The sequence below is a fragment of the Oncorhynchus tshawytscha genome, linkage group LG04 (genome assembly GCF_018296145.1).
Source record: "Oncorhynchus tshawytscha isolate Ot180627B linkage group LG04, Otsh_v2.0, whole genome shotgun sequence".
Classification (NCBI taxonomy): domain Eukaryota; kingdom Metazoa; phylum Chordata; class Actinopteri; order Salmoniformes; family Salmonidae; genus Oncorhynchus; species Oncorhynchus tshawytscha.
In genome coordinates, this window is record NC_056432.1 from 65339666 (window position 1) to 65410999 (window position 71334).

At 42.2% G+C, this 71334-nt stretch overlaps 4 protein-coding genes, 1 non-coding gene and 1 pseudogene across 7 annotated transcripts in view; 5 read left to right on the plus strand and 1 right to left on the minus strand.

Annotated features, from left to right (window-relative positions):
• Positions 1 to 285: 285 nt before the first annotated feature.
• Positions 286 to 9987, plus strand: LOC112263740 (putative sodium-coupled neutral amino acid transporter 7). Its single transcript, XM_024440290.2, has 12 exons — positions 286 to 384; positions 3703 to 4199; positions 4329 to 4382; positions 4482 to 4626; positions 5630 to 5774; positions 5944 to 6042; positions 7752 to 7809; positions 7946 to 8060; positions 8189 to 8336; positions 8422 to 8621; positions 8708 to 8759; positions 8837 to 9987. Exons 2-12 carry the CDS (start codon positions 3945 to 3947, stop codon positions 8952 to 8954), a joined length of 1389 nt encoding a protein of 462 aa, XP_024296058.1. The 5' UTR covers positions 286 to 384; positions 3703 to 3944; the 3' UTR covers positions 8955 to 9987.
• A 1682-nt stretch (positions 9988 to 11669) lies between these two features.
• LOC112263741 (lysosomal protective protein) lies at positions 11670 to 16176 on the minus strand. The gene is made up of 11 exons (XM_024440293.2): positions 15854 to 16176; positions 15087 to 15198; positions 14813 to 14950; positions 14436 to 14594; positions 14144 to 14235; positions 13895 to 13979; positions 13603 to 13752; positions 13289 to 13440; positions 12610 to 12772; positions 12428 to 12517; positions 11670 to 12282 (listed from the first exon to the last, which is right to left on the minus strand). The coding sequence occupies exons 1-11, from the start codon at positions 16027 to 16029 to the stop codon at positions 12199 to 12201; spliced, it is 1401 nt and encodes a 466-aa protein (XP_024296061.1). The 5' UTR covers positions 16030 to 16176; the 3' UTR covers positions 11670 to 12198.
• Positions 16177 to 17644: 1468 nt separating this feature from the next.
• LOC112264275 lies at positions 17645 to 17767 on the plus strand. The gene has a single exon (XR_002955619.1). It is a non-coding gene; the product is annotated as a small nucleolar RNA SNORA76 (small nucleolar RNA).
• A 9906-nt stretch (positions 17768 to 27673) lies between these two features.
• On the plus strand, positions 27674 to 38932 carry LOC112263742 (transcription factor E2F4). Its single transcript, XM_024440294.2, has 10 exons — positions 27674 to 27850; positions 28375 to 28790; positions 30737 to 30846; positions 30928 to 31089; positions 31315 to 31423; positions 31521 to 31782; positions 31912 to 32037; positions 36973 to 37020; positions 37214 to 37258; positions 37356 to 38932. The coding sequence occupies exons 2-10, from the start codon at positions 28647 to 28649 to the stop codon at positions 37469 to 37471; spliced, it is 1122 nt and encodes a 373-aa protein (XP_024296062.1). The 5' UTR covers positions 27674 to 27850; positions 28375 to 28646; the 3' UTR covers positions 37472 to 38932.
• A 3229-nt stretch (positions 38933 to 42161) lies between these two features.
• On the plus strand, positions 42162 to 48673 carry LOC112264060 (annotated as a pseudogene).
• A 13964-nt stretch (positions 48674 to 62637) lies between these two features.
• The window catches only part of LOC112263743 (stereocilin), a 12202-nt gene continuing 3505 nt past the window's right edge, over positions 62638 to 71334 (plus strand). For all 3 annotated transcript variants that reach the window (XM_042321095.1, XM_024440296.1, XM_024440297.2), the window contains exons 1-17: positions 62638 to 63454; positions 63574 to 64725; positions 66298 to 66322; positions 66504 to 67089; positions 67200 to 68108; positions 68188 to 68250; positions 68342 to 68467; positions 68557 to 68723; positions 68804 to 68990; positions 69085 to 69200; positions 69331 to 69463; positions 69645 to 69827; positions 69922 to 69960; positions 70066 to 70242; positions 70554 to 70703; positions 71048 to 71106; positions 71304 to 71334. The exon at positions 71304 to 71334 is cut by the window's right edge and continues 93 nt beyond it. In XM_042321095.1, coding sequence (XP_042177029.1) covers positions 63382 to 63454; positions 63574 to 64725; positions 66298 to 66322; positions 66504 to 67089; positions 67200 to 68108; positions 68188 to 68250; positions 68342 to 68467; positions 68557 to 68723; positions 68804 to 68990; positions 69085 to 69200; positions 69331 to 69463; positions 69645 to 69827; positions 69922 to 69960; positions 70066 to 70242; positions 70554 to 70703; positions 71048 to 71106; positions 71304 to 71334 — 4176 coding nt within the window. In that variant the 5' untranslated portion in view covers positions 62638 to 63381. The remainder of the gene's footprint in view (positions 63455 to 63573; positions 64726 to 66297; positions 66323 to 66503; positions 67090 to 67199; positions 68109 to 68187; positions 68251 to 68341; positions 68468 to 68556; positions 68724 to 68803; positions 68991 to 69084; positions 69201 to 69330; positions 69464 to 69644; positions 69828 to 69921; positions 69961 to 70065; positions 70243 to 70553; positions 70704 to 71047; positions 71107 to 71303) is intronic.

The following is a 71334-nucleotide window of genomic DNA, read 5'->3' on the forward strand; positions in this document are numbered from 1 at the left end:
GCAAATTAATTGGGGCGGATGGGCTCGTGATAATGGCTGGAAAGGAATAGGTGGAATGGTATCAAATACATCAAAAACATGGTTTCCATATGTTTGTTGCCATTCTATTCGCTCTGTTCCGGACATTATTATGAGCCGTTCTCCCCTTAGCAGCCTCCTCTGCTGCAGTATCTACCCTGCTAAAACCCTCTCTGGAATGATTTGTGTTGTTCTCGTGGCAGTAAACTACAATTCCCACCACGCACTTCGTTTTAAAGACGTAATTTTACATCGTCACATGATCACATCCCAAACAAGTCACATGCCATCGTTGCTTGATCAGCAGGAATTTCATAGCGCTTGCGGTTGTTGGAGAAAAACAAGCATCGGCGATGCAATAGAGAGGTATTTATCGAATATTTTAGTATATTATATGCATTTTCATATTTTCAACTGAATAGGTTAAAGAATATTTAGATGGGGAGGTCGGTAGCAGCTTTCGGAAACTATCAGCCAGCTAGCAACAACTGACGATGATGCGGTGTCCAGTTTGCTGTAATAACATCACCAATCAGGTTCATTGTTGTGATTTGGGATTTTCTAGGCCTGTTGCTAGATCTGCATCTAAGATTCAGCTGCTTTATATGCAAAGTTGACTATTAGTAAAGCTACCAAATTTCTGTATTTTATTCATGTTTCTAGTCATTGTTATTGTTTAGGTAGCTCCAGTGGCGTTTCTATGATTTGATTACATTGGGGGATTAGCCCAAATCCAGAAGGGGAACACAAGTAGGGGGGTCGGTGGGCATCCTCTCTGGAAGAAAACATTTTCGTTTCAATAGCTAAATGCATCAATCTGGTTAATTTTGAGATTAACATTGAGAGATTATAATTATTAAAGCTGCAACATGTAACTTTTTGGGTGGCTGACCAAATTCACATAGAAATGTCAATCATGGATCAGTCATTCTCATTGAAAGGAAGTCTAAGAAGCGGGATATGTTCTATGTGCGCTATTTCTATGCTTAAGTATCGTTTTTTTCTTTAGCTTTCAGTTTTTGTACAGAAGCTTCCAAGAACTTAAATATATACCCTACCGGTCAAAAGTTTTAGAACACCTACTCATTCAGAGGGTTTTTACATTATTATTTAAAAAACAAAACTATTTTCTACATTGTAGAGTAATACTGAAGACATCAACACTATGAAATAATACATAGAACCATTTAGTAACAAAAAAGTGTTAAACAAATCAAAATATATTTTAGATGAGAGTTTTTTCAAATAGCCACCCTTTGCCTTGATGACAGCTTTGCACGCTCTTGGCATTCTCTCAACCGCTTCATGGGGTAGTCACTTGGAATGTATTTCAATTAACAGGTGTGCCTTAAGTTAATTTGTGGAATTTCTTTCCTAATGCGTTCGAGACAATCAGTTGTGTTGTGACAAGGTAGGAAAATAGGGCTACCAAATAGGGCTATTTTCCGTATACTAACAGCACAAATAAGCAAAGAGAAACGACAGTACATCATTACTTTAAGATATGAAGGTCAGTCAATACGGAAAATTTAAAGAACGTTGAACGTTTCTTCAAGTGCAGTCGCAAAAACCATCAAGCTCTATGATGAAACTGGCTCTCATGAGGACCACCACAGGAATGGAAGACTTAGAGTTACCTCTGCTGCATAGGATAAGTTCATTACAGTTACCAGCCTTAGAAATTGCAGCCCAAATAAATGCTTCACAGAGTTCAAGTAACAGACACATCTCAACATCAACTGTTCAGAGAAGACTGTGTCAATCAGGCCTTCATGATCGAATTGCTGCAAAGAAACCAATACAAAGAAGAGACTTGTTTGGGCCAAGAAACACGAGTAATGGACATTAGATCGGTGGAAATTTGTCCTTTGGTCAGGAGACCAAATTGGAGACGTTTGGTTCCAACCGCCGTTTCTTTATGAGACGCAGTGTGGGTGAACGGATGATCTCCGCATGTGTATTTCAACAGGACAAAGACCCCAACACACCTCCAGGCGGTGTAAGGGCTATTTTACCAAGAAGGAGAGTGATGGAGTGCTGCATCAGATGACCTGGCCTCCACAATCCCCCGGCCTCAACCCAATTGAGATGGTTTTGGATGAGTTGGACTGCAGAGTGAAGGAAGAGCAGCCAGCAAGTGCTCAGCATATGAGGGAACTCCTGCAAGACTGTTAGAAAAGCATTCTAGGTGAAGCTGCTTGTAAGAATGCCAAGAGTGTGCAAAGCTGTCAAGGCAAAGGTTGGCTATTTGAAGAATCTCAAATATAAAATATATTTAGATTTTGTTTTGTTACTACATGATTCCATGTGTGTTATTTCATAGTTTTTACATCTTCGGTATTATTCTACAATGTAGAAATAGTAAAATAAAGAAAACCCTTGAATGAGTAGGTGTTCTAAAACTTTTGACCAGTAGTATGTTTAGATGGTAGTGATTCTCTACACTGAGGGCTTGTTTTGTCACATAAACTGAAGTTAGGCAAACTATTTCAAATTTTTGCAACCAGGAAATGGTGGAGCGATTTCTGCATATTGCACCTTTTTAAGAATTTGGTAAAAAATTATAATAAATGTAGGTAAACTATCCCTTTTTAAAATAGGTCTTGAAGAAAGTCCTGCAGGGGATATATTTCCCCTTCAGAGGGTTTGAAAATGTTCATTATAATTAATTACTCAAGTCACCTCAACTTCAAGAACAATCTAAAGTTGGTTGAGGATGACTAGTTGCAGACACTTGTCATCTTTTAGTATGTAGACAAGATATTTTCTGTACACAAACAAAATTACAAAATAATTGAGGTAAGATATGTAGTCTATTTCCCTTTGACTAAATGAAGTGAGATTAAGTTGTTATCCACCTTGTATTTCAATATAACCTATTCTTATTTATGACTTACAGTCAACATGTCCATGACATAGCTTACCTACATGAATGCCTACAAAATGCATAGCCTCTGACAAGCACTAATAATTAGCCTTTTTAGTGTGCAGGTCACACGCCTGACAGAGTGAGGTTTACAACAGTTATCTACTGTGACACACTGTGTCATCATGAGAACAGTGACCCTGATCACTGAAGTCTACTTTACTCTGATCCTTCTCAGGGATATGAAGTGAAAATCTCTTGGGATCAGACCTATCTAAAACGAATGATTACATGTCTCTTTAGAATGTGTTTCCGAGGGATGCTGTAAAGCAGGGGTAGGCAACTAGATTCAGCCTAGGGGCTTTTTTTGTTTTTGTCCGAGCGATTGGTCGGGAGGCCGGAACATAATTATAATAATTTTGAACACTGCAAGTTGACCACAACTAGGCCCAAAAAGAGACTGTATTTGAAAATAACAATTTCATACCTTGATTACATTGAGACACGATCATGTCTCTTTTTAAATTTTTATTCGTGGGAATACTTGGGAACAGATTTATTAAATTAAACTCATTTTTAGACAAATTCCTGGTGATTAGTCATTTTTTGACCAGTCTTTTTATTTGTTGTTTTTGGTCACATTCTGGTGTTGGTGCGTAAAGCTAGGTCAGCCGACAGCACAAGGCAGGGGACCGGGGGGAGAACGCACTGACAAGAACGTGTAGGCTACTGGGAAAGCAGGTTGTAGTAAGCACTTAGAGAGAGCTGAGAAGGTGTCGAGAAGGCCAAAGCTGTAATGTGTGTTTGTCTTGTTGCAGATTGAACTAAGGGTTCACTGCTGGGTGACAATACATCCACTTTGAGGATAAACTGACAAGCAGTCATCTGTGTCCTGAATGTCACAAGAGCCACCACAAACTTTCAGACTGACCCCTCAACCCAAACTCTGAATACCCTCAACTCAGCTCTTTAGTGTTGAAGTCTGTGTTGAACAGAGTAGAGTGAATTTGGGGGTGTTTTAGGTAGTGTTTTTGGGGCTGTGCCAGCCGGGTGGTGTCCCATGGCGATTAACAGTGAGGCGAGGGACTGGGCCGAGGCTGGGAGTGAAGATGCTGGTGAGAGGGCGTGGCTACTGCAGAGCCCCAGTGTGGAGTCCGTTCGCCCCCCTTTGTCAGACAGGGAGAGGAGTGGAGGAGTGTCTGCCACAGCCGCTGTCTTCATTGTGGTGAACGCTGCGCTGGGTGCAGGACTACTCAACTTCCCTGCCGCCTTCAACATGGCCGGAGGCGTGATTGCAGGGGTGGTGCTACAGATGGTGAGCGCTACATACACACTTTTGAGACCGAAGCCTGCACACTCTGGCACTCCAGGAGTAGAAGTGAGAAATACTGCATATATATACAGGGATGTATTCGGTAACACTTCCTTTTTTTGCGTGTTGTAGTCCATGCTGATTTTCATCATCAGCGGTCTGGTGATCCTGGCATACTGCTCCCAGGTTAGTAAGTTAATACCCCCCTTATGAACACACAATCTACAATTTAAGACAGTCTTTTCCAGCAGTACTCATCCTAGTGACCCTGTGCTGTTTGTCTAGGTCAGTAATGAGAGCACGTACCAGGAGGTGGTGCGGGCCTCGTGTGGGAAGGTCACTGGGGTAATCTGTGAGGTGGCCATCGCCGTCTACACCTTTGGCACCTGCATCGCCTTCTTTATCGTCATTGGAGACCAGCTGGACCGCTGTGAGTGTTTCTCACACAGATAATGAACATGTGTACACACACATTTTTAAGTACTTTATTTGAATCCACAAATCACATTACAGTCGAAGACTTCAAAAGGACACGGATTTCTGGACGCTTATGGATGCATTTACTTGAAAATCAGTGCAGATGCAAAGTTTGGGAACAGAATGACGGCACGCGGTTACTAAACTTTGCATCTGCACAGTTCTTCAGATAAATGTGTTTTTGGAAATTGTTAAAAGTAGGCCTTGTGCATAGAGTTTTCTGGGTTGTTTAACTTTGCAATCATTGTTTTTTGTTTGACATTTTAAAGCAAAGACTTCGATTTTTCACATCACTCTGTTACCATAGAATTGCCCACCAACTTCTCCAAACCGCTAAGCTGCCTATGACAGCTGACACACAAGGGGCTGGTATTTCAGCAACTTGTCAGCAAAGGTCTGCTCTATGTAGGAGTCAAAAGAGTAACTCACTTCCAGAATGAGCTCCTTCCCCACAACAACAATATCTGGCATATTCCGTATACAAGAAAACACATCAACATCAAACCAGCCTCCTCTGATGGGAATATTTGTGAATAAGCACTGATGGTGGTACTGTCTGTCTCACCTCACTAGCTATCAGGTTAATGAGGCGGTCATGTATAAGTCCTTGAATGAACGGCAACCATTAACAACATGCCATAGACTCCATTACGTTTGACTTGTGTAAAATACAATACAGATCATGGTTTGCAGGGTACCGGAGTTTCACTCAAAGTTGCAGATTGTAGCATTGGCTAGCCTTTTTCACCAGGTTTCCGTTTCCTTTATATCTTCAAAAAAGGTTGGAAAGCCACCTTAGGTTAGTCTCAGATGGACGATGACCCTGCTATCAGATAGCCAGCACTAAAACAATTCCACTGTAAATAAGACGGTAGTCAATGGAATGTTTTGTTTGCTCTGCTGCCTTTCATCTATTTCTCTCACTTCCTCTACTCACTATCTTTGTCTTTCTGTAGTGATAGCTGCAATAGCTCATTTGCCAGACGGTGTGGTCGGTGGTCACTGGTACATTGACCGTAAGTTCACCATTTGTGCGACTGCTGTCCTGGTCATTCTGCCTCTTTCCATCCCCAAAGAGATTGGCTTCCAGAAATACGCCAGGTATGCCTTCCTGCATCCAATGAATACACTTTACACATTGACCAAGTATACCTTCCCACACCACCCTTTAGTCTACAACTGATGATTGAATTAGAATTTGAAGCCTGCTTTGTATCAGTAGTCTACATGAACACAGGTCAGTCTGATAGTGCTGTTCTCCTGTTTGTAGTGCGCTGAGTGTTGTTGGCACCTGGTATGTCACCATTGTGGTTATACTGAAATACATCTGGCCTGATAAAGAGATGACCCCCGGCTACATTGCAACCAGGTACGCTAACTGAACTACAGTACCAGTCAAAAGTTTGGACACCTCTTCATTCCAGGGTTTTTCTTTATTTGAACTATTTTCTACGTTGTAGAATAATAGTGAAGACATCAAAACTATGAATTAACACATATGGAATCATGTAGTAACAAAAAAGTGTTACTAATCAAAATATGTTTCTTCAAAGTAGCCCTTTGCCTTGATGAATGACAGCTTTGTACACTCTTGGCATTCTCTCAACCAGCTTAATGAGGTAGTCACCTGGAATGCATTTCAATTAACAGGTGTGCCTTTTTAAAAGTTCATTTGTGGAATGTATTTCCTTCTTAATGCGTTTGAGCCAATCAGTTGTGATGTGACAAGGTAGGGTTGGTATGCAGAAGATATCCCTATTTGGTAAAAGACCAAGTCCATATTATGGCAAGAACAGATCAAATAAGCAAAGAGAAACGTCAGTCCATCATTACTTTAAGACATGTCAGTCAAACTGGAAGATTTCAAGAACTTTTTTCAAGAAGTGCAGTCGCAAAAACCATCAAGCGCTATGATGAAACTGAGTCTTATGAGGACTGCCACAGGAAAGGAAGACCCAACGTCAACTCTGCTGCAGAGGATAAGTTCATTAGAGTTAACTGCACCTCATATTGCAGCCCAAATAAATGCTTCACAGAATTCAAGTAACCGACACATCTCAACATCAACTGTTTAGAGGAGACTGCGTGAATCGGGCCTTCATGATCAAATTGCTGCAAAGAAACCACTACTAAAGGACATTAATAAGAAGAAGAGCCTTGCTTGGGCCAAGAAACATGAACAATGGACATTAGACATCTGAAAATCTGTCCTTTGGTCTGATGAGCCCAAATGTGAGATTTTTGGTTCCAACCGAGTAGGTGAACAGATGATATCCACATGTGTGGAGGAGGTGTGATGGTGCCTTTCTGCTGACACTGTCTGTGATTCATTTACAATTCAAGGCACACTTAACCAGCATGGCTACCAGAGTATTCTGCAGCGATACACCATCCCATCTGCTTTGCGCTTAGTGGGACTATCATTTGTATTTCAACAGGACAGTGATCCAAAATATACCTCCAGGCTGTGTAATTGTTATTTGACCAATTAGTGATTGAGTGCTGGATCAGATGCCCTGACCTCCACAATCACCCGACCTCAACCCAATTGAGATGGTTTTGGATGAGTTGAACCGCAGAGTGAAGGAAAAGCAGCCAACAAGTGCTCAGCATATGTGGGAACTCCTTCAAGACTGTTGGAAAACAATCCCTCATTAAGCTGTTTGAGAGAATGCCAAGAGTGTGCAAAGCTGTCATCAAGGCAAAGGGTCGCCACATTGAAGAATCTCAACTATAAAATATATTTAGATTTTTTTAAACAATTTTTTGGGTTACTATACATGATTCCATGTGTGTTATTTCATGGTGTTGATGTCTTCACTATTATTCTACAATGTAGAAAATTGTAAAAAATAAAGAATAACCCTTTAATGAGTAGATGTGTCCAAACTTTTGACTGGTACTGTACATATACAATTCCCACTCATTCAGACCCGTTTCCTACATCCATGGTGCCAGACAGGACATAGAGTCCAGAAATGGCATTTCAGCCCACTGACTTTCATTAAAGCTCCGTCTATATCAAACTACTGTTCCCATCATGCTTTGTTTGTGTTAATCAGCCAGTGTCTGTTACAGCCCGTCCTCCTGGAGTGCAGTATTGAACGCCATGCCCACCATATGCTTTGGCTTCCAGGTATCTGTCTGTGTTTGTGTGTGTGTATGAATGTGCAGGGGTGTGCATATGGCTATTTCTATTACTTGATTGAAAATGCTTGAAGTTACTTACATCCTCTCACAATCTCTCTCTCTCTTTCTCACTTTCTCAAAAGTGTCATGTGAGCAGTGTGCCAGTGTTTAACAGCATGAGAAGGAGTGAACTCAAGCCCTGGGGAGGTGTGGTCACCGTCGGCATGATCATCTGCCTCTTTGTCTACACTGGCACAGGTGTGTGTTTGTTTGTACAGTGTGTGGCTCCATAGTCAGTTTTGAAGCATCAGGTTTTTTTTTTAATGACATTGCCCATTTCTTGTGTGATTCGTTGATGTGTTAATAGTGCATACTCCCTGTGTCAGGTGTCTGTGGCTTTCTGTCATTTGGGTCTAACGTCAGTCAGGATGTGCTGATGTCATATCCTCCTAATGACATCGCCGTGGCAATCGCAAGGGCCTTCATCGTCATCTGTGTTATCACCTCCTATCCCATTTTACACTTCTGTGGCCGGTGAGACACTAACCTTACACTACAAAGCACTGTGTGCCACTCATGCCATTTCAGTACTACATTGTTGTGTAACTTGTTTCTTCAGGGCGGTGCTGGAGGGGCTATGGCTCCGTTTCCGTGGCGAGCAGGTGGAATTGTGTGTGAGGCGTGAGCGGAGACGCAGGGTGTTGCAGACGCTTGTGTGGTTCACAATCACACTCGTCCTCGCACTCTTCATCCCCGACATTGGCCGAGTCATCTCCCTCATCGGAGGCCTGGCAGCCTGCTTCATCTTTGTCTTCCCAGGTATGACCAGTTTGTCCTGATTCTGTGTGTGTTTTATAACAGCAATAAGCATAATGCCTGTATATAATGTCTGCTCTTCCCTGCAGGTCTGTGTCTGATTCAGGCAAAGCTCTCAGAAACAGAGGTCCGATCTGCTAGGTAAGACTAGACTCCTTACCTGTACATAATCTCCTCTTGCGACTGTTACTAAACACTGATCTTCTCTCTCCCCATAGCTGGCATGGGATGGTGGTCTATGGTGTCATCATGGTAACCATCGGCACTTTCGTCTTTGGCCAGACCACCGTCAATGCAATCTATCAAGACTTCATCCACTATCCGGACAGCCAATAGAATTCTGACCAGGAAGACTCTTTGTTGGAGGAGGAGGATGCAGGTCTATGCTGCTATTCTGAACTTTATTGACTTATATCAGGATGTGGAGGATCCAAAACACACATGCAAACACACTCCCTCCTGTGACATCTCCTGCATGCCGCATGTCTCGTTGTCTCCCTGACGATGAAACCGCTCCATAGCAAGCACTCGTGTCACCCAGGGAGCGATGCTCTAGGATTGGACGAGAGTCCCGAGCGCAACCACTGACAATGACCTAACTTCTTTTTTTTTTAAGATTATGCAAATGTTATGTTGTTTTTATTAGATTTTATTGTGGGAACAGTCCTCTGTGTTTTCACCCCGTTGTGGGCTGCAGTACTAAATCAGGCATACACCAACCACTGCACTACAGGTGGCATCCCATCCCTCAAGAAACTGGGCAGTGAGAGAGGGTACCTCACTCTGATGGGTGTTGTTACTGATGAGTAATGAACATACTGTTTTAAGAATGTGGCCAAACATTTCCATCCATTTTTATAGTAATTTTACAATTTCAATATTTAAGTGGTTTAAAGACGTATCCTTCAACTGTAGTTCTGAAACCTGTGTAATGTGGCAAGTGTATTATAATTTTAATTGATTTTGAATGCCTTTGAGATTTCAGAAGTCTGGGGTCTCAGGCTGATTCCTGTGGTTAAAAGATTGTATTGGGCCTAGCTTTAAACAGACAGATATTTTAAATGTGCTTTACCGACAGAGAGAGATTAGCTCTAGGCTACAGAGGTAAGGAACAAAAATCTATCATGTTCAAAGGGATTGTTCCTCAGGGCAGCAATTACTGTTTTACAATGACTTGAATGAGATTGGAAATGCTTGAAATTCAATTACTTTTTGTTTTTATTTGTATTCCATAATTGGAGCCAAGGGAAAGTTTTTTCTGAACTGAACCAATTTAGTAATCTGGTTGAACAATAAGCAGTCTTATAGTATCATGAATTCTCCTGTTATCAATCTACATTTTAATAAACATGATGGTTTTGTCATTGAATTCAGATTGTCATAGTTTTGTCCTAAACCCTCATGTTAGTAAAAACAAATTGTCTTATCAGGTGAATAGCTACAGTATACACGTCTCCCTGGCATATTACATCATGTATGCTGCAGCATACAATACATGGACTCACCTTGTGCTGTGCTCACTTGAACAGGAAGGTGGCGTGGCGGTCCTTCGTGGGCAAATTTTGTCATCCAAGTCTGCAATTTTCTGAATTTATGGTTCTTTCAAAACAACTGGGAACTCTGGGGGAAAAAAAAACGTCAAATCATAATGACGTCATTGATCTTCAGGTTGTAGCTCTAGAAAGAGTATGGATTTACAATTCAAAACATACTTTCCCAGTCGGAGCTAATTTATTCCGGACTTCCCAGTTGTCTTGAACTCAAGTTTTCGCTGTTCCGAGTTGTTTTGAGCGTGGAACAAATCATGCGTCATTGACAGCATGGCCAATGTTGAATGTTTATAATTTTAAACTTGGAAAAGAGCCCCTTAATCCCAGAAGTGGAACCACACAGCCACTGTCACTGATTCCATAACACACATTGTTGAATATGCGATTTACAACTTGTGTAATGTTTATGTCCAGTGCCCAATGAGCACCGATACGTTTTATCTATTATTTCTCTTCATATGACAAGGATTAGCCAGTAGGTTGTCGACTTGATTCATGACTAAGATTTACTGTAAACATGTGATGTGACCAATGACCTTGAGCCTTCTTGGATGGGCACTGATGTAATTATGGCAGCGCCCAAAATTTGAGGTCTACCCTTAGACTTGGCGGTGACGTAGTGTCCCCATGAATGATATCACAGCGCAAAGCTCCATGTTTTCTGCTGGCTTGCCCCGCCACCACAAAAAGCACTGAGCTAGGCTGAAACACCTGCATTTTGGTGCTGCCTTCCTCAAGAAAAAAAAGAGACCATGTGGCTTTATTAACTCTATATATTTTTTTGCAAAATGTTGGGCTTAAATGACAGGTCGCCACTGGTGTTGTAGAGAAAATGTAAAAGAATTCTGCAATTCTACAAATTTTTCCATTGAGCTGGAAGAAAATGTAGCAGTTTAAGCTAATTTCCAGCAATTCTACAGTGAGACAATTTTGCCATGACTGTTACTTTGCACCTCTGCTCAAAAAAAATGAGTGTTTCAAATACCAGTTTTTATTTTCTGTCTGGCTTTTAATTGTTAGTCCTCAAACATGCATTAATTGTGTTTAAACTACCAATATTTTTCCTCCCCCCCCCCCAAAAAAATTGCAGACCCCTGCAATAAGTACCACATTTGGAAAACACATGGACCTGTCAAATGCATTTATAAAAACCTTATCAGATGTCAAAGTGCTATACAGAAACCCAGCTTAAAACACCAAACAAGCAATGCAGATGTAGGAAGCACTAGAGACATTGATGTATCCTGACTTCTGCAAGAAGGCCTACCTACCACTAGTCATTTCCAGTTAATCTCTGCTACACCGATTGGCCTGTTGTGTACTGAATCTTTAGTATAATGGCTGAGGAGATTTGTTGCTCAATCACCATCCCTGGAATTCACCACCATTATCTTTAAGTGTCTATCTACGGAAGTCACTTAAGATTACGTGGATGTTTTTACACATTTTGTAATCATGTTCAGTAAAAAAGCTCTTAAAATGATAAATTAATAAGATAAAATGGTTTCATAAAAAGCATTTATTAGAAAGAATGTTAGATTCTTTAAAAGTGCTGATTGGCCTTTTGGCTATTTGAGTTCCATGGCATTTCAGCTCCCCAAGTGGTGACAATTGAAAACCCAGATACAGAAACTGCATGAGGAAACTCAAAAGGCAAATGATAGCTCTGATGTGATTAATAAGCTGCTAATCAGTTAGAAAGCCAACCAGAGTGATTGCACAGCATCACCAAAGGAAGATTTGACATGTGATGCACCTAAACATTTCTGTAAGGCTATTAATATGCAGTTTGCGTCAAGTAAAATTATACATTTACTGAAATTAAGAAATGGCTCAGTCCGATTGCACTCATGTCACCCCAACTCCAGAGTTGCGCTTTGATCTAATGAACTTAGAGTGCAACAGAAACATTTGATCACAAAAACAAAACATTTGTTTCCAACTTTCCAACACACCCTGAGAAAAATGGGCCATCATCCTGACCCACTAACAAGTTCCATTAGACACTGGAAGCAGCCCCAGGAGCATGCTCAGTAGGGTTTGTTTGACAGGAAGGACTGGAACATGTCTAAGGCGGGGCCTGGAGCCCACTGCGGCACCATGTGACCAGCGCCCTGAAACAGAAGATGGGATTAGAACGCAGCAGCCTCACCCCTGTTGCATCCACTAATCTCTAAATATTGGTATGTCTGTGGTGTGTTAATGAGTCTGAAGACAGTGAATCAATGCTAATGTGCTAACTAAGTAAGTAGTGCTTACCTTCACAGTCAGGAGGGTGAGGTTTCCATACTGCTCGTAGAAGCCAGCAATCTGGTCATCAGATATCCAGCTCTGGTACTTGGTGGTTGTCTGGAAATTAAAGAAAACAGCGAGTTACAAACACACCAAATACCCAGCATCCAAATCTCTATGCCACAAATACCAGTCTTCAAGAGCTTTACCTTCTGGTTGAGCTGCTCCACAAACCACTTGTCTCCTAGGAAGTTGCAGGCCATGTCAGTGTCTCCGTTATAGACCAGCGCCCGGACACCCAGAGACAGCAGCTTCAGATACACATCCTTCACTGTCGGGTAGATGTTGGTGTACTGTCCTCCCACCACGTCACTACAGAGTTACGGTAAAGAGGTCCTTTTTTTGGTTGAATTTTACCCCCTTCTCTCTCCAATTTCGTGGTATCCAATTGTTAGTAGTTACTATCTTGTCTCATCGCTACAACTCCCGTAACGGGCTCGGGAGAGACGAAGGTCAAAAGCCATGCGTCCTCCGAAACCACCCTGCACTGCTTCTTAACACAGCGCACATCCAACCCGGAAGCCAGCCGCACCAATGTCGGAGGAAACACCGGGCGACCTTGGCATGCACTGCACCCGGCGAGCCAAGGGAGTCGCTAGTGCGCGATGAGACAAGGATATCACTACCGGCCAAACCCTCCCTAACCCGGACGACGCTAGGCCAATTGTGCGTCGCCCCATTGACCTCCCGGTCGCGGCCGGCTGTGACAGAGCCTGCCCTAGACCACTGCGCCAACCGGGAGGCCCTGTAAAGATGTCCTTTAGGTAGTTTACTGTTGTCAAGTTTTAGATGTCCTGTCGCTGCATTTAGACTTCACGAGTGTAATACCTGCAGATGTCCCAGGGTGGAAGTGTATCAGGGATGTGTAGGGCTTTCCTCACATCACCCCGGTTGAGCCAGTTCATCTGCGCTGTGCTGTTAATGCAGGGAGGGACCTCACCCATAGGAGTTTGGGTAGTGACGGACGGCACCTTCAGCAGCTACAGCGAAACACATTACTTACATATCACACCAATATCTTCCATCATAACCACTTCAAACAATTTGAGAATAACCAGAACAACCCTTCTGAACACAAGACTAACAAAATCTAATGCCAGAATGGACTTGAACACTGTATTCCTCCATAGGGGGGCACTTACCTGGAAGGTGTCCCAGTGCCTCCTGTAGTTCCTGAAGAGGTGGCTCATGCTCCTCTTATAGGCTCTGGCCCCAACTCCACCCTCACAGTCCATGTAAAGTGCATACTCATTCAGCCCAGAATCATACACAATACTAAAGGCCTGGCTCAACTGAGAGGGCAAGAATGAATGAGGGGGAGAAACAAAGGTACAAGTATGCATTTCTATGTTAAACCTGTGCATGTAATAGCGCAATTTTTGTATTTGATATATAATACTTCTTATCCGATTGTAAAAGTGTTTCCATGTGTACCAGTGTCTTGCAGGCCTCCTTGCTGTTGTTGAAGAAGTTACATGTTCCCTTATCACAGCAGTTTGTGTTCAGATCTGTCCACAGTCTGCAAGAGGATAGTTTACTTAAACACAATGCAATGTCTTGTAACAGAAGCATCAGACAAGCTTGGATTCATATTGTGTGTTTTTCAAAAGGAATTATCCCTAGTCATGTAAACACAACTAAACAGACAGAACCCACATGAGTGAATGTGTTGTGAGTTCTTACTGTTCTCCGAAGAGGCCGTGGTAGTAACCAAAGTAGATCAGAGACTGGTCATTCAGGGCATAGCTACTGAGGCCATTACCCACTGCAAAGCCCTGAAAAACACATTAAAGGAGTTATTTTATAACGGTCATACATATTCAAGTCATACCATCCTCTCCTACATAATCATTGACAGGTGGTTGGATAGGATTGAATTCCATTGCTTTAAACTTATGCTCAGTCTTTAGATTTTCAGAGAGTGTAAGAGTGTAATCCACTCAACACAATTAAGTCAGTATGTGAATCAACTCACCTTGAAGTTAATCTTTGCGGTCCCTGTGGCCACACGCTGGCTGAGTGTCGGGGCATAGATCCCACCATAACTCTCACCGATGATGAAGAACTCATTCTGTGTGAAGTTTGGAAACTTGGCAAAGAAACTCTGCAGAGCTAGGTAGTTGTCATCAGCCACCTAATAGTAAGGGGGATAAATCAGTTACTATTACTTTAGTATTCAGTAAGGAAGAGTGAACTGCATGATTTCTGAGCCACTGTCAGTGGAGCACAACACTGGAACGTTCAGATAGAAATACAGTGTGTATAACAGACATGCCTATGACAAAAGAGGTAAATAATTGTGTCTCATTTATTAAATGCGTTCCACTCTCCCGAATGAGACCCTGATCTCACCTGGTCATCGTCAGTTTTGTACTTCTGGTCATCAGAGTAGGAGTATCCCACACCTGCAGGGGACTCTAGGTACAGAACATTGGCAATCCTGTTCCAGCTGAAATTATTCTCATACAGAGTGGCCCCATCATCATTCACCTGAGGGAGACAAAATGATGTTGTTATTCTGTGGGACTCAGAATCACTGCATACAATAAGGTTACACTGGGAGACAAACTGAAATCACAGGTCCTGCTAAGCTCATGCTGAAAAGGTAACGTGTGGGATTACTAACATGGAAGGGGCCGTTCTCTGACAGAAAGCCATCCAGCGAGCTACAGCCAGGCCCTCCATTCAGCCACAGCACAACAGGGTCCTTCAGTGGGTCCCTCTGTGAGGTCACAAACCTAGGGAAGCAGGGAGGTAGAGGGCCAGGTTAACAGGACATAGAGAGTACCCAAAAGACACACTTGGTGCACTCCGCACTTAGTTCTAGACCCCAGGTACAACTGTGTCTGTGGATTATGTTTATGTCTGCGTACGGGGACCTGTGTGTGTACAGTATGTGTGTGGTCTATAGAAAACTTGAATAAAAGTGTCATGTGTTATTTTGTCAATCATTAACTTCTCATAGCATATGGCAAAGGATGTTCTAGCTCTTAAACGTCTCAATGAAAGGTACAAGCTACAACACAATGCATGGCCAATGCAGGAGGAAGTAGCAAAAGAGGAAGTATAAATCATTATCTAGTCCAGCTTCAGAAGCGTTATCTTCTGCCTTTGAGTTGTTAAACAAGCTTCATAGGTCTCTGTACTAACTTCAGTATTAATTTACTATTGAGGAATAGTCAATCTTGTAAGTTTATTTGATGACTTAAGATACGGTTATTTATGACATTCATTTATTATTTGACCCATTTGGAATAAACCGATATATAGATATTGTACATTAGTAAACTAATGTTGTGCACGAGCTGGAGTTTCTGAAAGTATCCCTAACCAAAACAAACGCTAAGTTGTTCGTTAGTCAAGGTAGCGACGTATGGCATTACTAATACTCACCAGTAATGGAGAAACTTTCCAGGGCTGGCTTTCAAATAGCCCGACCACTGCCGGTAGTTTGGTTTAAACGACATTCCCGGTAGTTCGGTTACCTCGTCAGGGACGTAGTTAGCCCATGTAAGACACGAACCAGTAAGGAAACACACCACCAAACTAACAAAAGACATACTGGTCATGTCGAGGACGAAACTAGCCGAATGCGCCAACAATGTTGACCTCAAATGCTAAACTCGAAGTCCTGTGTGCGGAACAATTGCCGTGTCTATGCCCTGTATATAGAAGCACTACAGGTCATATGACTACTAACTGAGCTCTCTAGTCACGTGGTTGATCTTTTGTTTTGACGTTCATCACCGGATTGCGTTTCATTTGATAGGCTACATTTTTTTGCATTAATAATTACTGCCTGCGTCTCGGTTATATCAAGGACGGGCAATTCGATGTATTAGTTACTCAATATGTTAATCAGTCGAAATGCCAGCAGGTAGCAAAACAACTATGGCGAGCTCTGAATCATCGAGAAAAGTATAAAGCTGAAAATATGACAACTAGGCCTACCAAGAATTGGCTACAATTGCCAACATTGTTCCATCATGGCGTAACATTTAACATATCAATGTTTGATATAACATGACAGTGAAGAATGTGAGGGTGGTATAATTAGGTAGCAATGTGTATTAGTTGGGTGAGTGTCAGATAAAATGGTAGCTTATTAGTCGACCTGAGTTTTCAAAAGGCCAGTAAAAAGAGTAAAAACAAAAAAGACAAGTGAGTATCAGTCATGCGTTTTTATAAGGGTCTCTGCCAAAAGATGCCTGAAAATGCATGTTTAAGGTGACGCTATGCATGTACATTATGCATATGTATGCATGTTAGGCAATCAAGAGTTAGACAATTCATAGCCTAGCCTACATTTAAGTTGAAATATGATCCATTGACTATTGCATGTTATACATTGACTATTATACCTTTTACATCAACAGTTAGACAATACATAGTTGGCTATGCATAGTCACTTTAATAACTCTACCTACATGTACACATTACCTCAATTACCTCGACACCTGTGCCCTCACACATTGACTCTGTATCAGTACTCCCTGTATATAGCCCTGCTATTGTTATTTACTGCTGTTCTTTAATCATTTGTTATTCGTATCTCTTACATTTTGGGGGGTATTTTCTTAAAACTACATTGTTGGTTAAGGGCTTCTAAGTAAACATTTCACCTGTTGTATTCTGTGCATGTGACAAATAAAATTTGATTTGATTTGAATACACAGTGCTTGACTTGGGCAGGAGCTCACTGGAGCTGAGTACTTGCACCTCAATGTTGCTACTGCTTGAGCTCCTGCACCTCTTATTTTATTTAACCTAGTCAGTTAAGAACAAATTCTGATTTACAATGACGGCTTACCGGGGAACAATGGGTTAACTGACTTGTTCAGGGGCAGAATTATAGATTTTTACCTTGTCAGCTCAGAGATTCAATCCAGCAACCTTTCGGTTACTGGCCCAATGCTCTAACCACTTGGCTACCTGCCGCCCCAAAATAGAATATTTTTGAATATCTTATAGAATATTTCCTCAAATGTATTGTGGAGCTCTTGCACCTAAATATAAAAGTACTGGCACCCAAAGTGATTACCAGCACCTATTTCAGGCCAAGTCAAGCACTAACAATACATAGCCTAAGCCCTAGCCTAAATGGGAAAAGTTTCAATATGGTCCATTGACTATTGAATGTTATACCTCAGTGTGTGTTTAATGGTCTTATTAAAGTGGGCGTGTGCACTATTATTAAGCCCCTGGGTCTGTGTGTGACCTCTGGGGTTACGCTGTAGTGCTACAGAATTTCTCTCTCTCTCCTTGGCTGTGCTTGTTCTGTAGCCTGCGGAGAACTGAGACACAGTGAACCTTACTAACCCCCATCCCACTATCTTCCCTCTGTGTGTTACTGTGTCCATGTTTGAGTATGTGTGTATGTATCAGTATCTGACAGAATAGTAACACAGATCATGTACTTATATGTGATTGAATAGTGCCCTGCATCTCTCTCTTTTCCCTCAGGTGACTCCGATTAGTGTCTCATTGATGCAAATGTGTAAAGGGGTATGTCTTTGCCACTAGGATTTCACAGTCCTTTTCTACACACCCTTCAATAATAGTACAATCATCACAGTCAGAAGAGGACAAGCCATCTGAGGCCTCCTAGCCAGCTGCTTAGACAGGGCATCCTCCAGCTTTCATTACCCCATGTGCTTAGCCTTTCTTGCTGGCTGGGACTGAAATCCAGAAAAGATCCAGACATGATTACTGCTGCTTATGTCAGAGGACAAGTCACTCTTCTCTGATAAGGACACATATAAAGTTTTATGAGTGGAGATGTTTATGAGTTTCTTGTTAAATTGTCTTTCAACCCATTCTCTTAAATGTTTAAATTCCACCTGTGTCTGCGTCTAATGTTTCTCTACTTGTTAAACAGAGGCCAGAAATATATCGAATGCAATAAATGTATATACTAAGTAAGAACAAACTTGGATTTTTTGCGTGTGCAGCCTATCTACGCTGAATGTCAGTCTGCAAGACTTTTGAGTAAGCTCATATTGAGCTTAATATATATGTTTTGTTGGGTGTGGGGACTCCTTTCCTCAAGCAAGAGTTATAGATGCAAAGGGATCCGAGGAAATAAAATCAACTGTCACATTTAAAAAAAATCTAAGTCAAGTTTTTAACCATTGTTATTTTCTTTACAAACGCTTTGAAATAATATAGTATGATTTATCTGTCATAGAAACACCAATCGAAGGATTTTAAAAATGGAATTACAAAGCATCAACAATAGATCCGACCTGCGACAAATTCTTCACCTGGAAGGCCCAAGACTGTCCCCTGAAATCAATGTTGGAGATCATTCTAAGACATCACATTGAAGGACATAAAGACATAATACATGGTAAAGCATACTGAATCATCTACTTCTTGAATGATCATTCCCATATCTGCTCTTTACAGAACCTAACACAGATGATAAGGAATTAAATTGTGGGTAAAGCATTGTTAAACTACTGCTGTAGTTTTATTTTACATGACCTAGTAACTGCTGAAGGTGAATGAATTACAGAATAAGATCTCCCTAGCTCTGGCAGAACTAGTGTGCCCTTGTGGAGACTATGGGTAGTTCACCCTCACTCACTGTTCCTAGTGCGAAATGCTTTTGAAACTTTCCTGCCAAAGAAGAGGCTGAAATCTGGGTCAACTCCATCCTCATGCCAGCCTTTTTACATCAACAGTTGTCACAAACGTCTTTACAGAAATCCAGCCTAAAAACCCCACAGAGCAAGCAATCCAGGTGCAGAAAAACAGTGGCTTGGAAAGGCCAAATCAAATCAAAGTTTATAGGTCATGTACATATATTTCCAGATGTTATAGCAGGTAATACTTATGTTTCTAGCTCCAACAGTGCAGTAACATCTAGAAACAATACAGTAACCCCAAAAAGTAGAATGCTTGTTTTGGAACATTTGTATTCTTTAATTTATGTTAGTATTGTGGAGTAACTACAATGTTGTTGATCCATCCTCAGTTTTCTCCTATCACAGCCATTAAACTCTGTAACTGTTTTAAAATCCCCGTTGGCCTCTTGGTGAAATCCCTGAGCAGTTTCCTTCCTCTCCAGCAACTGAGTTAGGAACATTTGTAGTGACTGGGTGTATTGATACACCATCCAAAGTGTCATTAATAACTACACCATGCTCAAAGGGATATTCAATGTTTGCTGTATTTCTTACTCATCTACCAACACTTCATTGACCCCCTCCAGTTTGCATACTGGTCAGAGAGAGGAAAAGATGGACATGCATTTGAAGGGCAGCAAAAATGTGCATATCATTTTGGAAGATTTCTCCTTTGCATTTAACACAATCAGTACTTTTATCCTCAAGGACAGACTTAGAGGAGACTTCGGACTTGATTCTATGCTTATCAAATGGATCACCAACTTCCTCACTGATAGGTCTCAGCAGGTATGAGTTGGCAACACACTCTCTGAGATGTGCACTTCTTCAGTTGGAACCCCACAGGCCAGCGTTCTTTCACCAGTTACATACATATTGTATACAGACAGCTGCTGGAGCCAGTTTCCAGGGTGCCACCTGATCAAATATGCTGACGACACTGCTTTGGTCAGTCTCCTCGAAGGGGATGAGACCGAACACGGACCAGCTCTGAATGATTTTACTGGCTGGTGTGAGTCATCCCATCTAAAAAAACATACAAAACAAAGGATATGGTGATTGACTTTCGAAGGAACACTACCATGCACACACAATCACTGATGAAAGGTGGGCCCATTGAAATAGTGGAGTACAAATATCTTGGGCTAGTCATTGACAACAAGCTGTCCTGGGATCAGTGTACTGACACTATTTTAAAGAAAGGCCAACAGGGACTGTATTTCCTACGGAAATTGCACTTTTGTAATGTTGACCTAACCATCGTGGTTCTCTTTTATGAATCATTATTTGAGAGCATTTTGTCCTACTGCTTGAACTGCTGGTTTGGGAATATCAAGGTTGCACCAAACAATAGGTTGGGTAAGATAGTCAGGACTTGCGGAAAAAGCAAGGGGCAGCAACAGTAAGAACTGTCATCTTTCTACCTGGGCAGAGCTCTCCAGACTGCGAATGATATAGAGGTTGACTCTTCTCATCTACTCCACCCCGAATTCCAGCTCCTTCCCTTTGGCTGCAAGTACAGACTACCTAAGGTATAAAAAAATAGACAGGGCCAAGTACTCTTTTATTCCGAATGCAATTCTGTAATTTAACAAAATGTTGAACTAATTGCACTTTAGCACTTGCACTTTAACATGTAGCCCATTTTTACATTTTATTATGAAAATCCACTTACCCAGCCTAGTTGCTTGTAAACATCCTTTGCTATTTTTTTATATAAATTAGTTTTGTTATGTGATATGTTTTATGACTGCTGCAAAATGAATTGCCTCTCTGAGGACATTAACGTTTTCTGAACCTGAATAGTAATAACACTTCTTTGCAAATAATTGGAAAACCTCCCTGGTCTTTGTGGTTAAATCAGTAACACTTAATTTCACAGGGTCCTTATTACAGTGTAATTACATGTGTAATTACACTGTAAAAACCAATAGTGTAATAACATGTAACTGGTAGTAATTGCGGTCTGTAATTACAAAGGTGTAACAATGAATGCTTGTTACCATGCTTGTTACAAATGGGCAGGTTTCAACTAAATTGACAAACATAATGTTTTGATCCTTCTCAGCTTCATCTGCTTCAGCAACAACTGTCACAAAGGTTGTGACCCCTTGGGGATGCGCTGTGTGTCTGAGAGATTATGCTCAATAGGCTCTAATTACACTGAACAAAAATATAAACACCACCTGTGTTGGTCCTATGTTTCATGAGCTGAAATAAAAAGGTCCCTGAAATGTTCCATATGCACACAAAAAAGCTTATTTCTCTCAAATGTTGTGCACAAATTTGTTTACATCCCTGTTCGTGAGAATTTCTCCTTAGTCAAGATAATTGTGGCATATCAGGTGTGGCATATCAAGAAGCTGATTAAACACCATGATAATTACACAGGCACACCTTGTGCTGGGGACAATAAAAGGCCGCTTTAAAATGTGCAGCTTTGTCACACAACACAATACCACAGATGTCTCAAGTTTTGAGGGAGCGTGCAATTGGCTGTTGTCAGAGAATTTCATATTAATTTCTCTACCAAAAGCTGCCTCCAATGTCGTTTTAGAGAATTTGGTAGTATGTTCAACCGGTCTCACAACCATAGACCACGTGTAACCACGCCAGCCCAGGACCTCCACATCCGGCTTACCACTGTAGTGTTGTCAGCAAACTTGATGATTGAGTTGGAGACACGCAGACATGGGGAACAGGGAGTATAGGAGAGGTCTAAGCACGCACCTCTGTGGGGCCCCCGTGTTGAGTATCAGCGTGGCGGGGGTGTTGTTGCCTACCTTCACTACATGGGGTCGACCCGTCAGGAAGTCTAGAACCAAGTTGAAAGTGTTCAGACCCAGGGCCGTGAGCTTAGTGATGAGCTTGGAGGGCCCTATGGTGTTGAAGGCTAAGCTATAGTCAATGAACAGAATTCTCACATAGATATTACTCTTGTCCGGGTGGGATAGGGCAGTGTGCAATGCAATGGTGAATGCGTCGGATCTGTTGGGGCGGTATGCAAATTGTAGTGGGCCTAGGGTGTCGGGTAAGGTGGAGGTGATATGATCTTTAACTAACCCCTCAAAGCATTTCATGATGACAGAAGTCATTTAGTTCGAATACCTATGCTTTTTTGGGGTACAGGAACAATGGTGGATATCTTGAAGCAAGTGGGGACAACAGACTGGGATAGGGGGAGATTGCATATGTCCGTAAACACTCCAGCCAGCTGGTCTACACATGCTCTGAGGACGCGGCTTGGGATGCCGCACGGCTGTGGCACCCTGTTGCTGGCTTGAATCTGCAGAAAATTGTCTCAGGTCTACCTTTGTGGAGTAGCAACTCATTAACCCCAATGCTCCTCAGATGTGAGGGACGTGGCTCTGGTCCCCAAATCTGTGTTTATAACCAAGTGGTAAGGTGCTAATTACTAGTTTTTTGGGCATTTATTGTTACGGTGATAAACTGCACTTCAGGAGTGGTAAAGAACTCGTAAGGATTGCTATTATCGTAGCGGATGCTGAAAGAATCTTGGAGTGAGGGATGTAAAGGGTGAAGGGCTGCATGAAGTACTGGCAGGAGCATGGCATCCTCTCAGGTCCCCGGATCTCTGTAGGGAATTGAGTATTTTTTGTTTTGTTTTGTATGCTATTTTCGGACGTTAGAGGGCATTAAAAGTTTTGTTTTCCCATTTCCGTTTTGGATTTGTTTTCTGAGTAAGCTTGACCCTAATCCAATACAACTTTTCAGGATGTAGTCCCCCTTAAAACTCCACCAAAGAAGAAGGTTGTGAATGCAGCATTTTTAAAGGTAGACTCAGTGATGTGACATAGATGCAGAAAGTAAACAGCTTAGTGGATCAATTTCAGCAACAACTAAGATGCAGCTCGTGGCAACATCATTTGGCTGAGTCTATCCTGAAGAAGGCATGGTGATGCTGAAGCATTGGTAGTTTACCCAATAAACTACTTGGAGCTTGTATGTAGAGCGTGCTACTCTCTTTATTTATTTTTAAAGTTGAATCTACCTTTAACACTAATTTCCTCACTCACGCAAAGAGACAAACACTCAAAAGGGGTTTAACCAATTCAAATTAAAAGGAGTCACTCAAATAAGTAAATAAGGTGTAAACCTAAATAGAGCACACATTAGGAGTAAATCAATATTTAAAGCACTTCTAAGTAAATAAATTAAAAATAAAGCACACATGAGGGAATAAAGAAAATGACTAAATTAGAGTCATAGGCACACATGACAGTTAGGGGAGACCAGGTTTGGCTGTCTCGGGGGTTGGTTGTCACAGTGCTTATACTCCCAATCTAGAGGTTGCTTTGTATGAATTCTTTAAAATAATGAATCCACCTGCTCGTCAATTCATGTCAGCGTGACAAAACATTGAGGTGAGGGAAATCTATGTGTTTTTCATCGGTGAAAATGTTATTATGGCCGTGTCCATGAACAATTATGTTTGTTGAAAAGAGGAAGAGGAGAATTATATTTCAAACCTATTTCTGAGTTGCTAGGTCAAGCCATGTGGTAACTAGCATCATAGTTAGCATTTTTGCTCAGTTAGGGATGGTTGTCACATTGAATTTGGCATTCAATGTCACTATCAACTCCATTATAACTATTTGGAGGGTTGGTTGTCACAATCTAACCCATTATAACAACATTATTAGTGGACATTTCCATTGCCACTATATAATAAATCCTGAGCTCCATTCTGGGCTTGTGCTTTAAAGAGATCCCTTCGTTGCCTCTCTCTCACACACATATTTTTCTGTCACACACCTACACACGCAAACATGCATGTGCAAACACACATTCACACACAAATTTACTCAAAATGTAATATGCTGTTCTCAATTAATAAAATGCTGAATTTTGTTCTGAATATTTTTTGATCAAAGAAAGGGTATTTATAAGACTGTATGGTATAGGCTGCTGCTTAAAACCTCTTAAGGATCGGACCCTTTTTTTTCAATTTTCGCCTAAAATGACATACCCAAATCTAACTGCCTGTAGCTCAGGACCTGAAGCAAGGATATGTACTAACCCCGCAGAGGTTAATTTCTTGTTACAAAAGGAATAAGCTACCAGCAACATTGTGACAACCAACCACATTCTGTGTGACATCCAACCCTGCTAATAACTCCATGTTTGAATAAGGAGGATAAAAATGGTCCCCATTTCAACCCAAGAACTTGGTCTTTCTATTGATGTTGAAAAGATTATTGTAAGGGATGCCTGAAAATACACACAAAAGTAAAAAGTGTGACAACTTCAACCCCGGTCCCGGTCTCCCCTACAGCCTTGATAGTCTGTACTGACTTGTGTTTGAACAAAACTTTTTGATTGGAATAGTTTTCCAAACAACAAATTGTGATAACTGTGCAAGGGGGTGAATCAGGGTGTAACTTTACCAGACTATCAAGTAGGTCCCAACATTAATACGGAATTCAACCATGTTCAAAATGTGTTGAATTTAGAAGATTCATTAAATGTATTGAACTTATTCGAAAATCTATTGACCTACACAAGTTTCTCACAAGATATGAAAATAATGCATCAGTGATTGGTATTTCTAGTAACTTTTTGAAGAAGCAACAGCATGGGAATGCCTGTCTGTGTGGTGCTTGCTTGTCCATCACTTTGTGTAGCCAGTTAGCCAGTTCGCTCGACCTAATTCATGGCTTCCTCGTGCATAAAGGTGGTCAAGGTCAGAATATGGCTTATCTGTAGACACACCGGTCTGCCACACCTTCATTTATTAGATCTCCACCTTGAAAGAAAAGCGGGGGTGAACAGCATGCTATTTTCATGTTTAAGTTCAAGGTCAGAATATGCATATGGAGAAAAGTGCATAAAAATAAATAACATTCAATTTATGGCTTAACTCAAGCCGGAATCAGGCCTTAGGTGCGCAATTAAAGGAATCTACACAAAAAAGGAATCTACACCAAAAAAAATCTACATTTAAAAAAATAAATACATTCCTTTTGATTTGATTGATGCATTGACATGGACTCAGAATATCCAATGTTGATGTTTCTCTATACATAATTGGAATTTTTAGAGTAAATAACTGAATCTGAAACTAGAAAAAATAAAACAGTGAAACTCAATTTGGGAAAAATCTAAACGGAATTGGGGAGAGGGTATGACATATTTAGTATGACAATTGGTGTGTTGTGTTCTTCAGTCTTGGAATATTAGTCACTCATCATCAGCTCCTACAAGATCATAGAAATCATATTCAGTCCTTTAACCCCCTCCCTCATACTCGCACTCAAAATGTTCTCCTTCTTTATATACTCGCTCATTCTTATTTTATTATGAGGAAGAGGCCCTCTCATTGTGTTGTTGTCTCTTTTGGATGGGGATGTGAGGTGGGAAATTCTAGTTTTGGTTTTGGAAGGAGAAGGGGGGCATCTGATTGGGTGTACTCTCCAGATACCCTTGTTCCCCCTTAGTCTCCCATCCTCTGTCCCATAGGGGCCAAATGCTCTGTGGGTTGTCCTGGGCACCGTTAGCCTTTTGTCTGTCAAACAATGCCCCCCCCCCAACAGTGCAGGGACAGCACAGTGGCCTGGGCTTTCATGTTGTTCATTGTGCATTCATAGCATACGGCTGTCCCTGACCCCAATGCGCCCATTTCCACACAAATAATGCATCAGGGGTTGTCTCTCCAATGTGACCCTCAGACCAGGGTTTAAATCTTTTCGACCTTGGCTTGATCCAATACTCTGACCGTAACTGGTTCATGTTATGTGAAAAACGTGGGTTCAATTCCTGCGAAGATCACCTAATTTTTATTTATTTTTAATTAGGCACACTGTCGCTATACATGTCGCTCTGGATAAAAATAATCTGTTAAGTGCCGTGTAGTAAACTGAACTAAATAGTACCATAGTATTTTATTGTGCTGCCCTGCATCTTGAAGCATGCTACATTTTGGCCTCCATGCTGAATTGGGGTGAGAGGGATGCTACCCCAATTGACTGTCCTACTCCAGTCTTCTCTGTCTGGGCTGGGCCGCCTGGGAAGGCTTCCTTGTGGGTTTATAACCACTGTAGACAGAAATAGGTCAGGCTGTAATTTTGGAAGCGAGATGCCCCTTTTGGCCCCTCCCCACCTTGTGCCCCTTTGTGTTTAACCATCACACCTTTAGCCTCTGATCCAGTGGTAGGATGCAGAAGTAAAGCACACACATGCACACTCACACACACAAAAACACACACATTTTAAATACTTTATTTGAATCCACAAAATACATTACAATCCAAAGGCCACACTGTCAGATAAAGTACAAGGCCAAGACTGTCACACTCACACACACACACACGCACACACACGCACCCATACACACACACACACACACACACACACACACACACACACACACACACACACACACACACACACACACACACACACACACACACACACACACACACACGCACACACACACACACACACACACACACACACAAAATCCTAATCCTAATCCTAAAGCTAACCCCTATGCCTAAAATAGGCTTTTTCCTCATAGGGACCTGGGAAATATCCGTACGAGGGAGAATTTTCCTTGTTTTACTGTCCTTGTGGGGACTTTTGGAGATTTCTGGTCATTTCAATCTTACGCTTGGGTACTTTCTAAAAACACTGCACTTCAGTACAAGTGACTTTTTGTAGAATGTATGGAGAACATTTTCGCTAACCCTAACCCTTTTCCTGACGTTAACCTAATTCTCCTAAACTTCTACATTAATTCTCCTAACCTGTTATGGAAAAGTCGTAGCTGTATCGAAGTGGCATGTTTTTAGGGAATCTACTTACACATGAGTGACTCATAGAGGGTAGGGGCTTTGCAGAGTCGTGGAAAAGAGTCCTTGACTTGTCAAAATTATTTCTGCTAAAAAACTTTTTTGTGAGTGTATGGTTTATTGTTCATTCTCTATATTGTTCCAAAAATATGAATGTCATCTTGACATTGTTCTGAAAGACATTCTAATACCGTGTTTTATTCAAGACACTGGGTCAATATACACTGAGTGTACAAAACTCCCCCCCATCGGGACATGGACTCTTGTGTCAAGTTGGCTGCATGTGTTTTGGGTGGTGGACAATTCTTGATACACACAGGAAACTGTTGAGCATGAAAAACTCAGCAGGGTTGCAGTTCTTGACACAAACCGGTGTGCCTGGCACCTACTACCATAACCTGTTCAAAGGCACTTAAATATTTTGTCCTGCCCATTCACCCTCTGAATGGCACACATACACAATCCATGTCTCAATTGTCTCAGGGCTTTAAAAAAACTTACTTAACCGTCATCTACACTGATTGAAGTGAATTTAACAAGTGACATCAATAAGAGATCATAGCGTTCATCTGGATTCACCTGGTCAGTCTATGTCATGGAAAGAGTAGGTGTCCTGCATGTTTTGTACACTCAGTGTATATTACAATATCGTTTCATTTTGCGCTGTATCGTGATACTCTTCTATATGTGACGCTCCCTAGCGCTAACGTGATTTCATTGGCTATCTCCTGCGTCGCTCCATGCCCTGTTCGCTGTCAACGAGATATTCGTGAACAGGAAGAAAAATTCATTGGTACTGTTGGATGAAAGTTGCAGTAGGAGGGAGTTTTTAAACTGCCTTTCGAATATTAGTTAAGTAAATGCCCTGAGTGATTGCTTGCTTACAATATATCGATGAAACAAACTCAAATTGAATAGTATTCCAACGCTGCTTTGAGGACAACTCATTGGTAAGTACATACGACCATTAATCAGGACACTCGTGACAGGAGATAGCTAGGTACTGTACTGTAGCTAGCTAACGTTATCTAGTCTATTGCTAATCGGGTGAGTTAGTTATCTTGCCACCTAAGTGAACGTTTAGTTAACGAGAGCCAGTTAGCCACTAGCCATCGTTGTTTTAGTTATAGGTATATGCATGTACCTATTGTACATGTATCTAATGTACACTACCTAGCTAGCTACCTTGTTGTGCCAACTACTGTAGTTAGCTAACGTAACTATGGGTGGTTGGCCAAAGTTGCCAAGCCAATCCAGTGGCGGAGGTCTAATCGAAACCGGCATTTACTGCTAATTTGTTATTTTGCACTCATACACAATCTGATCAAATCAAATTGGAGTAGGCACTCCAAAATATATAACTAGTTACTCCACTGTAGCTTCGTCTCCGTATGCAATGCATACAGCAGGTTATGGTACAGTGAGTAGTTGTGTATTTTTCGTTTAACTTTACCGTGGTGTCCTCACTTTGCAGACGCTCCCTACGCTTGAAACCATCCCAGCTTTCAGCCCTCCTCCAACGGCTCGAGCACAGGGCCTCATTGCTGGGTGGCTGCTTACTGTGTTTTGGCTCACGGGGAGACGAACTGGACCGACCACTGACCCGGTGTCGGCACAGCCTTTCTAGGGTTGCAACTATCCCTGCGGTTGCACTGGACTAGGACGGTCGAGGGCATAGGCCCAGTGCTTTACAGCATTTAGGGAAACCTCCTATTCACAATATCATCCAACCGATTCAGACTGGTTATGGAGCTCGAGGTGAGCCGAACCGAACTGGAAGGTTCCGACGCTCCCCAGTCTCAGAGACACGAGAGGAGCCTCGGACTTCTCACCACGAAGTTCGTTACTTTGCTGCAGGAAGCGGAGGACGGGGTGCTCGATCTTAAAGTAGTGAGTGATGGGCTGCATCTCTTTTGACTGTCTGACTGTGTGAGAATTGTTAGCTATGGTTTGTTTATGTTTTAGTATAATCGCAGCCTCCAATTTTATAACCTATATAAGTCTAAGCACTGCCATGTTTGATTGATATTGATTGCTACATTGTGTTGTAACAGATGTGCAACATACTCCGAGGAGATGCATGTGGAATATGACATGCACTCAGACACCCACACCAGGGTTTCCATTAGAAAAATGTGTCCGGGAAGATTTTAATTACAATCTAGTAGGTGTTGACTAGCACTGTCATGCTTAAAGGGATACTTCGGGATTTTGACAATGAGGCCCTTTATCTACTTCCCCAGAGTCAGATGAACTCGTCGATAACATTTGTATGTCACTGTGTCCAGTATGAAGGAAGTTGGATGTAGTTTTGCGAACCAATGTTAACTAGTGTTAGTTAGCGCAATGACTGGAAGTCTATGGTATCTGTTATCAACTTCCTTAACTGCAAGCAGAGACATTAAAATGGTATCCACGGGTTCAACTTACTCTGGGGAAGTAGATAAAGGGCCTCATTGCCAAAATCCAGAAGTATCTCAATAAATGGCAAATGCAAGGCATGCTTCAATTATCAGTTGAGAAATAAAGCAATAGTAGCTATTTTTAATCATGACCATCAAAACTGTTTTTAACATGGGATTGCATTTGGAATTGTTGCGCAATAACACTCCAGAAGCAACGATCTGAGCATCTGCAGCAGCAGGTCTAGCGCTGTCTGACAAGTAATATTCTGTTAAAAAATTGGCTCTGTATGCTGTGCACGTGTAATAAATAAAATGCATGTCGACTAACGAAAACACACACGCCCCAATTTAATTACACAACATTTTGTAAATTGAAGCTGCACTATGCAGAAATCAATCCCCCGTTTCCTGGTTGCATAAACTGAAATTAGGCAAACAATTTGAATTTATGTGACAAAACAAGCAAGTACCGTGTGGGGAATCATTCTGCCATCTAAACAGCTATGATGTATATTTTCCATAATGAAAAATATTGTATTTTCAGCTGTTTGAAGCTGGTGTACAAAACTGAAAGTAAAATATGCAAAAACGAAACTTAAAGAACAATAAGCATAGAAATAGCTCACATAGAACAGATCTACCCATCTTAAACTTGCTTTCAACAATGACCGATCTGTAACTCACCTTTCTATGTGGATTTGGTCGTGTTGCCCAAAAGTTACATATTGCAGCTTTAGCCTATAGACCGATAAGCATGACAGTCAAATGTATTTCCATCAACTGATATTTCCATCAACAAATAAACATTTATTATTTGTAATGGGATTGTTTTTTTCTCACGGTCAAATTGACCAGCAACAATTTTATTTATCAGCTTTTCATTTTTTTATTGGCCAAAAGCCAGCAATTACACATGCACTGTGATTGTGATGATTTATACTCTAAAATAAAATAGAAGCTTAAACTCTAATATAAAACTAAGTGTAAAACTGTTACATTATCTAGGTTAATGTCAGTAAGGAGTTTGAGGAATAAAAGAGGGTAAAACACAGAAAGAGTGTGTGTAAAAGAGACAAGCCGTGTCTCATCGCTCAGTGGGTGGCTGTGTCACGGTCTGTCATTATTGTCCGCATTGTTTAGTCCCCCCTCTGATAGGCTCATAGGGTTGTGACCTCTCCTATTATTGGCTACCAGGGCTATAACCCATCCAGTGATTGGTTGACAGGCCCCTGTCTCACAGGCTCTGACCTTTGTGATTTGTTATTTAACCCCACGCTGGATATACATTTCCCTCTAAGGAAAATAGCCTTGGTAGGGACATTTTGAGTGCTTGCATTTTAAAATCATTCATTAAGTTATTTTGCTTCTGATGAGAGAGGGTGTACTTTGACAGTTGTGTTGTGAGTAATGTCGTTTCTTCTGCTCTTGTAGGCAGCAGACACCCTGGCCGTCAGACAGAAGAGGCGCATCTATGACATCACCAATGTACTGGAGGGCATCGGCCTGATCGAGAAGAAGTCCAAGAATAGTATTCAGTGGAAGTGAGTGTACTTTCGCGTGCTTGTATGTGTATAGGTATGCACACAGTATGTGCTTACATTTCTGTATACTATCTGTCTAAGGGGAGTTGGGCCAGGCTGTAACTCAAGGGAGATTGGTGACAGGCTGATTGACCTGAAGTCGGAGCTTGAAGATCTGGATATGAGGGAAAGTGAGCTGGACCAGCAGAGGGTGTGGGTCCAACAAAGCATCAAGAACGTGACCGAGGACACACACAATAGTCCATATCCTTACTATGTACTCACATACTCATACCTACACCAACATCTAAATTGTTACCCCCAACCTAACCTTAGATAGGTGTCCATGACAGTCCACACCAGTAGAAAAGTATAGAAAAAGAGCTGCAGCTCTGTCTTGTCTGTACAATAGCAGAGGATACACTTGCCAGCATTAACACTGTTATAATACTCTGTTAAGGTGTGTGTCTGACCTTAACTCTGACCAACTCTGGCCTATGTTAATCATGAGGATATCTGCAGCTGCTTCAAAGGTGATACCCTCTTGGCGGTGCGTGCTCCCTCTGGTACGAAGCTGGAGGTGCCCATACCTGAAGCTGTAAGTTCGATTTGTTTCTGCCTCCTCCCCCCCTAGTCAGTCCGTCAGTCTTCTCAGGGTGTAAAGTAAGTGTGTGTGTGTTTGTCTCCACTTTTAGGTTCAAAATGGTCAGAGGACGTATCAAATCCATCTGAAGAGCGCTGCTGGGCCCATTGATGTTCTGCTCATCAACAAGGACCCAGTTAACTCAACCCCCGTGGTGCTGCCAGTCCCGCCCCCTGAGGAAATGCTGCAGAACACCAAGTCTGCTGCAGCCTCTGTAGACACAGCCATTAACACACCCACTCACACATTTGTCAAGACCACCCAGAGTCTGGCCACTGGCAAGCCTAAAGCACATACAGCAGCTAAGTCATCAGGTGACCTCACTGTTATATCTCTCATGGTCTATGAAAGTGTTTTGTCTGCTAAACTCTCAATACAATATCATTGAATTGTCCCATGTCTACATCTGTATTCATATCTCTTTCTCTATCCCTACCTACCAGACACCTCCAGCACTGAAAAACCTGCTCAGCAACCACCATCATTGGACACTCGGTCCCTCCAGTCTTCTGCTTCATTGGACAACAACTTGACTGTCTTTGAACCAATCAAATCTGATTCATCTGACTGTGAGTTAGAATTAAATTTGACATGAATATGACTTAAGTTTTTATGCATACTGGCTTTCCCCTGCACCTCCCTCCGTGCTACTTCATGATCAAACAATTAGCTTAGAATGCCGTTAGATAATTTATCTCTAAGTTTTAGGTTGTTTTGAATAACCTTAAAACATGATAGGCCTAAGGTAATAATGAGAGAGAAAAATCTTATGAGTAGTTTGAACAAACATTACAGTTGAACAAAGCTTAGTCTATTATAAAATAATGCATGCAACCCTCCCTATTTCTGTTGTGAACTAAACGGCTAAAAGCCAAATCCCACTAATTAAAATAGCCTATCAAAAGCATGAAGTTAAAATTATGAATACAATTAACCAAATAGGCTATTCTAATGAAGTGTTTAAAGTCCTAAAGTTGCAGCTTTCAAATGCGAACATCTGTGAAAGGCAGTCTATAGGCGAGTCTCTATCACAGCTTTATTTTATATAACAAATGTTACAGGCAACAAGAAGTCAAATTGAGGAAACAATATCAAGATGGAAAAATGTAATGAAGTCAAAAGAACTTACAGCCTATCAAAGCTTATGAAAGAAATGATGTGTAGAGTAAGTCAATTTCCATAGCCTATAATTAGCAATGTAGTCTACAACCTACCTATACAACATATAGAAATAAACCTAGGCCTGATAAGGGAGGATGATTAGGCAAAAAAAATTGACTAATTTAATAATTATCCAGTTATGGGGACAGCGGAGTTGCATGCTCTGCAGCTGAGCCGTTGATAATTTACAACCCATCACATGACACAGCCAGCGAGGATCCTTAACTGTCACTTGCACTTTGGCACACAGACTAGGGCTGAGCGATATCAAATTAATTAGATAAATTCTAATTTATGTTTTTGCACGATATTTCAAATGCCTGTATCGCGGAATATTTTTTTTGAGTGTGTATGTTCACTTGTTCTCATGTCTTTTTGGTCCCGTCTCCTTCACTCCTTCTGTCCTGTGTGCACCTTCCCATTTACACCAGAGATCTATATATAATGACAAGATTCTCATATCTCTGCCTCTTCCTCTCTATTTACACACACACACCAAGCCCCTCCCCCTGCCACTCAGAACATCAAAGATGAGAGATCACTTCTTCCTCTCTGACAAACAGGTTTCAACTCGTTATTTGAATTTTGTTCCAACAGAATCGGTCATATGGACACCAAAACACATTGAGACATTATTTTACTGTAATAGAGGAAGTTAACCTTTCTAAATGATACCTTTTTAGCTCTCAACTCCTCAAGTTGTGCACAGGGCGAACAGTACTAAAACAGGAGTTTCAATGAACATTGGTTCTGGAAAATGAATGCTCTGTTTGTCACGCACGCATTGCGGTACCACGTACAACTAGCAGCATTTTAGTCAAAGATTGTTATGCTAGCTGTCTAATTTGTTTGAGACCTGTGTTAATGTTCTATAATGCCTGCTACAAGAAGTTAGTCATTATTAGTGAATGTGCATTATACATGGTTCTGGTTAAATTAGTACAAAAAGGCAATTTTCATAGACTGACTTGAAAGCCAGATCAGTGATTATTGCAAAAAAGCAGGTTAAATGATTTAGATTAAGTTAATATTGGGTTTTATGGTTGTGGAAGGTGTATTTTTAGACTAGGTATAATTTCACAAGCCCTGAATCCATTTGGAGTATTACTGAGTTGTTGAAATGCAGTGTATTTGCCCTTTAATTGTACAATAAAGCTTATTTAGTGAAAACATCAACAACAAAAAATCAAGAAATGTATATTGTGAATCGCCCATAGGTTTGAAAGAATCAGGAGATGATTTTTAGGCCATGTCGCCCTGACCTAAACACACCTCTTTCGTGCCAAAGCTCCAACCTAGAGGAATACACTACTAAAATAGATTTGGCTCCAATGTATACTTTATCATGATTCCTCTCACTAGTGGTCCTTTTTAGCAGTCTTTTTTTGTTTTTTTTTTTTTTTTACCCTTTTTTAAATAATAATAATAAATAAATACAATTGTCGGGTTGGCCATTAGGGGGCGATACCATTGTACATTACAATCTTTTATGGGTACTTAATCACGATAGGACAAAGGTTGACCGCCCAACCAAAAGCAGGAATGTGATGGAGGGAGATAAACCTTGGCACTGGGCTAGTATTCCAACGGTCTCTCTCTCACACGTACAGTACCAGTCAAGTTTGGACACACCTCTTCATTCAAGGGCTTTTCTTTATTTGAACTGTTTTCTACATTGTAGAATAATACTGAAGACATCAAAACTATGAAATAACACATATGGAATCATGTTATGTCCCAAAACAACTGTTAAACTAATCAAAATATATTTTATATTTGAGATTTTTCAAAGTAGCCACACTTTGCCTTGACAGCTTTGCACACCCTTGGCATTATCTCAACCAGCTTCATTAGGCAGTCATCTGGAATGCATTTCAATTAACAGTTCTGCCTTCTTAAAACTGAATTTGTGGAATTTCATTCAGTCCTTCCTAATGGTTTTGATCCAATCAGTTGTTGTGACAAGTTAGGCGTATACAGAAGATGGCACTATTTGGTAAAAGACCAAGTCCATATTATGGCAAGAAATGATAGTCCATCATTACTTTAAGACATGGTCAGTCAATCCGGAAAATGTCAAACTTTATTCAAGTGCAGTCGCAAAAACCATCAAGCGCTATGATGAAACTGGCTCTCATGAGGACCGCTAAAGGAAAGGAAGACGAGCGGCGCAGAGTCACTGCATCTCAGTGCTAGAGGTGTCACTACAGACAAATTGGTTCGAATCCAGGCTGTATCACAACCGGCTGTGATTGGTAGTCCTATAGGGCGGCGCACAATTGGCCCAGCATCGTCCGGATTTGGCCATTGTAGACTGTCATTGTAAATAAGAATTTGTTGTTAAGTAACTTGCTTATTTAAATAAAGGTTAAGTTCATAAGAGTTATTTATCTTTTGTTTTAACTGCACCTCAGATTGCATCCCAAATAAATGCTTCACAGAGTTCAAGTAACAGACACTTCTCTACATCAACTGTTCAGAGGAGACTGTGTGAATCAGGCCTTCGTGGTCGAATTGCTGCAAAGAAACCACTGCTAAAGGATACCAATAATAATAAGAGACTTGCTTGGGCCAAGAAACACGAGCAATGGACATTAGACCTGTGGAAATATGTCCTTTGGTATGATGAGTCCAAATTTGCGATTTTTGTTTTTTACTGTGTCTTTGTGAGATGCAGAGTAGGTGAATGGACGATCTCCACATTTGTATGGTTCCCAAAGCATTGAGGAGGTGGTGCGGGGGTGTTTGCTGGTGACACTGTCAGTGATTTTATTTAGAATTCAAACCACACTTAACCAGCATGGTGTTAGAGTTGCGTAAATTCGTAAATTCGAATCTGGTATCAGGATAAATATAACAATGAATCACCAATTGTATACTATGTATTTTTTATTAGCTAATTAATAAATGGCAAATTTTGCAAATTTCGTATATACGGGCTCACTGTAATACCACGCAGGGCAGAACAGAGAACTGACAGGATGTATGTAAACAGTGTTTTTATACTGGATAGACAGTAGAGGCTGGGCGTGGTTTGAACTTGCTCAGCCTATCTCAGGCAGGTACCCGCCTCTTGGCGCTTCTTGGAGTCCTCCCTCCGTCTGTATAGATTCCTACTGTTCTGGTATCACCCACTAGTTATAACAGTTGCTCAGTTCCTACTATTGTGTTGTTCAGTATTTTTCCATCTCAGTTAAACCTAGTGATGACCACCCCTCCCTATCACAACTTTGTAAGATACAGCAAGTCACACCATGTGCTCAATATTGTTACATACAAACACAAGGACAAAGCATCTGCTGGGCTGTTATCTACAGTTTTGCAACATGCAGGTCATACCATGTTACTCAGTTCTTGTCACACACACACACAAACAGGCAAGTAGATGTAGCAAGCAGTTGGTTACTCTCATGATGATGCTCCAGTGCACAAATGCAGATACCTCACACAACCAACATCAGGTAATATTTAATCATATATATGGTAATGGCTATAATGTAAAATATAGAATCCCACAATGGCTACCATAGCATTCTGCAGCGAAACGCCATCCCATCTGGTTTGGGCTTAGTCCCACTATCATTTGTTTTTCAACAAGACAAAGACCCAACACACCTCCAGGCTGTGTAAGGGCTATTTGACCAAGAAGGAGAGTGATGGAGTGCTCGCATCAGATGACCTGGCCTCCATAATCGCCCGACCTCAACCCAACTGATATGGTTTGGGATGAGTTGGACTGCAGAGTGAAGGAAAAGCAGCCAACAAGTGCTCAGCAAATGTGAGAACTACTTCAAGACTGTTAGAAAAGAGAGAATGCTAAGAGTGTGCAAAGCTGTCATCAAGGCAAAGGGTGGCTACTTTAAAGAATCTAAAATATATTTTGATTTGTTTAAACCTTTTTTTGGTTACAACATGATTCCATATGAGTCATTTCATAGTTTGTCTTCACTTTTATTCTACAATGTAGAAAATAGTAAAAAAAACAACATTAATATGAAATTCAACTTGAATGAGTAGGTGTCTCCAAACTTTGGAATGGTACTCTGCGTACATTTTTTATCTGTTTAGTAAGCACACACTTCCGACCACATTAAAACCCTGGCTATCCCCAATGCACTGTAACACAGGAAGCATCTGTGTGGCAACAAATTATGTACAATGCCTGCCTGCTATAGATGTGTGTGTGTGTGTGTGTGTGTGTGTGTGTGTGTGTGTGTGTAAGCTGTTTTATTTTTGGTTGTTTAATAAATGTACACAGGAAAACGGTGTGTAACTTGGCTCTACTTTATAAAAACAACCTCTAATGTACTTGTATGGTGTCTATTGTGCCTTGTGTTTTTCAGTGCTGGATTTCCCCAAATACTTTTCTGACATGTTTGACCCCGCTAAAGGTACTGTGTTTGACCCCGTGTGCATGTGTGTCATGTCTTACATTTAAATAAAGTTTATCTGAACAGACCCTTGAACTTAATTTCCTGAAATAAAACGCATCATAAACTGTGACTTTGTGTACAGCAGACACTCTCTCACCTCTCTCTCTCTCTCTCTCTCTCTCTCTCTCTCTCTCTCTCTCTCTGTGTGTAGAGATGGTGAGTGCAGATCTACTAGAGGAACTTATGGCTTCAGAAGGTAAGAGTCTAAAATGGATTCTGTTATTAACACCTTTACTTTGACTGGATGATTCTAGTTATTCATGTTTATATCCCCCTTTCTCTCTCTCTACCAGTGTTCTCTCCACTCCTCCGCCTTTCTCCTCCCCCGGGTGACCATGACTACTTCTATAACCTGGATGAGAGCGAGGGCCTCTGTGACCTCTTCGATGTCTCCATCCTCAACCTTTGACCTATGAACCCTGCCACAAGGCTCACATGAAGAGACCCTTTTTTAAAGAAAGCCAAGAACACTTTTTTTAAACACTTGTTTGAGTACGAACAAACAGGTCTATTTTTGGAGTCTTGTAATATAAGCTGAATTGATGAACGAACAGTTTTTGATACTTTTCATACTCATACCTTCATACTTTATTTTTGTCGCGTCCCCTTTGTTGATGTTTGAACAGGGAGAGGATGCAACTTACCCTGGAGAGCAGCCCTCCCCTACAGGAATTATAAGCTTTAATGATGTCATGGAATATATTTTTTGATCTGTGCTACTGAAGTAACAGTGGATGTGTTTTTAAAAGTTGAGTTGTGCTCCATTTGGAGCGAATAAATATGGATTGGGTTGAGGTAAAGATAGCAACCCATTCATTTCCTCAAGGCAAAATCAACCACTACACCTAGGTACTTATGTACATCTGAAACGGTTGGATAGTAAGCAATATAGTGAAAATTCCATCTAGTCTTTTAGAGGGCTAGGTAGAGCTATTACCATATTGCAGACATATTTGATCCTTTCATATCTACATGGTGACTACGGGTAGGAAGGGATAGGTGCTGTGAGGAGCTGCATTGTTTGTATTCTACTGTCAATGAGCAGTGAGGAGTGCAGCTACTCCATTGCCCACATAGTGGTGCTAGAGTCACAGCAGGAAGAGAAAATCAGCTCCCTCACCTGCTGCAACCTAGTCTCCTATGAGTCAGGCACACAAGACCAGCCACAACACTGACAACATGTAAATCCATTCAAAACCTTTACCAGTCCTAATCTTTTGACACTATTGATAAGGCTTACAGTTCTCTTCAGTTGCTGGTGCATTTTATATCTTGTCTGTTTCTCCCTCAGTGTGTGCATGTGGAGCATGTTTTTTGGGGTGTAATTTTCAAAATTCTCAACTCTGAATTCTATTGTAAAATGCTCTTTATTTTGGTGTATTTTTCGAGTGAACTGACACTGTCAAGGACAGTACATACATATTTTGTCTGTCTCTGTTTTTTTTTTACATCCAGATCCAGATTCAACTATGATGATATGTGTTCGTTGAGCAGTAAATATTTTTCAAATTTAGTGTCAAATCTGCTGTTTCATTTGTGTTGTTTGGATTTATTGCATATTTATGTTTGTAACCTGCTCATGTTCTGACGAGTTAAGTTCACATCGTGCCAAACTGGAACCAGAAATGAGCATGGGAGTTTTTGTCACCCCGGCCTATCAGTTAGGGACCGTATATTTTTGGTCAGTGTCTGTGAAATGGGATGGCAGCAAATAAGCGTCATTATTGTGGGAGATAAATAGAGAGGCTGAACTATTCTGCAGATGATATATTGGTTGTATACATGTGTTTTTAACTTTTTTATATTGTCAGGCATATGCTAATTGTAATCCCCCTATCTCTACAATGTATAAATTGCAGATTGACACTCACACTTTGTCTTTGTTATCATATGTGCAAACAACCTCAGCGTGTAGCCACAAATCCACTGAGTTAACCTGACCATGTTTTTATAGGCTAAGTGAGGCTCAGAGGATATTTGTTTTAAAAATGGGAAGTCACTCCTGATTACCTGTATGAATGAAAAGTAATATATGAAAACTTTTTTGAATTTTGTATTTTTTTGCATCCCACAACACACACTTTTGTCTACTTAGTTGACACCATGAGGAGCATAATATTATCGTATGTTGCTGGCAAGTGGTCAGTAGCTTCCAAACAGGCAGAGGCTATTTAGATTGAGTCAAGGATACAACCTTGGAGTTCAGTGGTATAAAAATTATTTAAAGTAGAATTTAAGTTGTTTTTTAGACAAGTTTTACTTCACTACATTCCTAAAGAAAATAATGTACTTTTGGTCCATGCATTTTCCCTGACACCCAAAAGTACTCATTACATTGTGAATGCTTAGCAGGACAGAAAAATGGTCACATTCACTCACTTATCAAGAGAACATCCTGGTCATCCCTACTGCCTCTGATCTGGCGCACTCACTAAACTTAAATGCCTTGTTTGTAAATTATGTCTGTGTTGGAGTGTGCCGCTGGCAATTTGTACATTTTTTAAAACAAGAAAATTGTGCCTTCTGGTTTCCTTAATATAAGCAAGTTGAAATTATTTATAATTTTACTTTTGATACTTAAGTATATTTTAGCAATTACATTTACTTTTGATACTTAAGTATATTTAAAACGAAATACTTTCAGTCCTTTACTCAAGTAGTATTTTACTGGATCATTCACTTTTACTTGAGTCATTTTCTATTAAGGTATCTTTACTTTTACTCAAGAATGACAATTGGGTACTTTTTCTACCACTGTTGGAGTTCAATCTTTCAATTAATTCATGACCCGCTCAATTCTCCGAGTTGTGACTGCTTGCTAAATTCTTTAGGGCTATCTGACTGAAGGTGACAGACTGGCATTTGAGCTTGGCTGAATCAGTGTAACTAAAGTAGCGGAGCTGTTTCACAATTGAAGAAATTAAACAAGTGTTTTTGGCCGCCTGCCAATCATGACGTAGTGGTGGTACAGAGAGTAGTGTATATGGCCCAGTACATCACTGGGGCCGAGCTCCCTGCCAGGCCCTAAAAATTGTCAAAGACTCCAGCCACCCAAGTCACAGGCTGTTATCTCTGCTACCACATGGCAAGCGGTACTGGATCACAAAGTCTGAGACCAAAAGGCTCCTGAAAAGCTTCAAGCCATGAGACTGCTGAACAGTTAATCAAATGGCTACCCAGACTATTTACATTCACCCCCTGTTTTTTACACTGACTATCTTTCACTGACTCTATCCACGCTCCTACTCAACTCACACACTCTCACATACTACACTTACATTCCAACACACACACACACACACACATGCATATTGACTCCACACACATGCTCACACAAACTTTCACACTCTTTCACATACCCTGTTGCTACTCTGTTTATTAATCTGTCCTGATTGCCTAGTCACTTTAAACCCAACCCACATGTACATAATACATAAATGACCTCAACTACCTCGTACCCCTGCACATTGAATCGGTACCGGTACTCCTTGCACAGTATTTAGCCTCGTTATTGTTATTTTATTGCGTTACCATTAACTTTTTTTAATTTGCTAATTTTTCTTCCTTGTAATTAAGAGTTTCACAGTAAGGGTCTACACCTGTTGTATTCGGCGCATGTGACAAATAACATTTCATTTGATTTGTATGAAAGATAAGAGTCACTCTGCACACTGTTCAGTCCGCTCTACAAGTCGGTTGAGCTGGAGAAATGGTTAAACTCAAACGTAACTCAACTTTCTATGATCGGAACCCCTTTCTACTTGTTTGTGGTTCTTTTTTATTTTCAATTCTTAGAGTTGTGACTGCTTGTCAAGTTCTTTAGGGCTATCTGACTGAAGGTGATAGAACCACATTGGAGCTTTGTTGAAGCAGTGTAACTGAAGCAGCTGAGGAGTTTCACAATTGAAGAAATGAAACCAGTGTTTTTGGCCCCCTGTCAAACACGATGTAGCGGTGGTATGAAAGATAAGAGTCACCCTGCACACTACTCAGTTGGCTCCACAAATAGGTTGAGCTGGAGAAATGGTTACACTCAAACTCAACTCTCCCTGATCGGATCTCCTCTCTACTTGTTTGTGGTTCTTTTTTAGTTTATTTTAATACCAACTGCTGTCTCAACAGCTGTATCCTACAGGCTATTGTTCATAAGTGTCCATACAGTATATTTAATAAAAATGCTACATATCGCCTAGCCTTTATGAAGTCAATATGAACTACTTACTAGAACTTAAATGTTTACGTTAGTCATTTCTGTCTCTTAGATCGCAAATGTCACAGACACGTACTTTATGTTGACTGATAGTATTTTCTGTGACAATTTAAAAACCTATTAGCCCATATCAAATGTTTTTAACCGTTTTAAAGCATAGCTTAATCTATATAAAAAAACTTGCCTGAACTCATATCTAATGGTATGACTGATGCAGAAATTATTTTATTGAAGTAGCTGACATATATTTATGTTTTTTATTTTTTAAATGTTATCATTTGAAATGAGCTGTTCTGAGTGCTGGCTGATGACTTCAAATGGGTGCTGGCCAGTCAAGTAATGGCGCAGACTGCTGTCCTATCTGTGCTACTGCATGTTACAGATTCCTCCCTTTAGTGAGTTGAACAGTAGGAGTCAGGTTTGGGTGCCCACAGCCTTTAATTGCTTCCCTTCAAAATAAAAATCCAGCTATAACTTTGTTTAAAGTGCTGTGGTTTATGACCTGACCTAGGTCATATTAAAATGGAAATATTATGATAATATTAGACAAATTATAATACATAATAAAATGGAAAGGCAGCATAAACAGACAATGTGTGTAGGTGGCTTCTCTTTAAATCGCGAACAACTCTAATCAAAAAGTTGAATGAACTCCATTTGAGTGCAATTATTAGTGGTGAACACTGTGTTCAACCACAGGTTCATAATCCCTTAATAGGCTGTAAACTCAGAGTAAGCAAATATCCCTCCTCATGAACATTGTCTGACCTGTTAGTGTTCAAAGCAGTCCAATGTGTGTGTGTGGCATCTAAGAGTCAACAAATATCCCTGGGTGGTGGGGTTGGTACCTTTAAATGGTGAAGAACACATTTCCTGCAGCCCAGTCACCATGATAGGCTCGGTGATGTTGTTGCTATTTTTCCTTCTGTTCTTCTTGATCAGGGTCCGCTGACCTAAAAACCTCCCCCCAGAACCCTGTCCCCTGCCCATCCTAGGCAATCTGCTACAGCTGGACCCTGTCAACCCCCTCAAAGACCTGGAAAGGGTAAGAGAACTTTACAAAAAATCCACAAACCTGGAAAAGTTTGGTTTACCCTGGGTTTATTTTTGTGTCATACACTGTATGTTGTCAGTGATTGAATAGTTACCAGTAATTTGGTTTTGTTTGAAGTTGCCCAAACTGTGTGCAGGAAGATATGGTTTTGTAGCGTCCTTACAGACCTTTAAGCTTGAACAAACAACTATGTTTTTAGAAGACTTTCAACTAAAGCATTTTAGATACTAACTTAAAATGCCATTGTGATTCATGTCAGAGCAGCAACAGCCACTAAACTGTGTTTGATCCAAAATAGGTCAGGTTCCAAAAGGTTTAATCAGGCCTAAATCAACATGCACTGTCTCCGCTTTTGAAAGAACCCTCAAAAAGGTTTTGTTTTGGGGATTTGTTTTGTTACAGACGTTTGTTCATCCATATTAATTTAACCCAGATAGTGAGGAGTGTCAATGATACAATACAATAACTTTTCACAGGAGGTTGGTGGCACCTTAATTGGGGAGGACGGGCTCGTGGTAAATGGCTGGAGCGGAATAGGTGGTATGGTATCAAATTCATCATTCCATTCGCTCTGTTCCAGCCATTATTATGTGCTGTCCTCCTCTGGAACTGTCAGTAGTTGCTATGGTTTGGTTTTATCTTCAGATGTATCTGACTTGTCACACAACTTACTGTTCAGCTTGGGAACTCTCTCTCCCTCTCTCTACCTCTGTGTTTCAGCTGAAGAGGCGCTATGGTAACGTGTTCTGTCTGTACATCGGTTCACGACCTGTCGTGGTTCTGAATGGCCTTGAGGCGGTTTGTGAGGCACTGGTGACATGCACAGCTGAATTTTCAGGATGACCAAACCATCTCATGATCAGCGACATCACAGAATGCACAGGTACTGTGTTTTTAACCCCTAGTGTCCCCTAGGCTGGTCCTGGGTCAGCTTTATAATTTGTGATATAATTGTATTGGTGTAGGTAGAAGTAGAGGTGACCTTAAATCAGTTTATATAATGCAGAGCACAAACACACTGCCTTGTCGGTACTGTGTGAACTGCATATGTATCAGTGGAGGCTGCTGAGGGGAGGATGGCTAATAGTAATGGCTGGAATGGAGTCAATGGAATAGTATCAACCACATGGTAACCACATCTTTGATACCATTCCATTGACTCTATTCAAGCAATTATTATGAGCCGTCCTCCCCTCAGCAGCCTCCACTGGTATGTATGTACTGTATGTCTGTGTGTCTGTGTATACTGTATGTGTGTGTGTGTGTGTCTAATAGATAGGGATCATACTTCTTAACTCTCTTGAGTTGTTTTCTTAAAGACATTCCCAGCCAGCGGTCCCAGTTGATTGGTGTTTACTTGCTTGCATACATACTGTATATCAGACTGGGCATTTTGTTTTCAAACATCATAACAATGACAAAAATAGCACAAAATACAATAAATGTAAGTACCTGATGATAGAAAAAAGGAAGCACATTAGATGTGCTGGACAACAGTTTGTTGACGACTGTAGATTTGTGAGATTCGTCTGTTAGCATGGAAATAACTGTGAATTAGCAGGGAGTTAATGTGACCATTACATTAAGGGCATGCTAGCTAACTCACGTATAGGGCAATCATGCATACAAAACCACATCACAGGAAGCCCCCCAACATCTAATGTATATATATATATATATACTATTGTTCAAAAGTTTGGGGTCACTTAGAAATGTCCTTGTTTTTAAAGAAAAGCATATTTTTTGTCCATTAAAATAACATAAAATGTTTCAGAAATACAGTGTAGACATTGTTAATGTTGTAAATGACTATTGTAGCTGGAAATGGCTGATTTTTAATGGAACATCTACATAGGCGTACAGAGGCCCATTATCAGCAACCATCACTTCTGTGTTCCAATGGCACGTTGCGTTAGCTAATCCAAGTTTATCAATTTAAAGGGCTAATTGATCATTGGAAAACCATTTGCAATTATGTTAGCACAGCTGAAAACGGTTGTTCTGATTAAAGAGGCAATCAAACTGGCCTTCATTAGACTTGTTGAGTATCTGGAGCATCAGCATTTGTGGGTTATTTCTAAGTGACCCCAAACTTTTGAACAGTAGTGTATATACATATATATCAAGTACATTTAGACGTTAGGAAATATACATAGTGAACTCTTACACATTGTAATAGAATACAGTATTTCAGAACGTGACCGGCTGCTTGCATGTCAATATCAGACTGGTGGAATCATAACCAACCCTGTTACATGTGTTCATCAGGGATCATCAACAAAGATTTTGTCTCCAGCTGGAGAGACCACAGACGCTTTGCTCTGACCACGCTGAGAAACTTTGGTCTGGGCAAACGCTCCATGGAAGAGCGCATCCTCGAGGAGGTCTCCCACACCTGCTCTGTGCTGGAGTGCAATGCTGGTACAGCCACACACACACACACATAATCTGCTCACTGATTTACGGGGAAAGGTTTGGATACGACAACCCAGTCTTCCTCACCCTCATCAGTAGGATACAGGATTTAACCATAACCATTTAACCGTACATAACACTATTATCACTACGACTGCTGCTACTCCACTACCTTTAATTAAAATAATAATAATATATATCCTAATGGAAAAAAATCATAATGGAAAACCAGGGTCGTTCCACCAATAGAGTGCATTTTATGTCCCCCAGACATTATGTGTGTACGTTTTTATGAAACACTCAATTTAACAGTTCGATCACATACATCCATGCTCTAACTTAACTAATCAATGTAAAATCAATACAATAGCAGAGTGTTTTCATTCAAATAAGTTATTTGTTTTCTCTGGAAATCCCCATTTTGGCATGTCATGTTTTTCCAACTTCTAGGGAAGCCCAAAATGTTTCACGTTTTCACCATAGTCAAATCAAATAACATTTTATTGGTTGTGTACGCATATTTGCAGTTGTTATCGCAGGTGCAGCGAAATGCTTGTGTTTCTTTTTTTTTCATTTCACATTTATTTAACCAGGTAGGCCAGTTGAGAACAAGTTCTCATTTACAACTGCGACCTGGCCAATATAAAGCAAAGCAGTGCGACAAAAACAACAACACAGAGTTACACATAAACAAACGTAGTCAATAACACAAAAGAAAAATCGAAAAATCTATGTACAGTGTGTGCAAATATAGAAGAGTAGGGAGGTAGGCAATAAATAGGCCATAGAGGTGAAAATAATTACAATTTATTATTAATACTGGAATGATAGATGTGCAGATGATGATGTGCAAGTAGAGATACTGGGGTGCAAAAGAGCAAGAGGGTAAGTAATAATATGGGGGTGAGGTAGTCGGGTGTGCTATTTACAGATTGGCTGTTTACAGGTACAGTTTTCTAGCTTCAACAGTGCAGTAATACTTAGCAATACAAAACAATACACAGAAGAAATACAGAAATATCTAATTTACATAAGTATTCACACCCCTGAGTCAGTACTTTGTAGAGGCACATTTGGCAGCAATTACAGCTGTTAGTCTTTCTGGGTAAGTCTCTGAGAGCTTTCCACATCTGGATTGTGCAACATTTGCCCATTATTCATTTCAAAATTCTTCAAGCTCTGTCAAATTGGTTGTTTATCATTGCTAGACAACCATTTTCAGGTCTTGCCATAGATTTTCAAGTAGATTTAAGTCAAAACTATAATTCGACCACTCAGGAACATTCACTGTTTTCTTGGTAAGCAACTCCAGTGTAGATTAGGCCTTGTGTTTTGTCTTATTATCCTGCTGAAAGGTGAAATCATCTCCCAGTTTCTGATGGAAAGAAGACTGAACCAGGTTTTCATCTAGGATTTTGCTCCGTTCTGTTTATTTTTTATTCTGAAAGTTTCCCCAGTTCTTAACTGTTACAGGTATACCCATAACATGATACAGACACCACTTTGCTTGAAAATATTGGAGTGGTACTCAGTAATGTGTTATATTGGATTAGCCCCAAACATAACACTTTGTATTCAGGCCAAAGAGTAACATTTTCATTTAACACCACAAACTGATGCAGGCACTAAGACCGCACTCAATGAGCTGTATAATGCAGGAGAACTTCATTCCGTTTTACCTCATTTCTACCAGCATGTCACATGTGCAACCGGAGGAAACAAAACTCAAGACCACCTTTACTCCAAACACAGAGATGTGTACAAGCTAACCCTTGCCCTCCATTTGGCAAATCTGACCTGATTCCTGCTTACAAGCAAAAACTCAAGCAGGAAGTACCAGCGACCCGCTCAATACATGGAAGCTAAGCTACAGGACTGTTTTGCTAGCACAGACGGGAATATGTTTCGCGATTCATCCGATGGCATTGAGGAATATACCACATCAGTCACTGGCTTCATCAATAAGTGTATTGATGATGGTTTCCCCACAGTGACTATACGTACATATCCCAACCAGAAGCCATGGATTTACAGGCAACATCCACATTGAGTTAAAGGCTAGACCTTCACCCCCATTCTGAGGTCCTGAGTGCTCTGGAGCAGGTTTTCATCAAGGATCGCTCTGTACTTTGCTCTTTTCCTCAATCCTGACTAGTCAAAAACGACTGAAAAAAAATTATGCTGCCACCACAATGCTTCTCCGTAGGGATGGTGCTAGGATTTCTCCAGATGTGATGCTTGGCATTCAAGCCAAAGAGTTCAATATTGGTTTCATCAGACCAGAGAATCTTATTTCTCATGGTCTGAGAGTATTTAGATGCCTTTTGGAAAACTCCAAGCGGGCTGTCATGTGCCTTTTACTGAGGAGTAGCTTCTGTCGGGCCACTCTACCATAAAAGCCTGACTGGTGGAGTGCTGCAGAGATGGTTGTCCTTATGGAAGTTTCTCCCATCTCCACAGAGGAACTCTAGAGCTCTGTCAGAGTGACCATCGGCTTCTTGGCCACCTCCCTGACCAACGTCCTTCGCCGATTGCTCAGTTTGGTCTGGCGGCCAGCTCTGGGAAGAGTCTTGGTGATTCCAAACATCTTCCATTTAAGAATGGAGGCCACTGTATTATTGGTGACTTTCAATGCTGCAGAAATGTTTTGGTACCCTTCCCCAGATCTGTTCCTCAACACAATCCTGTCTCGGAGCTCTACGGATGTCACGTTCGTCATAGTGAGGAGACCAAGGCACAGCGTAATTTGAATATATTCTTCTTTATTTAAATGAAGAACACTAAACAAACTATTAAAAAAAATAACAAAACGAACGTGATGCTATAAACACGCGTGCTGACATGCACCTACACATAGACAATAACCCACAAAACCAAAATGGAAAATGGCAACCTAAATAGGATCCCCAATCAGAGACAACGATAAACAGCTGCCTCTGATTGGGAACCAATTCAGGCCACCATAGACCTACATTTACCTAGACAAACCAAAACCCCATAGATATACAAAAAACCCAAGACAAGACAAAAACACACATACCACCAATCGTCACACCCTGACCTAACCAAAACAATAAAGAAAACAAAGAACTCAGGTCAGGGCGTGACAACGGACAATTCCTTCGACCTCATGGATTGGTTTTTGCTCTGACCAGCACGTTCAGCTGTGTCTGACGTTTTCTAGACAGGTGTTTGCCTTTTCCAAATCATGTCCAATCAATTGAATTTACCACAGGTGGACTCAAATCAAGCTGTAGAAACATCTCAAGGATGATCAATGAAAACAGGATGCACCTGAGCTCAATTTCGAGTCTCATAGCAAAAGGTCTGAATACTTATGTAAATAAAGTATTTCTGTTTTTTATGTTTATTAAATTAGCAAACATTTCGAAAAACCTGTTTTCGCTTTGTCACTCTGGGCTATTGTGTATAGATTGTTGAGAATGTTTTTTTAGAATAAGGCTGTAACGTAACAAACTGTGGGAAAAGTCAAGGGGCCTGAATACTTTCCGAAGGCACTGTACATGTAGAAACGGCTTGTCCACCATGTTTACTACAGCATGTGTATGAAGGTGTCGTCAACATAACTGTGTTTGTGTTCCACAGGCTCTCGTGTATGCCTGGGAGAAGGGTTAGCGCGCACGGAGCTCCTTCTGATACTGGTAACCTTGCTTCGACATGTCCAATTTGTCTCGCCTGAACAAGAAGATGCGCCTGACTTCCGCCAGATTTTTGGCATTGCACAGGCGCAAAAACCCTACCGCCTGGGAGTGCGTCTGAGAAGCAGCCAGTGATGGTGAACTAACCGACAGTTTTCACTGAGCGGCAATATCACTAAAGCAGCACATTAAACAATGTTATACCCTCCATTGAGTGCCTTATAGTTTTTAATAACACATTTTGTGATCTGTGATGGACAGTCGAAATCAGATGACCTCTTTTCATGCTAAATAAATTAACCTCCTCAACAGGTAAACATCACATAACATGTTAAATTATGTCATATTCTGCAGCCAGTCCAGAAATAAATTGGATAGTGATTTTTGTGTTTCCTCTTCTCCCACCCATGACTCTTCAAACCACATTTCACACAGACACAGTAAACAGACCCAGACACGAAGCAAACATTTCGAATGAAACTAGAGAATATAATTAAATGTAAAAATCCTAAAAACAACACTCAAATAAAATAACCATTTAAGTATTTTTATTTCTTTATTTTATTAATTTTAAAACGGTGTGTAAAAGTAATTTTTAAGGGCTAGATCAAACTATATGAATAAATGTTCGTTTTTTCAAAGCACAAGTACAGTAGCTATTCACGTTTTATTTTTTATATTAAGCTTTATTTAACCGGAGTCACATTGAGATAAAACTCTTCCACAAATCAAATGTTATTAGTCACATGCGCCGAATACAACAGGTGTAGTAGACCTTTCAGTGAAATGCTTACTTACGAGCCCCTAACCAACAATACAGTTTTAAAAATACGGATGAGAATAAGAAATAAAAGTAACAAATAATTAAAGAGCAGCAGCAAAATAATAATAGGCAGACTATATACCGGGGGTACGGCCGGGTACAGAGTCAGTGTGCGAGGGTACGGGTTATTTGAGGTAATATGTACAAGAGAGCTTTGCATACATTTACAAATAAAACCCAATACATAAATAAAACAGAACAGCACTACAAAACCCACTATAATTAAATACATAATACACAACATTACATATATAAGAAAAGCAATCGAATTCTGTAACATAAAAGTCTCCAATCAATAATTTAAAATTCCTGAAAGGCACCAGAACATCTAATTGCAAGGAATTTTGTGTATTGTTCCACACATAAGGGCAAAAAAACGAAAAGCCTATTTTCCCAATTCTGTGGAGACCAACGGGATCTCCAGAGTTAACCATCCCTGAGAACGGGCTTGGTCATTTGTACGTCTAAAATGAATCAGTAATGTAATGTACAGAGAACGTTTCTGCAAGACTAAATAAATAAAATAGAGTGCAGTTCTCTTCTTACAGAAAGAGGTCCATCCCACATGTTTGTACAGAATATAATGAGTCCTAAAACCATCCCCAGTGATAAAACGGATTGCTGAATGGAATACTCCAATTGTTTCAAAACAGAGGCTGCCGCTTGCATATAAATAATGTCACCATAGTCTATTACAGGGAGAAGCGTTGTTTGAACATTCTTCCTTCTATTTTCAAAACTGAGGCAGGATTTGTTTCTATATAAAAACAATCGTAATTCTCAGCTTCTTTGTCAAGTTTTCAATGTGTTTCAAAAGACAACTTGGCATCAAGCCAGATACCCAAATACTTATAGTGAGAAACTTTCTCATTTTGGGCTCCATTTGGAGTGAAAATACGCAAGTCCTCAGGGTCAACATTATGGGCTGGCTGTGAAATACATTATGTACATGTATGCGCGAATTGAATGTGAGATTGGGCTGCGCTTAGAGAAGTGCTTCCATAAACCAATTATTGTATTAGTTCTACCGTCAACTTTAATCACTTTATCCCAGTGTTAACCAGCCCACACACACTAGAGACAACAACCCGGTTGACAATACCCAATCCATCCATTTGCCGGTGTGTATCGGAAGAATAATCATCCTTTACATTTTTATATTGAGATTAATTTTAATGTAAAAGGATAATACCAATTATTTTATGATCGTATATGCCTATTCCAATAGAGAACCTAAGCCGGTTTTTAATTATATAATCCTTTATCCTAGCCCTGTAATACATATTAATATTTATTAGGTTATATCTTAAAAGCTAATCATTCCGATTCACATCGACGAACAAGGGCCGCAATATATAACGGCTTTTAAGTCACAATATACCCGACCTTTACAATTAGGACATATCATATTAAACTTTAAAAAACGACCTTGGTTTTTCTAATGTACAATCTTCAAATTAAATTCATTTTAAAAAGCATACAGTAGCGTTTCTGTAGTGCCTTTTAGGGAGTCCACTGTAGTTTTCAATATCTTATTTTCCGCTCGTATTTCTTCCATCCTTTTTCCTGTAATCCAGTCCTGTTTTTAAGGCCTCAACCTCCCCCAGTAGCCCAGGCAATAGATCACGTTTTTTTAACTGCTCGTTCATGCTTGTAAGCGTTGCTCTATCTTTTGGAGACATAGTTATAAAAACGTCCCCCTTCAATGTTAAGTTTGGAATTTTAGACGGCGGCTTTCCTCCAGTTTCACTCGCAGGACTCAAGGAAAGGTCTTGTCTGGTTTGCTTCGATGTATCCGTTTCTTTCTCGAGCATTTCAAAACGATGATCTATAAATCGTTCCATATTCTCTATATTATCCATAATGTTTGTATCGTAGTTATCAGCTAATTCTAATTTGTTTGTGATTAATTCATGGGACAAGCCTTGCCATACCACGTGTCACGTCATCACCTCTACTATTCCATTTTTGGCAAAAGGCTGCGAACGTTTAGGTGCATGAATTTCTAACCTTTTTAGGGGTTTGAAATCACCTGGGGTGTCAATAAAAGCCGTATCATTACCTGCCCATCTATTATTCATAACCAAAGGCTGCATAGCAATGGGAATTACATTGTCAAAATTGACCCCAATCCGCCCTACATTGTTTATCTATCACTGTTTGCTGGGGGCGTTGAGACGTAATAGTGATTACCTGTGACAGCAGCGGCTTCACTTTACAGTACACCTTTGTAAAAGTGTCCATTTCTTAGAGCTGCCTTGTAGTGATTAGATAGTGTCCACGCGCCAAGGTGATTTCGGTGACTTCCATCATCCCTGAAAAATATTTTGTTGTTGCCAAAAGGTATCAGACATTCATAGGGTGCTAGCAGTCTGCTGAATCTGCCACTTCTATGACCCAGTGGAGGAAGGCCAGAGATGAACGGACACTCAGTCTTTCAGCTTGGTCTATAAAGGTCTATAAAATATTTTTTTATGATGCTCTGATCTGGCCAACTAAATGTAATTTGATCTTAACATACATAAGGTAGGCCGTCATTGTAAATAAAAATGTGTTCTTAACTGACTTGCCTAGTTAAATAAAGGTTAAATAAAAAAATATATACAAAAAATAAGACAATACTTGTGCATAAGTGAGAGTACATTTACATGATTTATCCAATCGTTTTACACTACCAAGTTATCAAGAAACATACAGTGCCTTGCGAAAGTATTCGGCCCCCTTGAACTTTGTGACCTTTTGCCACATTTCAGGCTTCAAACATAAAGATATAAAACTGTATTTTTTGTGAAGAATCAACAACAAGTGGGACACAATCATGAAGTGGAACGACATTTATTGGATATTTCAAACTTTTTTAACAAATCAAAAACGGAAAAATTGGGCCTGCAAAATTATTCAGCCCCCTTAAGTTAATACTTTGTAGCTCCACCTTTTGCTGCGATTACAGCTGTAAGTCGCTTGGGGTATGTCTCTATCAGTTTTGCACATCCAGAGACTGACATTTTTTCCCATTCCTCCTTGCAAAACAGCTCGAGCTCAGTGAGGTTGGATGGAGAGCATTTGTGAACAGCAGTTTTCAGTTCTTTCCACAGATTCTCGATTGGATTCAGGTTTGGACTTTGACTTGGCCATTCTAACACCTGGAAATGTTTATTTTTGAACCATTCCATTGTAGATTTTGCTTTATGTTTTGGATCATTGTCTTGTTGGAAGACAAATCTCCATCCCAGTCTCTTTTGCAGACTCCATCAGGTTTTCTTCCAGAATGGTCCTGTATTTGGCTCCATCCATCTTCCCATCAATTTTAACCATCTTCCCTGTCCCTGCTGAAGAAAAGCAGGCCCAAACCATGATGCTGCCACCACCATGTTTGACAGTGGGGATGGTGTGTTCAGGGTGATGAGCTGTGTTGCTTTTACGCCAAACATAACGTTTTGCATTGTTGCCAAAAAGTTCAATTTTGGTTTCATCTGACCAGAGCACCTTCTTCCACATGTTTGATGTGTCTCCCAGGTGGCTTGTGGCAAACTTTAAATGACACTTTTTATGGATATCTTTAAGAAATGGCTTTCTTCTTGCCACTCTTCCATAAAGGCCAGATTTGTGCAATATACGACTGATTGTTGTCCTATGGACAGAGTCTCCCACCTTAGCTGTAGATCTCTGCAGTTAATCCAGAGTGATCATGGGCCTCTTGGCTGCATCTCTGATCAGTCTTCTCCTTGTATGAGTTGAAAGTTTAGAGGGACGGCCAGGTCTTGGTAGATTTGCAGTGGTCTGATACTCCTTCCATTTCAATATTATCGCTTGCACAGTGCTCCTTGGGATGTTTAAAGCTTGGGAAATCTTTTTGTATCCAAATCCGGCTTTAAACTTCTTCACAACAGTATCTCGGACCTGCCTGGTGTGTTCCTTGTTCTTCATGATGCTCTCTGCGCTTTTAACGGACCTCTGAGACTATCACAGTGCAGTTTCTCCACGCATCGCGCCGACAGAGACAAACATCTTTCTGGTAAGAAGAGGGGCGGGGGCGTATGCCTTATGGCTAACGTGACATGGTGTGATGAAAGAAACATACAGGAACTCAAATCCTTCTGTTCACCTGATTTAGAATTCCTCACAATCAAATGTAGACCGCATTATCTACCAAGAGAATTCTCTTCGATTATAATCACAGCCGTATATATCCCCCCCCAAGCAGACACATCGATGGCTCTGAACGAACTTTATTTAACTCTCTGCAAACTGGAAACCAGATATCCGGAGGCTGCATTCATTGTAGCTGGGGATTTTAACAAGGCTAATCTGAAAACAAGACTCCCTAAATTTTATCAGCATATCGATTGCGCAACCAGGGGTGGAAAGACCTTGGATCATTGTTACTCTAACTTCCGCGACGCATATAAGGCCCTGCCCCGCCCCCCTTTCGGAAAAGCTGACCACGACTCCATTTTGTTGATCCCTGCCTACAGACAGAAACTAAAACAAGAGGCTCCCACGCTGAGGTCTGTCCAACGCTGACTCCACACTCCAAGACTGCTTCCATCATGTGGACTGGGAGATGTTTCGTATTGCGTCAGATAACAATATTGACGAATACGCTGATTCGGTATGCGAGTTCATTAGAACGTGCGTTGAAGATGTCGTTCCCTTAGCAACGATTAAAACATTCCCTAACCAGAAACCGTGGATTGATGGCAGCATTCACGTGAAACTGAAAGCGCGAACCAAATCAAATCAAATCAAATTTTATTTGTCACATACACATGGTTAGCAGATGTTAATGCGAGTGTAGCGAAATGCTTGTGCTTCTAGTTCCGACAATGCAGTAATAACGAGCAAGTAATCCAACTAACAACTCCAAAAAAAAACTACTGTCTTATACACAGTGCAAGGGGACAAAGAACATGTACACAAGGATACATGAATGAGTGATGGTACAGAGCAGCATAGGCAAGATACAGTAGATGATATCGAGCACAGCATATACATACGAGACAAGCATGTAAACCAAGTGGCATAGTTAAAGTGGCTAGTGACACATGTATCACACAAGGATGCAGTCGACGATATAGAGCACAGCATCAACGTATGCACATGAGACGAACAATGCAGGGCAAGCAACAACAACTGCTTTTAATCAGGGCAAGGTGTCTGGTAACATGACCGAACACAAACAGTGCAGCTATTCCCTCCGCAAGGCTATCAAACAAGCTAAGCGTCAGTACAGAGACAAAGTAGAATCTCAATTCAACGGCTCAGACACAAGAGGCATGTGGCAGGGTCTACAGTCAATCACGGACTACAGGAAGAAATCCAGCCCAGTCACGGACCAGGATGTCTTGCTCCCAGGCAGACTAAAAACTTTTTTGCCCGCTTTGAGGACAATACAGTGCCACTGACACGGCCTGCAACGAAAACATGCGGTCTCTCCTTCACTGCAGCCGAGGTGAGTAAGACATTTAAACGTGTTAACCCTCGCAAGGCTGCAGGCCCAGACGGCATCCCCAGCCGCGCCCTCAGAGCATGCGTAGACCAGCTGGCCGGTGTGTTTACGGACATATTCAATCAATCCCTATACCAGTCTGCTGTTCCCACATGCTTCAAGAGGGCCACCATTGTTCCTGTTCCCAAGAAAGCTAAGGTAACTGAGCTAAACGACTACCGCCCCGTAGCACTCACTTCCGTCATCATGAAGTGCTTTGAGAGACTAGTCAAGGACCATAACACCTCCACCCTACCTGACACCCTAGACCCACTCCAATTTGCTTACCGCCCAAATAGGTCCACAGACGATGCAATCTCAACCACACTGCACACTGCCCTAACCCATCTGGACAAGAGGAATACCTATGTGAGAATGCTGTTCATCGACTACAGCTCGGCATTCAACACCATAGTACCCTCCAAGCTCGTCATCAAGCTCGAGACCCTGGGTCTCGACCCCGCCCTGTGCAACTGGGTACTGGACTTCCTGACGGGCCGCCCCCAGGTGGTGAGGGTAGGCAACAACATCTCCTCCCCGCTGATCCTCAACACTGGGGCCCCACAAGGGTGCGTTCTGAGCCCTCTCCTGTACTCCCTGTTCACCCACGACTGCGTGGCCACGCACGCCTCCAACTCAATCATCAAGTTTGCGGACGACACAACAGTGGTAGGCTTGATTACCAACAACGACGAGACGGCCTACAGGGAGGAGGTGAGGGCCCTCGGAGTGTAGTGTCAGGAAAATAATCTCACACTCAACGTCAACAAAACTAAGGAGATGATTGTGGACTTCAGGAAACAGCAGAGGGAACACCCCCCTATCCACATCGATGGAACAGTAGTGGAGAGGGTAGCAAGTTTTAAGTTCCTCGGCATACACATCACAGACAAACTGAATTGGTCCACTCACATAGACAGCATCGTGAAGAAGGCGCAGCAGCGCCTCTTCAACCTCAGGAGGCTGAAGAAATTCGGCTTGTCACCAAAAGCACTCACAAACTTCTACAGATGCACAATCGAGAGCATCCTGGCGGGCTGTATCACCGCCTGGTGCGGCAACTGCTCCGCCCTCAACCGTAAGGCTCTCCAGAGGGTAGTGAGGTCTGCACAACGCATCACCGGGGGCAAACTACCTGCCCTCCAGGACACCTACACCACCCGATGTTACAGGAAGGCCATAAAGATCATCAAGGACATCAACCACCCGAGCCACTGCCTGTTCACCCCGCTATCATCCAGAAGGCGAGGTCAGTACAGGTGCATCAAAGCTGGGACCGAGAGACTGAAAAACAGCTTCTATCTCAAGGCCATCAGACTGTTAAACAGCCACCACTAACATTGAGTGGCTGCTGCCAACACACTGACACTGACACTGACTCAACTCCAGCCACTTTAATAATGGGAACTGATGGGAAATGATGTAAATATATCACTAGCCACTTTAAACAATGCTACCTTATATAATGTTACTTACCCTACATTATTCATCTCATATGCATACGTATATACTGTACTCTATATCATCGACTGCATCCTTATGTAATACATGTATCACTAGCCACTTTAACTATGCCACTTTGTTTACATACTCATCTCATATGTATATACTGTACTCGATACCATCTACTGTATCTTGCCTATGCTGCTCTGTACCATCACTCATTCATATATCCTTATGTACATATTCTTTATCCCCTTACACTGTGTATAAGACAGTAGTTTTGGAATTGTTAGTTAGATTACTTGTTGGTTATTACTGCACTGTCGGAACTAGAAGCACAAGCATTTGGCTACACTCGCATTAACATCTGCTAACCATGTGTATGTGTGACAAATACAATTTGATTTGATTTGATTATATCTGGAAATGTACACATTTTGTGCTGTTGTAGGAAGCAATCACTCCCCTATTGCTGACTACAAATGATCTATAACTGGGCTTACAACTCACTAACTAGCAAAGGATATGAGCAAAATGTGCACACTTGGCTACATACAGCTCTCGCTTTGATCTCAAAACAAGTGCATCTACTCACGACCGCTCATGCTGTAAACACAGTCCAGCTCAAAGTAAATGGCACTGATCCATATATGGCACTGCTCTATTTGCAAAATAGGTCTACTGCAGGTCTGATTGGTTATGCCGCACCGGTCTGTGTAGAGAATGGGTTGAGTCCTGCTTGTCAATGCAATGGAATCCTACTCCGATGCGTTCTGCCTACAACAAAATCAGGTGCATAGTTAGTTTTGCTTACTAAGTCTTGCATCGTTCGTTTTGTTTCTGTATGTTGCATTGAAAGTGGCTAATATTGTGTTGATTCAATCACAATTGCCACAGTAAAGGGAAACATTGATAGTGTTAACTAACAAGGAAAACTCTAGAAAGTTCAGTGAAGTTCAATCTTGTGCTTCTCTCCATGGGCTGATATTTCTTCTGTGTGGCAGTTCTGAGGGATCTGCGTGGCAGTCTCGGGGCTATTGCGCACCCACGTGAAGCTTAGCGGGAACATTGGTCATCATGATAAACAATAGGAGGCCTAGAAGGCTCAGTCTTTTCTTCTTTCTTCATGGAGCAGATGAATTTCAACCTGTCCTCACAGTCCCAGGTTCCCCAGTGCTCTCCCATCTTGGCCAGAGTCCCACAGCGGATGTGTTGGGCGGGGCAGTGGGGCAGTATCCCCCGGTACATGCCTGGTACTCCAGGGGGTTCCCGCTCACCCACAGCTACTCGCCAGCCAGGAAGAGCAGACCCATCCACATGTGGTCCGTCTGGGCTTCTGAGATCTGCTGTTGGGTTTGGAGTTGCTCTGTCTTAGAGAGCAGGCTGGAGAGGTTACTGTGGTGCTGCCTGTAGTAATCAAATCAAATTCAAGTTTATTTGTCACATGCGCCGAATACAACAGGTGTAGGTAGACCTTACAGTGAAATGTTTACTTACAGGATCTAACCAATAGTGCAAAAAATGTATTAGGTGAACAATAGGTAGGTAAAGAAATAAAACAACAGTAAAAAGACAGGCTATATACAGTAGCGAGGCTATAAAAGTAGCTAGGCTACATACAGACATACGGTTAGTGAGGCTGATTGAGGTAGTATGTACATGTAGATATGGTTAAAGTGGCAATGCATATATGATGAACAGAGAGTAGCAGTAGCGTAAAAGAGGGGTTGGTGGGTGGTGGGTGGGACCCATGCAGATAACCCGGTTAGCCAATGTGGGGGAGCACTGGTTGGTCGGCCCAATTGAGGTAGTATGTACATGAATGTATAGTTAAAGTGAATATGCATATATGATAAACAGAGAGTAGCAGCAGTGTAAAAAGAGAGGTTGGGGGGGGCACACAATACAAATAGTCCGGGTAGCAATTTGATGACCTGTTCAGGAGTCTTATGGCTTGGGGGTAAAAACTGTTGAGAATCCTTTTTGTCCTAGACTTGGCACTCCGGTACCGCTTGCCATGCGGTAATAGAGAGAACAGTCTATGACTGGGGTGGCTGGGGTCTATGACAATTTTTAGGACCGTCCTCTGACACCGCCTGGTGTAGAGGTCCTGGATGGCACGCAGCTTAGCCCCAGTGATGTACTGGGCCGGACACACTACCCTCTGTAGTGCCTTGCGGTCAGAGGCCGAGCAATTGCCGCACCAGGCAGTGATGCAACCAGTCAGAATGCTCTTGATGTTGCAGCTGTAGAACCTTTTGAGGATCTCAGGACCCATGCCAAATCTTTTTAGAGCCTTCCTCTCCTTTACCAGGACCAGATCACTGTCACGCTTCTCCTTATATCAGAAGAAAGGGTGTACTTCAGCATAGTTCTCACATAACCTTGCAAATTTTGCATTACAACACAGTTATTTTTGCCCCCATCTGGTTGCTGAGGAGCCCACATTTTAAAGAGTAAACTTTCCCCTCCAGACAACTTCCACTCTGTAGTCAAGTCATCTCTGCATATGCCAATCCAGGTATAGGTGCCATATTTGCCCCCTACGGATTCGAGCTCATCATCATACAGCTTCTTGAAGGAGGCCAGGTCAGTGTAGTGCTCTTTGCAGTACTTCTAAGCCTGCTGCCAGGTAATTTCTTGTTTCACATAGATGTATTCCTTCTCCAGACTGGAAACCACTGCAAACAGAGCAGTAATGAGGAGCCCAGTGAAGCTGGTCTTCCTCTGTATGATGCCCCAGTGCTCAGTCCCGGTGGATGGAATCTCAGGCCTTTGCTGCTTCTGTCTATCATGTACCTGACATCAAGTACGTGTACACACCCACAAATCAGTTGGCTCAGTGCCTGTGCCCGTACAGCCCACCAATCAGAGAGGTCTCTCAGTACCTGTGCCTGTTCAAGCCCACCAATGAGGAAGCTTTATTTTGTGATCTGTGAAAGATAGCTGAAGCCAAATGACCTCTTTTCCTGCTAAACAAATGAAGCTCCTGAAAAGGTAAACATCACATAACCTGTCAAGTTCACAAGGAGAAGCTCAGACTCTACCCACATTGTCTTTGTAGGTCCTGTTAGTAAAATTACAGAGCTCAGCACATTTTAATTTAGTCTCTACCAACTTCTTCTTGTGGTCCAAGAACATTGTTGACACAATAAAGGTAATATAAGGATTCATAAAATCACCAGGAATTAGCATACAGATGATTTGGAAAACAGAGCTGTTTTAACATAGGTGTAAGAGGGTCCAGCCTGGTCTCATAGAATAGACATAGCATAGTAAATGTAAATCCAGGACATTCAAATTAGTATGATATGTTCAGTTTGGTATTGTTACATAAGACAGAAGGTTACTTTGGTTGGGGTGAATCAGTGGGCATATAACCCCAAAGGTTGCGGGCTCGAATCTCATCACGGACAACATTAGCATTTTAGCTAATTAGCAACTTGTCATCTACGTATTACTTTTAAGCTATGTTTCCACTACTTAGCATGTTAGCTAACCCTTCCCCTAATCCTAACCTCAACCCTTTAACCTAACTCATAACTTTAACCTTAACCCTAACCTCTAACTCCTAGCCTAGCTAACATTTGCCAGCTAGCTAACGTTAGTCACAACAAATTGCAATTCATAACATATCATCACAAATTGTAATTTGTAACACATAGTATCATACAAAATGGATGATGAACATCCACAAATGAATACATACCATACGAAACATAACATATCATACTAAATGAAGTGTCTTACATTTACATAAAGAATAATATAAATGCTCTGAAAAACAGGTTGCAGCCAGCGAGGGTTGGACCAATACCACATTTCTTCAGTCACAGATCTAGGCAAAACTAATTTAGGCTTTGTGGTCTCCAATGGTTTTGAGACTGAGACGACAATTGACTCCATCGTTGATAACAATTGTGATTTACAATATTTGCCAAGGACCAATGTACCATTTTCATTATCTTGAGTGTACTGTCCCCTAGTGGCGATTACATTTCATAGCAGATCTTTGTTCTCCTTTGGAGCACATGGCTTCCTAAACCTAAAGAAAAAAAAGGGTCAGCCTTACCCATCCTCGCCTTCCCCTAAATCAAAACCTGATATTACGTCCATATAGTCCAAAGTTCCATATTGTCTAAATAGAAAAAGGATAAGTTCATCACAACCATTCTGCATTACCATAAATTCAACCTTATTTTAAGTCCACGATTCCATAATGCATGAATAAAAACAAAAAAAGTTGTTAATGCAAAAAAATTGTTTTTGTAAAAAAAAAATCAATGAATCCATATTTGTACTGTGTAATGCGGTGCAAATATGTATCTGGGACTACTTCAACAGGAGGTAGCTATCACTCACAGCCACGTTGTAATATTCAAGTCCTTGAACATGTTTGATTATTTACTTATAATTTATCGACCACTAGACAAACATTCTGCTTTTCTGCTTGGAGCCTTTTGAAAGTGGGGTACAGGGCACGTCGTCTCTCCACTATTTCACGAGGAAATTGTTCATTAATAGAGAATGGGGGGTGTTCTTCAATTCCCTATCCTGTTGTAACAAGGCAATTTTCATTTTGTAGTGGGTAAGCATAGCTACGATCGGACGGGGCCTTCGCTCTACTCTGCCACCAAAACGGTGAGCTCTTTAAGTCAATTGTTTCCACCTGTTCGTCCGTCATTTTGAGATTACATTTCATGAACACTTGTTCACTTTGAAAATGCATCCTTAAATCATCCCTACCTTGAAATAATCCATGATCTGACATGACTGGATTGGTGAAAGATATTTATTTGGTGGAATCCTTTCCTTCACCCGTCCAACCAGTGATTATTTCAAGAGGGGAGGATGGATGGATCATAGAGTATATATCTATCTCTATCTCTATGGGAAGGATGCCCTCTTCAAGTATTCAAACAGGTCCCTTGTCTCTCCAGCACCCTCTGTTTTGAAGGTCTCCCCAGTGTGCTATGTGTTCTGCAGGCACACAGATAGAGAGGCTTGCGCTATCCTGTTTCTCATTATATATTCCTTTAGCCAACTGAACCCCACAGTGCTGACTGACTGCTGTTTCCCTACAGCATCAATAATACAATAGGAAGTTATTGTTCCACCACAGGCCACAGTGACACAGAATTAAAGGGCCAGGGGGGCAGGGAGGGATCCTTTCACTTGCCCCACTCAAGTTACGGGGCCTGCAGACAGCAGTCTGATACCAGGGAGCCTGCCGCTGTGGCCCAGTACAGGGCCTGATTGTGTGGCTGCAGTGACCGGAGGATGGATGTGTCTGCTGTGACAGCCCACAGAGAGGCGCTGGCTTGGCCATCTGGATAAACCTATACTCCACAGACCCAGAGTAACACAGGATGAGCCCTAGCTGAGAGACAGCTCAAAAGAGAATTAGTCAGTGGGAGACGTGGGACAGCTAGAGAATGAGAGAGATAACCTGGGTGTGATTAATACCATCCAGATTTTCACCCTGCATGTGCGTCAAGGTGACAGTCCTGACCCTGGGATTGTTTCAAAACAACATTGAAATCAACATATTAGATGCAAAGAACTATTGAAATATAGCAAAACAAGTTTGTTTTATTCTTTCCTAAAGTGGGTTGTTTCACATATCATGGGGAAATCTAAACCTTTTATAGTAAATGCCCTGATAGAAGGGACCACCTCTACAGTATGACATAGTCATAGAGGTTTGTTAAAGTTGATTTTTGTTTATACACATGCAAACTTAGCATCGTACAGACAACACTTAATCCATTGTCCTGTCCTCCATTGTGTTAAACTCACCTTAGAAAACAGTTAGCTGGCACAAGATAGGGGGATACCACTGAAATATGAGGCTAAACTATGGTCCTAATTCATCCAACTGGATCTCAGGGTCTGGGTGAGCAGGTGCACAAAACAAGATAAACACAGAGAGGGAGAGTAGGAGTGGGAGGGGCTGACAGGGAAACACAGAGAGGGAGAGTAGGAGTGGGAGGGGCTGACAGGGAAACACAGCGAGGGAGAGTAGGAGTGGGAGGGGCTGACTGAGGGAAACAGAGAGAGGGAGAGTAGAGAGGGGCTGACAGGGAAACACAGAGAGGGAGAGGGAAACAGAGAGAGGGAGAGTAGGAGTGGGAGGGGCTGACAGGGAAACAGAGAGAGGGAGAGTAGGAGTGGGAGGGGCTGACAGGAAGGAGGGAGAGTAGGAGTGGGAGGGGCCGACAGGGAAACACAGAGAGGGAGAGTAGGGTGGGAGGGGCTGACAGGGAAACAGAGAGAGGGAGTAGAGTAGGGGCTGACAGGGAAACAGAGAGGGGCTGACAGGGAGAGGGAGAGTAGGAGTGGGAGGGGCTGACAGGGAAACAGAGAGAGGGAGAGTAGGAGTGGGAGGGGCTGACAGGGAAACAGAAACACAGAGAGAGGGGGAGAGTAGGAGTGGGAGGGGCTAGGAGTGGGAGGGGCTGACAGGGAAACAGAGAGAGGGAGAGTAGGAGTGGGAGGGGCTGACAGGGAAACACAGAGAGGGAGAGAAGTTGAAAGTGAGAGAGAGAGAAAAGAGGTAATATAACGTTGTTTTAGTGCACATTTATACCTGGAACTTATATTATATTCACAAAGCCTTATAAACACATTTTCAAAGATTTGAAGAACTGAATGGAGCGTCATTGGTGAGTACAAACAATTATAATTCTCTTTATACTCCTTTTGAACTCCTATTGCAGATGTCTGCTGTTTAGTATTTTTGGGACATCAAACAAATCCCAAATATATGGATAGAGATGCATAGGTGGCAAATGTTAACCTATCTTCATATTCTCATAATGTCTAAGACCTGTTTGAAAAGAGAATATTTCTGGATAGATAAACAACTTATTTAGTACCAGTATTTGAAATCCTTCTGTGCATATTTCAAAGTCTCACTCAAAATGGCTTCAAGTTCATAGAAAGGATAAAGAATATACCTCAGTTGATTGAAATCCATGGAAATACAACTCTATTGTGAGAGGGAAGGTGCTCAGGTGACGGTGACCTGTCATTAAGGTTTAATGTCCACTCTACAATGAAACACTCTACTCCCTGTGTCCAACCCACTGACCCCAACCCATTGCCAGAGGAAGGCTGTAACAGGGGATGCAGTCCAAACTCAGGGATATGACATCACTCAGGCTTAGGCCACAGACGTGACATCACTGTGACATCATCAGCACTGGCTTGGAGGTGATAGAGAAGATGGCAGTGTTTAGGGTCATGCGCATCGCATTGTTGGTTGTTTTACTGGGAAATACATCAACCAAGAGTTCAGGTGAGGAGACTATCTTACAATTTCTTGTTATGATGTAGTCTAATGGTGTGATGATGCCTTGATATTAATCATGTTTGCTGTATCATGCTCAAAATATGGCTTTTCAACATCACTTCCAGCAAGTACAAAAGAGGACCAAAGAGAGCCCATTTTCAAGGAGTTAGTATCAATATTGCATAAAGGAGGGTGGTATCCTAGCAAAGAGTCTGCCTCCCCGGAGAGAACCCAAGACCAGCAGGTCCACAGCGTGTTGAGGAGCATCATGGGAAGTCTGAAGACCCTGGGCCTCCTGCCCAGTAAGAGCATGGGCCTCCCCTCCCTCCAGAAGCCTGTGGACAGGCACCGTCTGTCAGGTTTCCTCTACAATATCTCCATGTACCTCCAGGAGATGGGTGCTGAGATGGAGGAGCGACAGCTCATCTCTGACGAGGAACAACTGTGGGAGAAGGTATTGCAGTCCTTTATCCAGTCAGAGGGGGGCACTGCGCTGAGCCAGTGGGACAGCCGGGAGCCCCCCAGGCCCAGCGTCAGACTCCAGGACTGGTTCCTGTCCCTGAGAGGCAGCCCTCACTTGGACGGGCTACTGGGGCTTCTGCAGAGCCTTATGTCCCTGTCTGAGCGGCAATCCCACAGGCCCCTGCTTGACTTCCTGTCCCAGAACTGGAGGACAGTGAGTGCTCTGCTGGAGGTGGCCCTGCAGGCGCTGGTCAGCGGGACCTATGGCCAGGCCAGCGCCGGGCTGCAGGGCTTCATCTGTGCCCTGAGGGGCCACAGTGAATGTGCCTTCAGTGTCAGCTGGCTAACACAGTTCCTCCGCTTCATAGAGACACGCAACTGGAAGCCCATGGTGAACCTGCACCCTGCGGGGATGGGGGCCGATCAGAGAGGGGGCTCGGCTGCTTTTGAGCGCCTGAAACCTTTCAGCATGCCCCCCAAGGTCCTGAGAGAGGAAGGGTTGTCTGGGAATGCCACTCAAGGCAACGTTGGGGACAGAAGGGACATGGGGGGAGACCTGGACTCCCTTCATACACTGCTCCTGCAGGCTTTATCACGCTCCGATGGGGGGCAGAGGGCGGGGCAGCTGGCAGAGCAAAACCCTGCCCTGCTGCAGGGTTTGGACGGCCTCAGAAGGGGATTCTTGCACAGGGTGGGCAGCTCAGTGTACGGCAACCTGAGGAGAAAGGTGTCCCGTGTTACCATGGCGCTGCTTGATGATGTCAGCAGCGTGGTGGACGTGCCACAGCCCAAACATAAGGGCAGATGCGCCGTAGGTGAGTCCATGATGCTCACCATCACCAAAAGGTTGGGGTCAGTTCCATTTCAATTTAGTCAATTCAGTGGATGAGCTTTAAATTCAATTCAATTCAATGTTCCTATTTCTTTCCTTGAGGATTTTGAGATTTCACTGAATTCAACTGGAATTGTGCCTCGACCCTGGTGGCTAGCTATACTAAACAAAAATATAAACTCAACATGCAACAATTTAAAATATTTTACTGAGTTACACTTCATTGAATGAAATCAGTCAATTGAAATAAATTCATTAGGCCATAATCTATGGATTTCACATAACTGGGCAGGGACGCAGCCCTGGGAGGGCATAGGCCCACCCACATGGGAGCCAGGCCCAGCCAATCAGAATGAGTTCTTCCCCACAAAAGGGCTTTTTACAGACAGAAATAATCTCAGATGTGGCGGTCCTGGGCTAGCGTGGTCACACGTGGGCTGTGGTTGTGAGGCCGGTTGGATTTAATTGAACCTTTATTTAACTAGGCAAGTCAGTTAAGAACAAATACTTATTTACAATGACGGCCTACCCCAGACGACGCTGGGCCAATTGTGCACCACCCTATGGGACTCCCAATCATGGCAGGATGTGATACAGCCTGGATTCAAACCAGGGACTGTACTGACGACTCTTGCACTGAGATGCAGTGCTTTAGACTGCTGCGCCACTCAGGATGGTCTGCTAAATTCTCTAAAACTATGTTGGAGGCAGCTTATGGTAGATAAATTAACATTCAATTATCTGGCAACAGCTCTGTTGATATTCCTGCAGTCAGCATGCCAATTGCACACTCTCTCAAAAGAGACATCTGTGGCATTGTGCTGTGTGACAAAACTGCACATTTTATTGTTACCAGCACAAGGTGCACCTGTGTAATTAATGATCATGCTGTTTAATAAGCTTCTTGATATGACACATCTATCCAGGTGGATAGATTATTTTGGCTAAGGAGAAATGCTCACTAACAGCGATGTAAAGAAATTTATGCACAACATTTGAGAGAAATAAGCTTTTTGTGCATATGGAACATTTCTGGGTTCTTTTATTTCAGCTCATGAAAAATGGGACCAACACTTAACATGTTGCGTTTATATCTTTGTCCAGTATACCTGCTCTTACTTTTACTGTTCTTATAAAACATGTCAGAGACGGGTCATACATGTTGATCAAAGTCTCTTGAATTTAATTTCCATTCATACTAAGCTGATAATATGTCTCAAACAGCTCTTACTCATTAGTCGTGAATGATTTAGAGTGAAACATATGACACATGAGAGTGTTTGGACTGACACTGCTTTAAAATCATAATGGCCATGTTAGTCATTGAGAGGATCGGTGTTACCCTGCATCCCATGCCCTAGCTAATCTCTCTGTCCTCTCATTGATGCCAGTAACACTATCTCCTGGGCATTGTGAGCCCAGCTATGCTGTTACATCAAGCCTGATTGTATAGTGCAAATCACTTTTTCCACCATTGATCTACCATAATATTCACTAGCTCTCTTACACTGTCTGTGATTTTCCATTAAAGTCCCTTTTATCCATCTTTGCAAAGGTGACCTGAGACAGCTAATCTTATGGTAAGTAATCGAGAGAAAAAAACAAATCTTATAATATAAACTACAGTATGGACAAATATATCATACATCATGATGGTTTCATTTGATCATTTTCCCTCAAAAAGAATATGAGGTTAATAGAAAATATGTTTTTGTCATATCATAGTTCACCATTCTCTCTCCCCCTGTCTGTGACTTGTAGGGGGATCAGACATAATATCACGTGGAATGCTCAGGCTCTGGGCTTCAACTCGCAGGGCCCTCCCAGCACCCCATCCTTCCTCTCCTGCCCCTCCATAGAGGGTGAGAGAGGGGACCCCAGACCCCCACCACGCCCCTCTCGCCCTAGACCAGCCCTGTCACCCCGCAGGGTGCCCAAACAGAAACATCCACCCAGCTCAACCCCATTACCCCGCCGTTCCCGTCTCCTCAAGCCCCAGTCTGAGGCAGTAGAAGTTGGCCACAGCCACCTGAGAGAGATGGGGTACTTTGCCTCAGCAGAGATCCTGGAAGCAGCGTGTAACGCCTCTATCCCAGGCCTAACAGGTGTGTCCAACTTCACTGTGTTCCTCTACTGTAACCTGTTTGACGGGGACGATGGGTCTGTGGACCCGGAGGTGGGTCAGGTGGGACCCGACCTACACGCCACATGTTCTGATGCTGCCTGGTACCTGTCTGCAGCCGAGGATGACTTCTTGTGGGTCCACGTCTGCAGCGAGTTCTTCACCCACCAGTTCAACAACACTGTGTGCGCCAACTCCTCCTTTTGGATGCAGAGAGCACACCAGGTACAGTCCATGATTAAACCCCACTTCTGAATGCAAAAGAGTTGGGTTCTCAACTCACTTTTTTAACTTCTCCACAATGTCTAACTACATTCTGCCTGTGATGTTTGCAGGCTGCAGACATGAAGGACTACCACTACTTCAACCAGTCCAGTATAGGTGACCTGTGTGTGCAGCTGTCAGGGGAGGTGGTGGAGGGCAGAGGCAGCCCAGGGCCTGACGAAGCCTGCCTGGCCCAGCTGGGCACCAGGTCCCTCAGCGCCCAGGACTTCAGACGCTGCTTCCTGCCCAACATTTCTGCTCTGGTCTCAGCCCTGTGTGGCAGCGATTCCCCTGAAGCCCATCCCTCCTACACATCCCTTCCGGAGGGCAGCTGGGCTGCAGAGTACTGCTCCAGGCTCCACAACTCCTCCCACCCTGAATCCATAGAAGACACATGTAACTACAGGAAGTGGAGCCTGCAGCATTTCACCAACGCCACCCTACTGGAGCTCTGTGGCAGTACAGAGGGGCTGAGGGAGTATGTTTGTAGCAATGCCACCCTCTACCGCCGTCTACTCTCAGCCTATCCTCAGCTCTCTGACCTTTGCGTTGACTTGGATGTAGAACAAGAGGACAGGAAGTGTTTCCTCCAGTGGTTCTTTGACATGCTCCCGGCGCCGTACGACTTTGACACATCACAGCTGTGTGTGAGTCCTGCTCCGCTGCTGGTGGAGGCACTGCAGAGGCTGAGTGTGTGTGAGGTGGATGGGGGTGAGCGAGGAAGCTGGGTGGGGGCTGTGGGGTACGTGCTGAGGGTACTGGACTTTGTGGTGGGGCTCTCGGCAGGGCTGGATGAGGGGGAGGGGGAGGTGAGGCAGGGCCTGGGTCAGGCCATCCTCCTCTCCAGTCTCCTTGACAACGCCTCATTCTGGGCGACTCTGCGTCCCGACGCCTCACTGAGCGTGCTCCAAACCGTGGGCTTGTTCTTGCGCATGGAGCAGAGCGCAGCTCTCAAAGAGGACCTGCTCAGCTGCTTCAGTGTAAGCCACATACCTTATACACAGAACACATACACATAGACACATGAAGGTAATGTGAATGCCTCCTCTGTTCTGACAGCCTGTATTATGGGACCTCATTGAGCGAGAGGACAACTCCTCTGCCCTCAGAGTCCTAATGCAGGTACTGTACACCTTTATAAAACGGTTAGTTGGGATCTTAGATGCAGATTGACTGGTTACCTGTATTAAGGTGAACATTGTTTTCTCTCCAGGAGTACCTCCAAATGCCCAGGGAGAGTATCCGCACACTGGTGATGTCAGCAGAGAAAGATGCAGTGAAGAGGTTTCTGTCTCACATGCACCAGAGCTGGGACCAGCTGCACGTAGAGACCACTCAGGTTTGTCCTCAACACTCTCAGTTTAGCAATGGATGCTGGAAAGTAGGGATGTTACTGCTACTGTCAATAAAGAGCACTGTCTCCCCCAGTCCTCTCAGAGAGAACTGCAGGCCATGGAGACCATGACGTCTGCCTTCATCCACAAGTTCCCTCGTGTGACCCCTGACCTCTTCGTCGACCTATCACAGTTTATACCTTTCATGTCTGTCTCTGACATCATGAGCTTCCCCACCTCCCTGATGGTCAACACCAGCGTGTGAGTTACTAGGCCTGAGCTGCCATTTTAAGCCAAAGGTCAAAGGTAATCGTGTTGACTGGTTCTGTGTTGAATCATAGGTTGATGGCGATCCGTGACCACAGCACAGAGATGAAGTCTCCACAGAAACAGGCGTTTGTGAAGAGGCTCCTGCAGTCCAGTGTGGTGGGAGATGTCCCTTCCTGGCCACCGTACTTCCTCAGCTCCATCCTCCCACTGCTCCCACACCTCCCAGTCAGCCAATTTCAGCAGCTGACATCAGACCAGGTTACACATCTCATTCCTTATCTACTCTACAGATATTTTCATTTAGTATTGTGTACTGCATTGGCATTACTCTGTCATCATGTCCCTCCTTAAGCTGAGTCCCCTGGTGGAGTTTCTGGGAAACACTAGTCTGGATGGAACAAGGGGTCGTCATGTTCTACGGACTCTATTCATTAAAAAAAGGAACTTCACCAGTGATAACATATCGAGGTAGGGTCTTTTGTCTCAAGTTGTAACCTATTCCGCATATAGTGCTCTAGTTCTGACCAGAGCCACAGTGTCCCTTTGTGCAGTTACCAGTGTATTATACCAGAGAGACGAGGGCATTATTTCTCAACAGGCTGGGAGTTCTGGTTTGTTACCTGAAACCAGAGGAGCTGCGTCCGTTTCTGCTGGCTGCCCCTGTGTCCTCTGCTCTTTGGCAGCAGCTAGCTCTCTGTGTGTCTGAGGGACTCATCAGTGCTTCAGGCAGGGTGAGAGAGAATTGCATGTAAAAAATTGGGATGTACTCCAAAAGTTCCAAGTTCATTTTGACAATTTTTTCCTCCAACACACCTGTTAGGATATCAGTAAAAATGCCATTTGTATATGTATACAGTCCATATCATATGTGAGGGGCTCTGACCCTGTCGATCCTGCTCTTGCCATGTTCAGCTGTCTCTCTGGCTGGTCCAGGCGGTGCGGCCTCTGAACGCCAGCACTCTACCTCCTCCAGCACTGGCCACCCTCAGGGGCCTACTGCCCCAGCTAGGGGCTTCCTTCCTGCAGTCACTGCCCTCACTACAGCTCTTGGACCTGCTAACACAACCAGGTCTGCCCAGCTTCTCCCCAGCACAGGTCAGCACTGCATGGACTATGCCTACACACTGAATCTACCGGTATGTTGTTGTCTGCTGAGCGAACATTACATGTTGTTTTTAACTTCCCCCAGGCTTTCCAGATATTATCTAAAATTTCACAAGACACAAATGTAAGTAAAGGCTTATTAGTGACCTCTTCAGTTATGTTTTAATCTACACAGCTTGTTGTGCATTCTTACAAGGCCATATTTCCATGGTGATCCTCTCCTTGTCAGCTCACCATGGATACACTGTGCAGGCTGAAGCCCTTACTGCCTGGCCTGTCCCCTGCTGTGCTCAGAGGCATACACTGGTCTGAGATCAGTGGAACCACTCACTGCGAATGCTGGAGCACTCTACTGCCTGACCTGAAGCCTGCCCATAGAGCCATGCTCCACAGGGCACTGCAGGAGGTAAGGTGCTCTTGTTTCTCTGTGGGGAGATTACTTTCTCCTCTCTGCCAAACGGTTCTTTATTCATCATTTCCAGTGGCTCTACATTGTCTTTCTTACCACACTGAGAGCAAATGATGACACAGTAAAGATATGGAATTTAAATGCTAACAAACCAATTATGCTGTCAATCATCAACTACCTTATATGCCTAAACGGCTAGTCATTGTGAATTTACCTGGAAGTAATTCCATAAGTACAGTAGTTAACCTATTATCAATTACTATTACTCAGGCACATATTCAATTGTTTATTCCATTGCTTAAAAAAAGGCTTTAGCCAGCAACTCAAGGAACTTCACAGCGCAGCTCCAATGTCTCCTGCCGTTTGCGCCCCTGAGGGAGCTGATAGAGGTTCTGGATGGAGAGACATTCCTGAGAGATATGAGCCTGTACAGAGACCTGCCCTGGTCCCCCCAACAGGTGCACATCCATCTCCACTATGCTCCGTCTGAACATACAACACTACTTAAACACACACTCCTTTGGCTATGGTATAGCATCATTACTGTTGAAAGCCATGCTGCCAAGCTGCCAGTGTGGGCCTGGGCTCCCATTAATCTGCAAATCATTGGTATTGCTTCAATTGAGCAATTCAGGATATTAATGCTCCATACGCCTCAGCCATCATCAAGCAAATTGGTTTGGATGTAGTACAATAGCCAGGAGGGGGAATATAAATGAGTAATGCCTACCCTAAATAGATTAGATTCCTTTCACCACCTGTTTTCTCTCTCACACACACTCTGTCTTTCTGAAATATATAGGCTCAGCTCCTTTTCAAGAGGACCCATCAATCTGAAATCATTACCAGAGACACTGTACAGTAAGTCAAATGTTATTAGGTGTCATGAGTATGTGCTGTGTTATTGAATATCATGTGATATTCATGCAAATCATTACATGACAAAATTGGAGACTCAGTCAGTACCCAGTTTCATTAGGTTTCTTACACCTGGATTACAAATGCAATGCAGTCTTCCAGATACAATTTATTCATCCAATCATCTATTTGGTCTTTAGGGACTTGGGTCATATTGCTGGTGGAATGAGC

Coding starts and splice junctions, on each gene's coding strand:
- LOC112263740 (XM_024440290.2), top strand. CDS start 3,945: ATGGCGATTAACAGTGAGGCGAGGGACTGGGCCGAGGCTGGGAGTGAA. Junction 8,061..8,188: donor CTTTGTCTACACTGGCACAG/GTGTGTGTTTGT, acceptor TCCCTGTGTCAG/GTGTCTGTGGCTTTCTGTCA. Junction 8,760..8,836: donor ACAGAGGTCCGATCTGCTAG/GTAAGACTAGAC, acceptor CTCTCCCCATAG/CTGGCATGGGATGGTGGTCT.
- LOC112263742 (XM_024440294.2), top strand. CDS start 28,647: ATGGAGCTCGAGGTGAGCCGAACCGAACTGGAAGGTTCCGACGCTCCC. Junction 31,783..31,911: donor TACAGCAGCTAAGTCATCAG/GTGACCTCACTG, acceptor CCTACCTACCAG/ACACCTCCAGCACTGAAAAA. Junction 32,038..36,972: donor CAAATCTGATTCATCTGACT/GTGAGTTAGAAT, acceptor TGTGTTTTTCAG/TGCTGGATTTCCCCAAATAC.
- LOC112263741 (XM_024440293.2), bottom strand. CDS start 16,029: ATGACCAGTATGTCTTTTGTTAGTTTGGTGGTGTGTTTCCTTACTGGT. Junction 13,980..14,143: donor CACGGCCTCTTCGGAGAACA/GTAAGAACTCAC, acceptor ATCCTCTTGCAG/ACTGTGGACAGATCTGAACA. Junction 13,753..13,894: donor AGGAGGCCTGCAAGACACTG/GTACACATGGAA, acceptor TTGCCCTCTCAG/TTGAGCCAGGCCTTTAGTAT.